The following is a 72,089-nucleotide window of genomic DNA, read 5'->3' on the forward strand; positions in this document are numbered from 1 at the left end:
CCACACCTTTTCACTAGTCCAGGTACTTTTCTATGTTTGTTCGAGGACGAACGGTTATTTTAGAGGTAGAGAATATGATGACCCAATAGGTCATCTAGAGTTTTAAACCTTAATTCTGTGTTTCGAAGCCTCCAATAGCTTATTTATACCTTCCTCAATTTGTGTGCGCAGTCCGGGTATTTTTTTTCCGGAAGGCTTTTATGTTAAAAGTTGATAAAACATGAAATTTTGCTTTACAAATCCATTTAAATTAACTTCGATCAATATTTTGAGCAAATGGACCCGGATCCATGTTTTGACGGTCCTCGTGGGTCCGTATCATGATTTGGGACCTGGACATTTGCCCGGAATAAAATTCGGAGGTCCCTAGCTCGAGTTATCATTTTTTGTCAAAATTTTAAAGTTTAAAGGCTTAATGAATCTAAAGGTTTGACCAATGTTTGAATTTGTTGATACCGGGTCCATATTTTGGTTCCGGAACTCGGTATAGGTTCATTACTATATTTATGACTTTTCTGTCAAATTTGGTGAGAAACGGAGTTGGTTTGACGTGATTCGGATGTCCGGTTGTTAAAATAGGAATTCTAAAGCTTCATTGAAAATTTCATTTGATTTGGTATTCGATTCATAGTTCTAGGTGTTATTTTGGCGATTTGATCGAGCGAGTAAGTTCGTATGATATTATTAGACTTGTGTGCATGTTTAGTTTAGATCCCCGAGGGCTCGGGTGAGTTTCGAATAGGCTACGGGTGGATTTGGACTTAGAATTCATAGCTGATGCATTGGGTTTCTGGTGTCTGCTGAAGACTTCGCAATTGCAAGGTCTGGCTCGCAAATGTGAGCCTCGCATTTGCGAGCAGGGGCATGGAGGGTGGACTTTCGCATTTGCGAGATCTGGGGTTGCATTTGCGATCCCCTCAGTTTCGCATTTGCGAACATATGGTTCGTATTTGCGATGGCAGCAGGAATGTGAAGGCTTCGCATTTTCGATAGTTTATTCGCATTTGCGGGGTTCACAATTGCGAACCCCATGTCGCAATTGCGACATTTGTGCCTGATCAAAATCTAAGTTAGACGGGATTTTCTCTCATTCTTCAAATTTTCAAACTTAGAAACCCTAGAGGCGATTTTCCCAAGAGTTCTTCTTCCCCAATTCTCTGGTAAGTGATTCTAACCTATTTTCTTTCAATTTTCCATTTCATTTCATAAGAATTCAACCTAAAATCTAGGATTTTCATGGTGAAAATTGGGGGTTTGGGAAGAATTAGGGATTTTTGTAAAATTGGAATTTAGACCTCAAATTGAGATCAGATTTCAAAACAAATTACATAACCGGGCTCGGGGGTGAATAGTAATTGGGTTTTGGTTTGAATTTCGGGTTTGGACCAAGCGAGCACGGAAGTTGACTTTTGTTGACTTTTTCAATAATGACATAAATTGAACCTTTTTCATTCGTGGGTAGTTCCTGAGGCTTATTTTGAATCGTTTGGTTGATAATTTGCTAGATTTGGTTGGTTCGGAGGCTTGTTTGAAAGGCAAAGCCGTGGTTGAGCTTTGAGTTGATCTTTGGGAGCGAGGTAAGTGTCATGGTTAACCTTGACTTGAGAGATTAGGGCTTGTTTGCTATGTGCTACTTGTTTAAATATTGGGTTCAACGTATATGTGAGGTGACGAGTACTTATGCGTTGTTGTTGGGTTAAAGCATGCGGGTGGGACTTGTTTCTTATCATTTATTCTTTCTTTGATCATGATATCCATGCTTAGACTAGTTAATTACTAAATTGATCATTCTTTCCGCATTTATGGTCTATCCATGATAACTGAATATTGTTTCTGAAGAAGAGATTGTTGTTATGGAACCATTGTTGACATAAGACTTGATCTTGCTTATTCTATCTCCTTGTTGTTATATGTTCATTGTTACATGGTAAGGGAGAGTGTTAATGCACAAAGGGTGATGTCGTGCCGTATTCGAGAGTTAATGCATGAAGGGTGATACCGTGCCATATATGAGAGTTAATGCACGAAGGGTGATGTCATGCCGTATTTATTGTTTCATGATGGAATTGAGAGTAAAAGCATGAAGGGTGATGCCGTTCCATATTTATCATTATATGGTGAGATTGAGAGTAAAAGCACGAAGGGTGATGTCGTACCATTATTACTGTTTCATGGTGAGGCTGAGAGTAAAAGCACAAAGGGTGATGTCGTGCAGCTTTATTCATTATGTTTTGTTCATTTTGTTGGTTAAAGGTTTATTGACTGATTCTTGTTATCATCTCCTGTTGTAGTTACCGTATCTTGTACCCCTTTCTGTCACGACCCAAACTAACCCTTGTCGTGATGGCGCCTATCGTGGAACTAGGCAAGCCGACTCCTTTTTTCAATACAAACTGATATTTTTATTTCAAAGATAATCTCAAGGCTATTTAACATAAAAACCTTCGTAAAGGAGTTCAAATCAAAATAAAAGTGCGGAAAAGAAAAGCCCGGCATCGGGATGTCACTAGTCATGAGCATCTAGTACAATTTGCCTGACAATACCGAGACTAACATAGTCTGGAAAATAGCTAAATACAACTAAAGGAAGATAGGTTTTTGTTATTATTGGTACAACTCAGGCAAGAAAATATTTATGTTCTTATCATCACTAATTGTAAAATATTTAATTACACTAATCGGAAGAGGTGTTTTTAGATAGTTACTTTAAAGTGAAAAAACATAATTGTATTAGGAATAAGCAATTATTCTTTCGAGAAATAAGTATTAGTGTTTGAATCATATTATATTAATCTTATCAAGTGGCTTCAAGGATTCCCAATGCTTTCTTATTATTTCTACTCAATTAGTTCTTTGCCTTTAAAAATCTTAAAACTTTCACTCACTCATAAATTCGATTCTCCTAAATAGTAATTAAGATAATCTAAATCCGTAGCATAGATGTTCCAATCTCTGTGGGACGATATGTTATAATTTGACAAAGCACGAGCAAGAATTCCTATGCACATTGGCCTCGTCGATGTTCAGTAGAGAAAATAAGAAGTTCCATGACTGAGCAGTTGAGTAAGAAGGTTGCTAACAGACTTTTCACTGTTCCTATTTCATGTATTCTCAAGGGAAAAATGGAAGGCTATTATATAGAGCAAGAGTTTTCTCCTTACTGTGTTCTCCAAGGCTTACTAGTGAACCTTGCAAATGCCAGGTTAATTTTTTTCTTCGGACCAAAGTAATTGGGTGGTATAATGTAGAGGATATTCGTTTTGGTAATCAGTTTATGCGCTTGACAAATGATAACAAGTTCTGCTTGTTTCCAATGATCAACTGTCTTTGTTCATGCAAGCTACTGTGATAGTGACTATGATTGCTCTTATTTGGGCACTACTTCAAATTTGGTTGGTAGTGGTAACTTTTCTTAATACTGTTCACTTTCTCTACTTTGATCATCTTTTAGCCTTATCATGGGAACACGTCAACCATTTTTTCCAACTCCATAATGTATTAATTTCTAGCATACTGGGACTTGTCCAGTTGCTCTTAATTTTCAGAACAGTAGGATGCTTGGTTGAAGATTTTGTCTGTCTTTGATGAACGGAGAATTGTTCGTCAAGCAGAACTTGTGTCATTTAAACAAGTATCCATGGACCTTTAACCTTTGATGATTGTTGTGGCTATTGAACACTCTAAGATAACAGATGAGTTGTTGGGAAAAATAATAATGTCTCATGCTTTAATGAATTTATTAGCAGGTGGAGTTCTCTTTGTGATAATTAGGATGAAATCGGATGGTGGCTTCACTGATGCATCGGGTTGCAAGTGTCACCTCTATTTGGGAGTAAAACTGATGCATTAATATTTGGTCATCCTTGTAGAGATAATTATTATTTCAAAATATACGGTGCCCTGACATCTTCAAATAGTGCTGCCATAGCTACACATAGGATTGGGGCAACAGTGCAACAATGCAAGATGATGATGATTCCTCCTGCGTTAAAACATATTGGTGCATTGGCCTTAGCAATTGGAGTGATGTTTTAGAGCATATGTAGGTGTATATAAATATCATTAAATGGGCAACACAAGTTCAAGGAATCCAGATCTATGAACCTTGAGGACAAGGTTCTGTCAAGAGGGATGGGATATAATGATAGAGATGGATATCGAATATAAATACTGGTCTTTAGATATTTAGTCTCTAAGGCTTAATTAATTACAGTTCTTGGGTCATTAGTTTACTTATTGTCAAATTCAGTCCTTAGTTATTTGTTGTTAAGAAGTGTTTTTGCATTCCTTTATATCCTTTTGTACTCGTTGCTTTTCCAGCTATGTTAATGAAATTGTTATCTTCTTCCATTGTATTTTTCTTCAGCTTTTCTTTTTCTTTTCCTTTCAAGTTTCATGACGATTCCACCATGGGAATCGTTACAGTTTGTGCCTTGTTTTGCCCCACAAATTCTCTCCTCATAGCTGTCTCATTCAACTAATACTCTATATTGTTCATATCTTCATTGGATCCTGTATCTTAGGACCAAAATAGGGACATAATGGTTCTATCCTACGAGTTAGTAATGTCCGCATGTGAATCGTTATCATCACTAGAGTCATGGTATGTTTATTCCTGACAAAAATCCGAACAAGAAAAAAACGAATGTGTTTATTAATAGTCATTTCATCAAATACATGCATTAAAATGAAGAAAAAAACGGATGTCAATAGACCAACTTTAGAAACCAGGACAAATTCTGGTATAATTTTAGATATGAAGCCTTTGATATTTGGATCACACCACATTAGCAAAGGTTCTCTTTGATTAAACCGCTATTACCCATAAGAGAATTATCCCTCAGCTTTTGTTGATTCGAGTTAAGAATTACCCATAGATGGGCATTGCATGCATTACACCGGCATTTTCTAAATCCACTGTGGAAATCAATCAGATCCAACAAACAGAACAAGGCAGCAATCAGAAAAAAGAAAGTCAAAATAATGTAGACCGCCATCCGTTTTGGAAAGAGTAGAAGTCAATCAAAGTCAAAATGAAGAGGACAAACCATCAGATTTTGAACCAAAACTAATCCAAAAAGAAAGGATTAATTTTAAGAATTGTTTAAAAAATAGGAGGATATCAACCACACGATTCATCATTGCTGATCAGTCAAAGCATTGAGTATGAAAGTGTACGTAAAGGCATCCTCCTGGAGCTTCTCAAATCTGCACCAGACAAGGAAGTAAGTTTAAAACTGTGACAAAACTAGATGTATGATTTTCTCTATGTTTCTCCTTTTTTGAAAAAATTTCTTGTATGACAATTGCTAAAAGAGAATGGAACTCTATAGATTTTAGTTTGAAAGTGGAATGAAAATACGAAAACCACATGCAATGATTATGAACTATATCGTGAAACTGGGTTCTCACAATCAAATTCTTGTTACTCCATTTTGTGCCTTAAACACAGAGAGTTCGGCAGGAAACTTGGGCAAATGGAAATATGAATGACTTGGAGAAGCTATTTACGAATTATCTCACTCAACTTTGTGCATTCTCCATTTTCCATCGGACCATTTACAAATTTTCAAATTGTCATAATGCAAAAATAACAGACAGTTAAGAATTAGGAATTTTCTTACTTATAAAACCCGAAAAACTTTGAAGGAATTTCAATGACTTCGTCCGTCCTAAAAGAAAGATATTTAGTGAATCTTTTTTATTGGTATAAAAAGAACATTGTAGATAATGTTGTATTTTGCCTGAATTGTACTTCTGATGAGATGTACTTCTTTGCATGCACTGGATGCATATCAATAAAATTTCATTACTTCATCAAAAAAAGAGAACACCGAAGCATTATCTCAAGAAGGGAATCCAAGTCCTTAGATAGGAAAAGGCCTTTTTTCCTCTTTTATATATTCTTTAACCTTTTAAAGTCAAAATGGAAAAGAAAAAAAGACATCGGTTTCGGCCCTACTGTATGAAGAGCACGTTTACTTTGAAGTTGCTTCGCTTCACCGGCGTGGAGCGAGGACCCCTCACTTATGCTTCATTGCTTTATGTGTCGAATAGATGGCTTTTAATAGCATTAGTATGAGACTATGATCTTAATTCCAGAAAGCAGAAATATACTTCAGATCCAGAAAAAATCTTGATAAGCCATGTATCTTCCATACATATTCAAAGAGGAAGAAGCAAAGAAATATAGGAGAAGATAATGATCTGCTTCTTCTCAAATTCCTGGAGCTTCCAAACATGGAGGATTAAGCAGTTTCCTACGGTTATTAGAAGAAGCTATTTGTTAGCAATTTATTAAGGTTAGTAGAAGATATCTATCTTTATCCTAACTTAGTTATGGAATAGTTATGGTCAGCCTATTATATAAATAATAGATCTTGTAATGTGTAGGTATATGGTAATTATCCTTTATATGTAGACAGATTGTTCTGTAAAATATGAGATGTTTGTGTCTCTCTATTATTAATAATATCAGTGTATTTTCTTTCTCTATTTCCATTATAAAAATCTCTGCTCCTATCATTGGTATCACAGCAGTAAGATCTGCCATGGTGAACACACGGACCAACGCTCCCACAGCAAACTCATCATTCTGACTGTTGATCCGATCACCCAACAATTGACGACTATAGCAACGAAATTGGAGGCCACAGATGCTTTGGCCACTGATGTCGCTGTCTTAAAGGCACAAAACAGTCAGAACCAGCATGGTGCAGGCGATAACAATGGAGATCACAACAATAAAAGGGAAAGCTAAAGCACCAGAGGATGGCGAGGTTGATATCACTTGGTGGCATCGAGAAACTTCCCGTCATTCGCAGACAAAAATGGAATTTTCGAAGTATGAGAGAGGTGATCCTCGAGGTTGGATTCTGAAAGCAGAGAAGTATTTTCAGTACTATCAAATGCCTAAAGATTGCAAGGTTGATGTGGCTTCTATATTCTGGAACGGTGCTTGAGTATAGGCAGGAATTTGCAAAACAAGCCTTCAGCTTCACGAACATCCTCAACAACCACTCGAAAGTTCTTCCATTCTCAATCAACAACCACTTTGAAGCTTCAAGGCACTCTTTGTGGGCGTAAAGTGTTGATGTTGGTGGACACTGGCTCTACGCATTATTTTGTAGCAAAAGGAATTGTCACAGAACTTGAGTTGGCTGTCCAAGATCTTCCCACCTTTGTTGTTCAGATAGGCAATGGTAAAATTGTCAAATGCAACAGAGTTTGTAAGGGCCTGTAAGTAGAGCTTTCTGATTTGGCCATCACGCAAGATTTTTTCCCCTTTTTCTTTGGCGGCACAAACATTATGCTGGGTATACAATGGCTAGCATCCCTGAACACAGTACAAGCGAATTGGAACGAGATGTTTCTAATCTTCCAATAAATGGGAAAAAATACTAACGGCAAGGTGTTCCTCATAAAACAGACACAACAACATATTTTCAATCTTTTTAGGTAATATCCCTACTTCACAATTGATGCAACAGCTCCTCATTGAGTTTAACAGTGTGTTTTCATAACCTAATTCCCTGCCCCCTTTTTGCAATTTCACCCATTCTATCCCTTTACTTCCTAACTCAAAACCTCCCAATCTACGTCCATATCATTATCCTTTCTCCCAAAAATCTGAAATTGAAAAACAAGTCTCTATCTTGTTGCAATCTGGATTCATTCTTCCTAGTTCCAGCCCATTTGCGAGTCCTGTCCTATTAGTTAAGAAAAAAGATAATAGTTGGCGTATGTGTGTTGACTACTGCAGCCTTAACCAAATCACTATCCCAGATAAATACCTTATACCCAACATCGATGAACTACTTGATGAACTCCATGGGTCAACCATATTCTTAAGGTAGATTTACGTTCAGGCTACCATCAAATTCGTGTAAATCCTTCGGACATTCCTAAAACTACTTTTCGCACTCATTCTGGCTACTATGAGTATATCGTCATGCCTTATGGCTTGATAATGATCCATCTTCATTCCAAACTGCTATGAATGATCTTTTCTGCCCCTACTTGCGTAAATTCGTTCTTGTCTTTTTTGATGATATTCTAATCTATAGTCCTACCATCCAGCAACACTATGAACACCTTCGAACAACCTTTAACCTTCTATCTAGCAATTCTTAATTTGCCAATCCAAAAAAATATCTATTTGGCCAACCTCAAATTGGATTTCTGGGTCACACTGTTTCCCTTGCAGGAGTGGCGGTTGATGACAAGGTTGTTGTTGTGTTACATTGGCCATTGCCTAAATGTGTTAAAGAGCTACATGGTTTTTTGGGTTTGACTGGGTATTATCAGCGCTTTGTGCGTAACTATAGCATGTTGGCTCGCCCTTTTACTGAATTGACTAAGAAAGATGCATTTCATTGGGACAATCATACTATTGCTGCTTTCCAACAGTTAAAAAGTCTTAATTTCAGTTCTTGTTTTGCGTCTTCCAGATTTTACCCAGCCTTCTACGGTGGAGTGTGATGCTTCCACCGCAGGAATTGGTGCCATTTTGTTGCAGAAGGAATATCCCATCGCATATTTCAGTAAAAGCTTGTCCTTTTCTAATAGAATCAAATCTGCCTATGACAGAAAACTCTTAGCCTTGTTATTGGCTTTGCAGAAATGGAAACATTGTTTATTGGGGCGTCATTTCTTTGTAAAGAATAGTCTGAAATAGTCTGAAATACTTGTTGGATCAACGAATTACCACGACAGAACAACAACGCTTTTGCTGAAGCTTCTGATTTCACCATTATTTATAAGTCTAGCGTGAAAATATTAGAGCAGATGCTCTTTCTCGTAGGCCTCATTTTGCAAGTTTTTTAGCTTTAGCTATTCCTGTTTCAATGGATTTCGGAAAGTTGCAAGCCAAGTTACACTCAAATCCTTACACGAAAGAGCTCTCTTTACAAAAGCTTAAAGATCCGATTTCTCTTCCGGATTTTCAGGTGTCGTCTAATCTTCTATATACAAGTCTCGCCTGATCATTCTTGATGATGCTTCTCTTAAAGCTAAGATATTGTCTGAGGTTCATGATTCTCATGTTGGAGGACATGGCGGTTACTTAGAAACTCTTAAACGGGTTTCAGAGGGTTTTTATTGTCTCCATTTGAAAGAAGGAAGTCAAGCATTATGTCACAAAATTGAGACTCTAGCTCCAGCTGGCCTTCTACAACCTCTTCCTGTTCCAGAGCGTGTTTGGGAAGATATTTCACTAAATTTCATTGTCGGCCTTCCAAAATCCTGTGGAATTGATACGGTGTCGGTGGTAGTGGATCGCTTCAGCAAATACAACCATTTCATTGGCTTGTCTCATCCATTTACTGCTAAATTTGTGGCTGGCCTTTGTTGCAAAGAAATTGTCCGGCTTCATTGCATCCCGCGTTCTATTTTGTCTTATCGTACCATTGTTTTCCTTAGTTCTTTCTGGCAGGAACTCTTTCGCCTCAGTAATACTCGTCTTCGCATGGGCGCTTTCTATCATCCTCGATCTGGTGGTCAAGCTGAGGTCGTCAATCGTTGTTTAGAGTCATACCTGCGTTGCTTTGTCCATGACCAGCCTCTCCAATGGAGTAAGTTTCTTGCTTGGGCTGAATTTTCCTTCAATACTAGGTATCACACTTCAACTGGTTATTATCCATTCAAAATTGTGTATGGACGAGACCCCTCATTACTGCATCCTTATCATTCGGGCGACACTAATATTGCAGACCTTGAAGAATAGATGCCGACTCGAGATGCTAAGTTGAAAGCACATGCAGATTCTCTAAGCGCAGAGATCTCTCTTTTAACGTTGGTGATGCTGTCCTTTTATGTATTCAACCATATCGTCAAAAGTCCTTAGCCAATCGCTCATTTCAGAAGTTGTCGCCTCGTTTCTTTGGCCCTTACAAGGTCATTCGCAAAGTGGGTCATGTTGCCTATGAACTTGAACTCCTAGCAAGCTCTAAAATACATCTTATCTTCCATGTTTCTCTCTTAAAGCCTGCGCTTGGTTCTGATTTGCCTTCCCAGCCACCGGAACTACCATTAAATTATGAAGGCAAGCTCATTCTTTCACCCGAACAGGTTCTTGATCATCGTTGGGGACCACCAACAACTAATCTTCAACTTGAATTCAATGGGTTAGTCGACCTCTCGAAGAAGCTAGTTGGGAAAATTATGATCTGTTAGCTGCAAAATTTCCCGACTTTTCCCTTTAGGACAAACCCTCTTTCCAGGAGGGTGTACTAATAAGCCACAAGTTAGATAGTTATGCATACATAATTCTAGTACCATATGTAGTAGGAGTAGAATATGTATTTTATAGAGGGCTCATTGTATCATTGTTAATATATCAATAATATTGTTCCCCTATATTATTTCTCACATGGTATGAGAGCATCGGTGAGAAACTCCGGAAAGGTCGGACAATCGCTGTGCATCAACTTCCGGCGACTTTTTATAGATCTGATTGCATCACCTCTTTGTCGGTGAGTGTTGTGCTAAAACCAATACCACCAACATACTCGGAAAGCCCCAGCGACCAAATCCTAAGAAACCAGTCCGGCAAAAACCCTCCCATGCGCTGTCACGCGCGGCTAGAAGCTCTAACGTCGGCGACGCGTCCGTCACACGCGCCGGCGCGTGGACCCTATTCCGGCCAGTTTTTGACGAAAGTCCTTTTGGACAGTGTGTTCGCCCATCAATTTCGAGCCTACTCATCATATTTTCTTTTTATTCCGATCACTTCAATTTGTTTCGGCAACTATAGTGATTTTTCCGACATAAATAGTGATTTTCCGGCAAAAACATTGTATCCTTCCATGTTTCAGCGAGATACAGTTGATTAATTTTATTATTTGTTTCTAGACCTCTCTCCAATCCAACGATGTCTTCGAGATTTGATGTACTTGGTTCTAACAACACATGTTCTGGAAATTCAGCCTTTATGATTACTTCTGAACCCCTACTTGGGTGTTCAAATTATTTATCTTGGGTTTCGGTTGTCGAGTTGTGGTGTAAAGGTCAAGATATTCAAGATCACTTGACAAAAAAGGCTAGTGATGGAGATGAAAAGGCCAACGCACAGTGGGCAAAGATCGATACTAAGTTATGTAGTATGTTGTGGCGATCTATTGATTCTAGGTTGATGCCTTTGTTTCGTCCATTCCAGGGATATCATTTAGTTTGGGAAAAGGCTCGTAGTTTATACACTAATGACATATCTCGTTTCTATGATGTGATATCGCGGATGACAAATATAAAGAAATAGGAATTAGATATGTCTACTTACTTGGGACAAGTACAGGCAGTTATGGAGGAATTTGAGAAGTTAATGCCAGTTTCTGTTAGTGTTGAAAAGCAACAAGAGCAACGACAAAAGATGTTTCTAGTTCTTACACTCGTTGGACTTCCTAATGACCTTGATTCAGTACGTGACCAGATTTTGGCTAGTCTGATTGTCCCTACAGTTGATGAACTATTCTTTCGATTACTTTGCTTTGCTGCAGCGCCCAATCACATAGTGATCTCACCACAAACAGCTGACTCCTCTGTTCTAGCATCCCAGACAATGGAAAATCGGGTCTCACAGCCTATGGAGAATAGACGAGGAGGTCATTTTGGAAGGTCTCGACCCAAGTGTTCTTATTGTAGTAGGCTTGGACAATCTCGTGAGGTGTGTTACTCTATGCATGGTCGACCACTTAAAAATGCTCATATTGCTCAAACAGAGACTGCAGGTAACCAGAGGTTTTCTTTATCTGAAGGGGAATATAATGAGCTCCTTCAGTATCAAGCAAGTAAGCAGACACCTCCACAAGTAGCCTCTATTGCTCAGACTGATACTTGTGTTACTGGTAAGTCCTTTGCTTGTGTTTCCCGGTCTACTACTCTTGGACCGTGGGTCATGGACTCAGACGCTCACTTTTGTCAAATATTGTTTAGTCACAGTCTTTTCCCAATGTTACTTTAGCCAATGGAGTCCAAAAAAAAGCCAAAGGAGTTGGACAAGCTAATCCGTTATCCTTTGTCACTTTAGATTCTATTCTTTATGTCCCTGATTGTCCTTTTAATCTTGCATATGTTAGTCGGTTAACTCGTGCTCCCCATTGTGGTATATATTTTATTGATGACTCTTTTGTTATGCAGGACCGCAGTACGGGACAGACGATTGGCACTGGGCATGAATCACAAGGCCATTACTACCTTGACTCACTCAATCCTTCCACAACATGTCCAGTTACAGATCCTCCAGATCTAATTCATATACGCTTAGGACATCCAAGTTTATCCAAGCTTCAAAAGATGGTGCCTAGTTTATCTAGTTTGTCTACATTAGATTGTGAATCGTGTCAACTTGGGAAACATACCCGAGCCACCTTTTCGCGTAATGTTGAGAGTCGTGCAAAGTCTGATTTTTCTTTAATTCATTCTGATATATGAGGTCCGAGTAGAGTCAGTTCAACCTGAGAATTTCGTTATTTTGTAAGTTTCATTAATGATTACACAAGATGTACTTGGATTTTCCCAATGAAAGATCGTTCTGAGTTATTTTCTATATTCCAGAGTTTTTGTGTTGAAATAAAAAATCAATTTGGCGTTTCTATTCGCATCTTTCGTAGTGATAATGCCTTAGAAAACTTATCCTCCAATTTCAACAGTTTATGACTTCCCAAGGAATTATTAATCAGACATCTTGTCTGTATAACCCTCAGCAGAATGGGGTAGCAGAGAGAAAGAATAGACACCTCATTGAGACTGCTCGCACACTTCTAATTGAGTCTCATGTTCCACTGCGTTTTTGGGGCGATGTAGTTCTCAGGGCTCGTTATCTGATTAATCGGATGCCTTCATCTTCCATCCATACTAAGATTCCGTATTCAGTATTATTTCCTCAGTTAACTTTATACTTTCTTCCCCCTCATGTGTTTGGGAGCACATGTTTCGTTCATAACTTAGCTCCCGGAAAAGATAAGTTAGCTCCTCAAGCTCTCAAGTGTGTCTTCCTTGGTTATTCTCGAGTTCAAAGGGGATATTGTTGCTTTTCACGTGATCTTCGATACCTAATGTCAGCTGATGTCACATATTTTGAGTCTCCACCTTACTTTACCTCTTCTAATCATCTTGGTATATCAGAATTCTTACCTATACCGACTCTTGAGGAGTTTACTATAACTCCTTCTACATCTTCCCCACAGAAGTCTTACCCATACCGACCATTGTGGAATCTAGTGTTGCTACTCCTAGATCCCAGCCACAGGAACAACACTTTTGACTTACCATTGTCGTCTGTGTCCGTCCTGCACCTAATCCTTCTCCTACTGCGGACTCGTCTCCTCCAAGTCCATCGATTGCACTTCGGAAAGGTACACGGACCACACTTAATTCTAATCCCCATTATGCCGGTTTAAGTTATCATCGTCTGTCATCACCCCATTATACTTTGTATCTTCTTTGTCCTCTGTTTCCATTTCTAAGTCTACAGATGAAGCATTGTCTCATCCACGATGGCAACAGGCTATGATTGACGAGGTGTCTACTTTACATACGAGTGGTACTTGAGAGCTTGCTCCTCTTCCTTCAGGTAAATCTACGATTGGTTGTCGTTGAATTTATGTAGTCGAGGTTGGTTCAGATAACCAGGTTGATCGACTTGAGGGTCGTCTTGTTGCCAAAGAATATACTCAGATATTTGGGCTCAATTAAAGTGATATTTTCTCTAGTGTGGCTAAAATAGCATCAGTTCGCCTTTTTCTATCCATGGCTGCTGTTCACCATTGGCCTCTATCAATTGTACATTAAGAATGTTTTTCTTCACAGTGATCTTAGGATGAAGTTTATATGGAGCAACCACCTGATTTTGTTGCTCGGGGGAAGTCTATTGGCCTTGTATGCCGCTTGCGCCGGTCACTTTATGGTCTAAAGCAGTCTTCTCGAGCGTGGTTTTGTAACTTCAGCACTGTTATTCAAGAATTTAGCAGGACTCATAGTGAAGCTGATCACTTTGTATTTTATTGGCATTCTGCCTCAAATCTCTGTATTTATCGGGTGGCTTATGTTGATGATATTGTTATTACCGGCAATGATCAGGATGGTATTACTAGGTTGAAGCAACATCTCTTTCAACACTTTCAGACTAAGGATCTGGGCAGATTAAAGTATTTTCTGGTATTGAGGTCGCTCAATTTAGCTCAGGTATTGTGATCTCACAAAGGGAGTATGCCTTAGACATTTTTTAGGAGACAGGAATGACAGGTTGTAAACATGTTGACGCTCCAATGGATCTGAATTCTGAACTTCTACCAGGACAGGGGGAGCCGCTTAGCGATCCTGCAAATATAGGTGGCTGGTTGGTAAATTAAATTACCTCATTGTGACTAGACCAAACATTTCCTTTCATGTGAGTGTTGTAAGTCGGTTTATGGATTCTCCCTGTGATAGTCGTTGAGATGCAGTCGTCTGCATTCTTCGGTATATAAAGTCAGCTCCAGACAAAGGGTTATTATTTGAGGATCGAGGCCATGAGCAAATCATTGGGTACTCAAATGTTGATTGGGCAACGTCTGGATATTGTGTTTTAGTAGGAGGTAATTTAGTGTCGTAGAAGAGCAGGAAACAGAATGTGGTTGTTCGGTCTAGTGCAGAAGCAGAATATCGAGCAATGGCTATGGCAACATGTGAGATAGTCTGGATCGAACAGTTGCTTAAGGAGTTGAAATTTGGTGAAATTGGCCAAATGGAATTTGTGTGTGATAATTAAGCTACCCTTCATATTGCATCAAATCAGGTGTTCCATGAGAGAACTAAACACATTGAGATTGACTGTCACTTCGTCAAAGAAAAGATACTCTCAGGAGATATTACTACAAAGTTTGTGAAGTCGAATGTTCAGATTGCAGATATTTTCATCAAGTCCCTCACTGGTCCTCGTATTAGTTACATGTGTAACAAGCTCGGTACATATGATTTGTATGCACCAGCTTGGAGTGATAGATAGTTATGTGTAAATAATCCTAGTACCATATGTAGTAAGAGTAGAATATGTATTATATATAGGGCTCATTGTATCATTGTTAATACATCAATAATATTTTTTCCGTGTATTATTTCTCACACCACATATCTTCCATACTTCTTTAAGGAGGAAGAAGCAAAGAAATATAGTATAAGATAATGATCTACTTCTTCTCAAATTCCTGGAGCTTTCAAACATGGAGGATTAAGTAGTTTCCTACAGTTATTAGAAGAAGCTATATGTTTAGCAGTTTGTTATGGTCACTAGAAGTTATCTATATTTATCCTAACTTGGTTATGGGGTAGTTATGGTCAACCTATTATATAAATAATAGATCTAGTAATATGTTGTGTGGTAATTATCCTTTATATGCAGACTGATTGTTCTGTGAGATACGAGATGCTTGTATCTCTCTATGATAAATAATATCAGTGTATTTTCTCTCTCTTTTCCATTATTAAATCTTTGCTCCTATCACGTCTCACACTTTGGTTAGAGCTTTCATATTTACATTTTTAGGATGGAGTAAAATTTTCTCAAAAAAGAGATGTTTGCTTAAGACCCGAAACGATCTCCTGGGTTTTCTGTCATTCCGGTATCATACACACATCGGAGACTCTATACTAACTAAACAAAAGGCCCGAACAAAGAATGTAAGTCCCACTGGTAGGAAAATCCGGTCATAAATCTAGGGCAAAAATAACTAATAGAAAAGATTGCGGTCATAAAGCTAGTTAAAAAATCATACCTTCCAGATTTTGAAAAATGTCCTGCACCCATTTCACATTTGAGCAAGTGTAAATTATCATCCGTCTTCATATCTCTCAACTTGGCTACAAACTTGGCTGGCTCAGAGTACATAACACGTGGATCTGTCACAATTTCAGACCTCATGTTAAATCAAAAGTAGAAATATCTACACAAGTGACTGAAGATTAATCCTTTATTTCATGGTTATTCCACAAAATTTGTGTTATGGTAGATATAAGCCAATATATATCAGTCTGATCTGATCCATTTCTGATTGCATCCATATTTATAGCCAAGCTTCCTTAGTCCCTATAAAAGACAAGTACATACTTACGGACTATAAGAAACTTACTCTGGAACTAGGAATTCTCCATATCTCATTCTTTTCCTTACACTGACATACAAGTCTACACCTAAAGACACCTGACATACACTGAATCTATGTAGATGTACCAACGACAAACCAACCTTAATCCCAATTAGTTGGTTTTACCTATGGATACTTTGCTTTCACGTACTCCATTCTTCCCTGAGTTCCTCATGGATTGTTACTAAGAAATTATAAACAATGTCCCTCATATGATTTTACGACTACCTCATTGAATTTTAATACTACTAATTATCAGTGTCACACACACAACAAATGACTGACGCATTCAGATGTCCGCATAGGACATAACAAAACCATCTAATGCGACCTATTATTGTATATCCTATACGTACTACCTTAGACCTTCTATTAGATGTGTTCATCTCTATTATTGTGTGATCTTGTATGATATCCTAGCAGGCATTCCTATGATACTCGCTGTGCAGATATGTTGAGCCTCAAATTTCTACACAGCTCATATTGTAGATACATTCAGCCTTAGAGGTCCAACATTCCATGTAACATCACTGTCTAACAACTCTTAATGGAGCCAACTCCATCCACAATTCAAAAGCATGATAGAGGAAATGAACATCACTAAAGCCTTCTTCCCCATTCCCATACACTTTTCCCCTTTCTATCATATAGCTTCAAAACTGTGAACTGCTGCGCGGGCTTGCTTTGCACTTACCATTCAAACCAGCTGTAACGAGAATGTCCGGATAGTTCTGTGCTTTGACCTGTGAGAATAAAAAGGACAAAAGAAAAAGCCAAAGACAAGTTGAGTTGACAACATAAGAAACTAAAGTGTACTTTCCTGATTGACTTGCTCAATGCACGAACCTTAAAGTATTCTCTTGGGAGGGTGTATATATTACTTACATTATCAACAGGGGAATATGACTTTATATAGGAATAGAATTCTTCCTTACGTGGATCACCCCATTCCTGTGGCAAATGAAGAGATTAAATGTCAATCACAAACTTCAAGATAATCAATCTTCCAAGTGCTTCAAATGTTAATTAGAGCCAAGGCATCATAATTCGATTCTCCCAACTCCTCAAACACACCTTAAGCACATTTGGATCTCACAACTCCTCAAACACACCTTAAACACATTTGGATCCATGTTATTGTAAAAATTTACTACTACAATTAACAGTTTCGCCACGGGGAAAACATGAAACATAAGTCCCAATGCCTCCACCAAAGTGCACTCTCAGATACAATGTCGTTAACACATCCTCATAGTTATCATCTAAATAAATTTCAGATGGAGAATCCACACCAATGAACGTCATGCCACTTAATATTTTTCAATAAGTTAGACAAACAGATTTTTAAGTAGAGATCTAACCTCCCACTCTGAAGTTGTTAATGGAATAGTTGGATCAAGCATTGTAGTTACAACATCTACAAAAGGAACCCCAGCAACAGCGGCTTTAAACAAATCAGGCCGCATATTAACAACAGCACCGATCAGCAATCCACCTGCACTTCTTCCATTGATACAAAGTTTTTCCTTGGAACAGTACTTCTTGTCTATTAAATACTCCGCACACGCAATGAAATCTGTGAAGGTATTTTTCTTTTTTAACAGTTTCCCATTTTCATACCATTGCCTCCCCATTTCACCACCTCCACGAATGTGAGCAATAGTATAAATGAAACCCCTGTCTAACAAAGACAACCGTGACGCCTTGAAAGTGGGATCAATACATATCTGTTAGGAATATGACATTTGCAGCGTCAGTGAAGAATGGTCAAGCTAAAAGTATTAAACAGCAAATTAAGGGCTATAACCTTGCAGAAAATACAAGAAAGAACAAATCTTCAGGAATTCGAATTCCATATTTGACAAACAGCAGAATTTACATCAATTCAATTAGAAAGCCATGAACTGTTGGTGAACTTTCATTTATACCGAGGACGATATGTCTGCTTTTCTTGTACTCTATTTTAAAGAAGGAAAAAACGAAAGTTTTTGTTCGATAGTATAACAAAGACTTCACATTAAAACCACACGTGAATACCCATAGGCTACATAATCAAGCCATTCTTTAAAAAATTGACATTTTGACTCCTAAATTCATGTGTGCATTGTATTATCAATCTTTTCATATAACAACATTGCATTTTTTACCTGAAATATTTTTCTGCAAAGCGTAGCCTGCTCAAACTTTTGCTCCATTTATACAATGCTCATCCGTACAAAAAGTAATATGATACACAACTTCTCCATCTAAGATCGGCGAAATTCCATAAATGCCAATGTTCAGAAAAAATCAAACACGACTAAGTGCAGTTAACCTAACACGACAAAGAAATATTGACTTTCTTCATTCAAATAAACAAAAAACTGAAGAAAAAAGGAAAAACGTACAGTAGTACTCCACATTTAGTTACACAATAATATATTAAATATTCTTTAATGGATGAAAATGGAAAATTTCTTAATCCCAATCCATGTCGTAACATTATTTAACTGTATTAGCAATTAATCACCTCGTAGGATCCATAACCATAAAGAAGCAATGGATCTGAGCCATCAAGCTTTACAAGATCTTTTCGATAGATTATTGATATAGGTATCTGTATGCCATCTGAAGCAGTAGCCCATTGCCTCTCAGTTACATAATTTGATGCATCAAAGCCTCCCAGTACCTAAATAAGAGAGTGAAATGAACCATTACAACTAATAACGAAATTTCAATAACCATTAGTTGATGATCAAAAAAAGTGAAAAAGTTCCAAAAACGCAAATAACCAAAAGAGTTTACATAAGACTGCTATATCTCTCATATTCCAAGTAAGATATTTCAAAGAGATGACCAAAAAGTTCTATTTTTAAAGATGATCAAAATGTTCTGAACATCAGAAGCATGTAATATGCATGCAAATACTTCTAATCACATCAGTAAGCAACCAAAAATAAGCTAAAAGAATGAAAATTTCAAAAACTTTTATGACATAAAATCGGAGTGAGAACACAGAATATACGTGTGTATCTATTTCTACGTATTAAAAAAAGTAACAATTTCCAAGGCAAGGAGATGATTTCTGAAAAGTACTACTCCCTCTGTCCCAATTTATGTATCATACTTTCCTTTTTAGTCTGTCTCAGAAAGAATGTCATACTTCCTTATTAAGAAACATTTTAATTTTGAAATTCCTACTTTACCCTTAATGAGATAATTTATAGCCACATGTATATTTATGGTTTGCTTTAGACCACACGTTTCAAAAGTCCTCCTTTCTTTCTTAATCTCTATGTTAAGTCAAACACTGCCACATAAATTGAGAAGAAGGGAGTATCACTTTTCTGATGCAATCTTTCAATTTGATGCACAGGGCCTTTGCTTATCTGCATAAACGGTTTCTTTAGTCGCACTTTACTCTTAACTCATTTTGATGAGGGCATTAGAGCAATTTTTTAGATCAAATTCAGAAGCTCGGCCTATAGGCTCATTTTTGGACTATTTTGCTACGTTTTTCTTACATAAATCCTTGTACAATATTTCACCACTCAGTGTCCATGGCAAATACAATCTTTTATTTGATCATACTCGAAACAACTGGAATTTCCAAGAGTAAAAGCATCAAGAGCTACAAATGTTGGGCAGTCATTCAGGTCTTTTCTTTACGCAGATGTCTCAAAACATTTAAAAAGAAAAAAAGAAAAACTATGAAAAATGGAACTGTATGCAGAAAAAGAAGAAGAGAACATAACATAGCAGCAAAGTGCAAGAATGTCCTGCAACTTGAGCATCTAGAGCATGAATTACGAGACCACAAAAGATTAAGGTGATTATGCTTCAGTGGAGAACGTAAAGGATTCTAAAACCTCAGCTAGAACGAAACATAGGTAGATTTTTTGTGAATCCAAGAAAGAGTGAAATTGGAAAAAGTAAGACAACAGGAACAAACATACCACTTCCTTATCATTATGTGCCTGCCATTATCTGTCCAATCTCTAATGAAAAATTGTTTTACTGGAGATATTCTGCCAAGTTAGTATTATACTCAAACAAGGCATTGTTTCATAGTGAATCACCATGTTGTCTAATCTCATTAGCTTTAACGGACTTTTTCTTCGATAAAGTAATATATTTTATCAATGTTTGAGCAAAAACATGCTCGTATACAAGAAGTATACCAAAAAGTAGAAAACCAACAAAAAGAGATGGTTTCCTATAAACGACACCCTATCTCCTAAACATAAAAGAACCTTATGGGTGCACCAAAAGGAAATAAGAGATAAAATACTACTCCTTATATGAACAAAGTTCATCTCTACACCCTCAAAAGCACTCTGATTTCGTTCCCTCCAAACTAACCACAGAAGAGCTAACAGTGCAAAACTCCATGCATGCATCTTCTCCTACTACCATAACTCCAACTGAACATTACCTCTTTCATCATGCCTCGAATCACCCAAAATATACCAAATCAGCCTATAGGCTCCTTTTGGACTATTTTGCTACGTTTTTCTTAAATAGATCCGCGTACAGTATTTCACCACTCAGTGTCCATGGCAAATACAATCTTTTATTTGATCATACTTGAAACAATTGGAATTTCCAAGAGTAAAAGCATCAAGAGCCACAAATGTTGGGCAGTCATTCAGGTCTTTTCTTTAAGCAGATGTCTCAAAACATTTAAAAAGAAAAAAAGAAAAACTATGAAAAATGGAACTGTATGCGGAAAAAGAAGAAGAGAACATAACATAGCAGCAAAATGCAAGAGTGTCCTGCAACTTGAGCATATAAAGCAAGAATTACTAGAGACCACAAAAGATTAAGGTGATTATGCTTCAGTGGAGAACTTAAAGGATTCTAAAACCTCAGCTAGAACGAAACATAAGTTTGTGAATCCAAGAAAGAGTGAAATTGGAAAAAGTAAGACAACAAGAACAAACATACCACTTCCTTATCATTATGTGCTTGCCATTATCTGTCCAATCTCTAATGAAAAATTGCTTTACTGGAGATATTCTGCCAAGTAAGTATTATACTCAAACAAGGCATTGTTTCATAGTGAATCACCATGTTGTCTAATCTCATTAGCTTTAACAGACTTTTTCTTGGATAAAGTAATAAATTTTATCAATATTTGAGCAAAAGTGTTCGTATACAAGAAGTATATCAAAAAGTAGAAAACCAACAAAAAGAGATGGTTTCCTACGAACGACACCCAATCTCCTAAACATAAAAGAACCTTATGGGTGCACCAAAAGGAAATAAGAGATAAAATACTACTCCTTATCTGAACAAAGTTCATCTCTACACCCTCAAAAGCTCTCTGATTTCGTTCCCTCCAAACTAACCACAGAAGAACTAACAGTGCAAAACTCCATGCATGCATCTTCTCTTACTACCATAACTCCAACTGACCATTACCTCTTTCATCGTGCCTCGAATCATCCAAAATATACCAAATCAGCCTATAGGCTCCTTTTTGGACTATTTTGCTACGTTTTTCTTAAATAGATCCGTGTACAGTATTTCACCACTCAGTGTCCATGGAAAATACAATCTTTTATTTGATCATACTCGAAACAATTGGAATTTTCAAGAGTAAAAGCATCACGAGCTACATATGTTGGGCAGTCATTCAGGTCTTTTCTCTAAGCAGATGTCTCAAAACTTTTAAAAGGAAAAAAAGAAAAACTATGAAAAATAAAGCTGTATGCAGAAAAAGAAGAAGAGAGCATAACATAGCAGCAAAGTGCAAGAGCGTCCTGCAACTTAAGCATCTAAAGCACGAATTACGAGAAAACAAAAGATTAAGGTGATTATGCTTCAGTGGAGAACGTAAAGGATTCTAAACCTCAGCTAGAACGAAACATAGATAGATTTTTTGTGAATCCAAGAAAGAGTGAAACTGGAAAAGGTAAGACAACAGGAACAAACATACCACTTGAAAAATTGCTTTACTGGAGATATTCTGCCAAGTTAGTATTATACTCAAACAAGGCATTGTTTCATAGTGAATCACCATGTTGTCTAATCTCATTAGCTTTAACGGACTTTTTTTCGATAAAGTAATAAATTTTATCAATATTTGAGCAAAAACATGCTTGTATACAAGAAGTATACCAAAAAGTAGAAAACCAACAAAAAGAGATGGTTTCCTACGAACGACACCCTATCTCCTAAACATAAAAGAACCTTATGGGTGCACCAAAAGGAAATAAGAGATAAAATACTACTCCTTGTCTGAACAAAGTTCATCTCTACACCCTCAAAAGCTCTCTAATTTCGTTCCCTCAAAACTAACCACAGAAGAGCTAACGGTGCACAACTCCATGCATGCATCTTCTCCTACTACCATAACTCCAACTGACCATTACCTCTTTCATTGTGCCTCGAATCACCCAAAATATACCAAATCATGTAAGAATTTCCCATCATAATCTCGATGCCACCTAGGGGTGGGCATAAAATTCGAAAATAACTCCGAACCGGACCGAACTAATTCGATATTTCGGTATCGGTTTATTCGGTATTTCAGTATAATTCGGTATTAATTTTTCGGTTATTCGGTATTCGGTAAGGTCCTCGATATTGAGGTTCTGATATTTCAATATACCAAAATACTAAATTATTTAAGTATACCTGTGCTTCCTAGTCCTACACTGCCCAGCCCAAAATTTTATCTTTGTCTTTCTTGGCCCAAAATTTCAACTTTGTTATCCCTAACCCAATAAGACTAAGCTCAACGCCCAACGCCCGAACTTTGCCCAGCCCAAAATTTTAACTCTTTCCTTTGTTTCTAATAACGATAGGAATTAGGAATAAGGATCTAGGTTTCTCTCAAAAAACAACCATCGTCTGCGTGTTGTGACTGCCGAGTGCCGACTGTGCGAGTGCGATAGAGATGGTGACTTCACGACCTCGATGCCAATGACTCTCTCCTCTGTGACTACTTGTTTCCTCATTTTTGACCTTCATTCTTCATTCTTCAAGTCTTCAACAGGTTCACAACTTCTTCATTCTTCAATCTTCAGTTTTCATCATTGAATCAATTTAGCATTTGTTTTTCGATGTCGTGCAAAACTTTGGTTGATGCGTCTTTGTATGATGTTGTAATGTTTGTCTTTTGGCTCAAACTTTCGGATGTGTAAGATTGTAATGTTTCATCATTGAAGATGTTCCATTGATAGTTTTTCTGTTTTGAATAAAGAAAAGTCGAAAATAGAACAGAGCCAATAAGTATTGTGTGGAAGAGTCTTAAAAACATCTTCCTATTGTTTTGGCTTTTGTGTGTGTGAGTTCGCATTATTTATATTTCTGGTGCCTTCATCAACTTGCTCTATCCTATATATTTGGATTTTGAAGAAAGAACTTTTACATGATTTGAACTTTGAACATGAAGAGGAAGTAAATGGCTCAGGATCGAAGTTGCAATTCAGTGGTTGCAAATTCACCTTGGACCATTTAGGACATAGTTTTATTTCAATTATCAGTTTACCTTCCCTTCTTTGCTATTCATGGTCCATTTCATTCAAAAAGTGACAATAATAAATAGAATATGAGCTTTGTGAGAATGCACGGGAGAAAAATCTTATTGATCTTCAATTTAATTATAATACAATGTGCCTTATTTATACAATACATATCATACTCCTATTCTATGTGGGACTAGGACTAATTCATATTATTTACATAACTATCTAACACTCCCCCCTCAAGCCGGTGCATACAAATCATATGTACCGAGCTTGTTACATATGTAACTAATACGAGTACCAGTAAGGGACTTGGTGAAAATATCTGCAAGCCGATCGTTCGACTTCACAAACTTTGTAGCAATATCTCCTGAGAGTATCTTTTCTCTGACGAAGTGACAGTCAATCTCAATGTGTTTAGTTCTCTCATGGAATACCGGATTTGATGCAATATGAAGGGTAGCTTGATTATCACAAACAAGTTTCATCTTGCTGATCTCACCAAATTTCAACTCATTAAGCAAATGTTTGATCCAAACTAGCTCCCATGTTGCCACAGCCATTGCTCGATATTCTGCTTCTGCACAAAACCGAGCAACCACATTCTGTTTCTTGCTCTTCCAAGACACCAAATTACCTCCTACTAAAACACAATATCCAGACGTAGAACGTCTATCAAAAGGTGATCCTGCCCAGTCAGCATCTGAGTACCCAACAATTTGCTCATGACCTCGATCTTCAAACAATAATCCTTTGCCTGGAGCTGATTTTATATATCGAAGAATACGAACAACTGCATCTCAATGACTATCACAAGGAGAATCCAGGAACTGACTTACTACACTCATAGAAAAGGAAATGTCAGGTCTAGTCACTGTGAGGTAATTTAATTTACCAACCAGCCGCTTATATCTTGCAGGATCGCTAAGCGGCTCCCCCTGTCCTGGTAGAAGTTTAGAATTCGGATCCATAAGAGTGTCAACAGGCCTACAACCTGTCATTCTTGTCTCCTGAAGAATGTCTAAGGCATACTTCCGTTGTGAGATTACAATACCTGAGCTAGACTGAGCAACCTCAATACCTAGAAAATATTTTAATCTGCCCAGATCCTTAGTCTGAAAGTGCTTAAAGAGATGTTGCTTCAACTTAGCAATACCATCCCGGTCATTGCCGGTAATAACAATATCATCAACACAAACCACCAGATAAATATTGAGATTTGAAGCAGAATGCCGATAAAACACAGAGCGACCAACTTCACTATGAGTCATGCCAAACTCTTGAATAACTGTACTGAACTTACCAAACTAGGCTAGAGGAGACTGCTTTAGACCATAGAGGGACCGGCGCAATCGACATACAAGGCCACTAGACTCCCCCTGAGCAACAAAACCAGGTGGTTGCTCCATATAAACCTCATCCTCAAGGTCACCATGGAGAAAAGCATTCTTAATGTCCAACTGATAAAGAGGCCAATGGCGAATATTAGCCATGGATAGAAAAAGGCGGATTGATGCTATTTTAGCCACGGGAGAGAAAGTATCACTGTAATCGAGCCCAAAAATCTGAGTATACCCTTTGGCAACAAGATGAGCCTTAAATCGATCAACCAGGCCATCTGGACCCACTTTGACTACATACACCCAACGACAACCAACAGTCGATTTACCCGAAGGAAGAGGAACAAGCTCTCAAGTACCACTCATATGTAAAGCAGACATCTCGTCAATCATAGCTTGTCGCCAACCTGGATGAGACAGTGCTTCACCTGTAGACTTAGGGATGGAAACAGAGGACAAAGATGATACAAATGCACAATGGGGTGATGACATACGATAGTAACTTAAACCGACATAATGGGGACTAGGATTAAGTGTGGACCGTATACCTTTCCGTAGTGCAATCGGTTGACTAAGAGGAGAAAGGTCCGCAGTATTAGCAGGGTCAGGTGCAGGACGTGAATCAGTTGGGCCTGATGCTGGGCGCGGATGACGATGATAAGTCAGGAGTGGTGAAACTGTAGAATGTTGAACTGGACTAGGTGGCGAAACTGGAGCTATAGGTGGTGGAGCTGCAACTGGAGCTGTAGGCGGTGAAGCTGGAGTTATAGAGGAAGATGAATGGGAGATAGTGACTAAATCTCCAAAAGATGGAACTGGTAGCACCTCAGAAATATCTAAGTGATTACCTGGACCTGTGAAGTATGATTGGGTTTCAAAGAAGGTAACATCAGCAGACATAAGGTATCGCTGAAGGTTAGGAGAATAGTATCGATATCCCTTTTGCGTTATCGAGTAACCCAAACATATGCCCTTAAAAGCACGAGGAGCTAACTTATCTTTTCCTGGAATAAGGTTATGAACAAAACACGTGCTCCCAAAGACACATGGTGGAAGAGAGAACAAAGGTAAGTGGGGAAACAAGACAGAGAATGGAACTTGATTCTGGATGGCTGAAGATGGCATACGATTAATAAGATAACAAGATGTAAGAACTGCATCCCCCCAAAAACGCAACGGAACATGAGATTGTATGAGTAGGGTACGAGCTGTTTCAATAAGATGTCTATTATTTCTTTCAGCTACCCCATTTTGTTGGGATGTGTACAGACAAGATGTTTGATGAATAATCCCATGATAGTTCATAAACTGTTGAAATGGGGAAGACAAATACTCTAGGGCATTATCACTACGAAATGTGCGGATAGAAACCCCAAACTGATTTTGAATTTCAGCGTGGAAGGTCTGGAAAATAGAAAACAACTCAGATCGATTTTTCATCAAAAATATCCAAGTGCACCTGGAATAATCATCAATGAAATTGACAAAGTAGCGGAATCCCAAGGTATAACTAACCCGACTAGGACCCCAAACATCTGAATTGACTAAAGTAAAAGGTGACTCTGCTCGATTACCAAGACACCGAGGGAAATGGGAGCGGGTATGCTTACCGAGCTAACATGACTCACACTCTAGATTGGACAAGTGAGATAAGCCAGGTACCATTTTTTGAAGTTTTGACAAACTGGGATGTCCCAACCGTTTATGTAATAAATCTGGTGAATCAGTAACAGGACAAGTTGTCGAAAAAAGACAAGATGTGAGTTCATGTGATTTTGCAAGGATAACGTAATAAAATCCATCCGATTCACGCCCGGTACCAATGATCCGCCCTGTATTGCGTTCCTATATAAAAACAAGGTCATCAAGAAATAAAACAGAGCATTTAAGTGATTTGGCTAAGCGGCTAACGGCTATGAGATTAAAAGGACTACCGGGAACATAAAGAACTGAATCTAAAGGTAAGGAAGGAAGTGGACTTGCTTGGGTCGGAACCTTCGCCGGAAAAGTTTCTGTTGCCGACGCATGGAGGCGCGTGGCAGCTTTTCTGCCGGAGAAATTTTCAAGGGTTGGTCGGCAGAGGGTGATCTACCTCGTGGTGGTGTTGGTTTTTGCACAACACCGACAGAAAGTAACTTTCACGTAGACAGGCCTTAGGTCACCGGAAAAATTGCACGATGACTAAGTTCTTTCTTCCCGGTTAACGCTGGAATAACGCACAGCGATCTTTTCTCACTAATGCTCTGATACCATGTGAGAATGCACGGGAGAAAAATCTTATTGATCTTCAATTATAATACAATGTTCCCTATTTATACAATACATATCATACTCTTATTCTATGTGGGACTAGGACTAATTCATATTATTTACATAATTATCTAACAAGCTTGTTCAACACAATTCTTATTTTTCTATTTAAACTCAACTCTAGTCTCAATTTGTGTTTGTATCTGTTTTAATTTTGTATAGATGGCGGATGAAAGTAGAGTAAGTGATGCTGGTTCAACTGAAAGCCTACCTATTACTGAAGATAGCAATCTCACACAATTGATACTCAAGATTCTAAGAAAGAAAAGCCATAGATCTTAGATCCATTGTTTGGAATCATTTTGATAAATTTGAGGAAAATGGGGTCGGTAAAGCGAGGTGTAGATATTGTAAGCAAGCTTATGCTGATATTCATCCAGGAATGGAACAACAAGAATGAGAAATCATTTAATTAGATGCAAAGAATACCCCCTAACATTGATAAAGATAATAGTCAAACAAGGATAAACTTTCAATCTTGCCAAAAGGATGGAGGATCGCTTTGGAAATTTGATCAAGAAGTGGTTAGAAGGGCTTTAATTGAGATGATAGTTCTTGATGAATTACTATTTAGCTTTGTAGAAAAGGAAGACTTTATGAAGTTTATGAGAATAGCTCAACCACTATTTCGTCTTCCTTCTCGTAGAACAATAACAAGGGATTGTTATGAAGTTTACGGTGAATTGAAGCAAAATCTAAGGTCTTTTAGAGAAGCACAACCAAAAATTTGCTTCACAACAGACACATGGACTTCATTGCAAAGAATAAATTATATGTGTTTGACAGCCCACTTCATTGACAGGGATTGAAAGTTGCAGAAAAGAATACTAAATTTTTGCCATATCACTAGTTATAAGGGTGAAGAGATGGCTAAAGCTATTTGTAATTGTTTGCTTGAATGGAAATTAGACAAGGTGTTCACTATTACCGTGGACAATGCTTCTTCAAATGATGTCACAATCATAGAATTGTCTAAAAAGTTAGATATGTGGAAAATTAATATGATGAGTGGTAAGCATCTTCATGTGAGATGCATGACTCATATACTTAATCTAATTATGCAAGAAGGTTTGAAAGAAATTGCTGTTTCTGTCACACATGTTAGAAATAATGTGAGGTATGTGAGATCATCGCCTGCAAGGACCTTAAAGTTTAAACAGTGTTGTACACATGTAAAGGTAGAATGTACCAAAATATTGTGTTTGGATGTTCCTACTAGGTGGAATTCCATCTATTTGATGTTGGATACGGAGCAAAACTTTGAAAAGGCCTTTTACAAGTTTCATCTTTTTTATGATGGATTTTCTGTCTATCTTTGTTCTCATCTTTGTGAAGACGGTAGTAGTGCAGGTCCTCTTGAATCTGATGATTGGGTGAATGCGAGGAACATGATAAAGTTTCTTAAGTTGGTGGAAAACACATGCTCCTAGATTTCCTATTCTTTCAGAGTTGCCTCGTGATGTGTTGGCCATTCCAATTTCTAGTGTGGCGTCGGAATGTGCGTTCAGCACCGGTGGCCGCATTCTTGATTCATTTAGGAGTTCATTGACTCCTAAATGCGTGCAAGCTCTTGTTTGTATTCAAGATTGGCTTAGAGAAGAGAAGAATTTTATTAGTGTTGAAGAAAGTGTGAGTATCTTGAGGAACTTGAACTTGGTAAGCTTTAATAATTTGTTTGTGTTTTAGTTCAAAATAATATATTCCACTTGTTTATGTTGTATGACATATTTGGTCGAATTATCTTTAGATATGGAAAATAATGGAAGCATTACTAGCATTGTTGATGTATAGTTGCAACTTGAGTGGTAAGTTTAATACTCTATTTGTTTGGTGATATACTTTTGTAGTTTTGTTCTTTTATCATCAAAAAATTATATTCTAACTTATCATTTTATCTTATTTTTTGTTAGGTTCAAGTTCAATCATGCTCCGTGCTCCTAAAGTGCGCTCACATGTTTGGAACACTTTGAGGTGGTACAAGATAACGAAGAAGTTCGCAAAGTAGAGTGCAAGCCATGTGGTCGAGTCTTTAATGTTCATCCAAAGAGGGATGGCACATATGGTTTAAGGAAGCATGTCAGGGGTTGTCTTGAGCGTCTTCCAGAAATTCGTATTTAAGTTGATTTGAGACAAGTTGTGTTATTTTGAATTTATTAGACTTATATAAACTTAATGTGTTAGTTTATTAGACAATTTGCTCTTATTGTCAGTAGTAAGCATTAGCACTTGACTGCCTTGTTGGCTTGTGATATTTGTTATGTTGTTGACTGCCTTGTTGGCATGTTAGTTGTTGCCATTAAGTTTATTTGTTGTGCTGCTCTTTATGTGTTGGCAGTGGTATTTGTTAACTGGCAGTGGTATTAAGTTTTTGTCTGGCAGATGTTTGGTCGGAGCCGTTGTACTGCTGTAGTTTACTAGTTTACTAGTTTACTAGTTTAGCTGTTTAGTTGCAGGGAAAGCCTTCTTAGTTTAGTCGTTGGCAGATGTAGTTTACTGGCAGTGGTATTATTAGTTTAGTGAGTTCATAAACTCCGTGCCCAGTCAAATAGGTTCACACAAATTGAAACGCAGGGAGTACAAGTTAACAGATAGTAAGACTGTGTTTGATGTAAAAGGTGTGCTCATAAACAAAAACAAAATTTAGAAGAGGCAAGTCTATAATGAGTAAATACATTAGACGCATAATAAAACCAACTCGATTTACCATCACAAGTCAGTAATCACTCATGTAACTCACCGTCTCAATCTTCTTCAGCACCGAAACCCCTGTGTCCATATCATAGTCATATACAGAAAGCGGGGTTCTCATTGAGCTATAAGAAAACCTGAGTACGCTGGATTCGAATTCTGATTCTAATGGATCCGCAGAGAAAACAGGATCAACAAAATCAACAGCACGACCACCTTGAAGTCTTTCTAGTGGCTCTCCAACAGCAGGAAGGCGATATACAGTTATTCTAGGTAGACCATTTTCACGTTCATGAACAGCAAGATGGTCCGTAAAAAGTTGTATGTCCTGGAGCTTGACACTGCACGACAACCAAATTTAATGAGCAATAATCATGAAATTGCACTATAATACTTTTTACTTGAAAAATAGAGCATGAAGAAGTGGAATATCTTTTCCAACCCCTTTGCACATTTCCTATGGTTTGAAATTTACAAAAGGACTTTGCCCAGGTTTGTTAAGTTAGTGGAAATCTAAGCTCAACAGATATAAAATGACTTTTGGGGAGCTTTGGATAGGCAGGGATGTGCCTAAATTAGGTATCAGGTTGTAACGACGTAAAGTTGGATAGAGCTTTGGTGATGCTACAGAAGACGGCAAAATAAGCATTCATAGCAGGTTTCCGGGGCAGATGCAGGGAAAGAAACTATAGACCTTTGTTTTCTTATTGGCACTTCTTGAGGAGTAATAGCGGCCAATCAAGCACCAAAAATATGCTAGAATTGATAAGATAGTGGAAATTGCATAAAAGAATCAAAGTTCTGCTCACTCCTGGAATTCATAGATCAAACCAAATACAAAAGAGCATATCAGATGGAAGACCTTTTGAGATTTCGAGCAAACTGAAAGCACACGATGATATTGCCTCTTTTGAGATTTTAGTCTGTTTTGAAAAGAATACCTCTTTCTATATTTAGTAACTCTTTTAAGTCCAACATTCCACATGCATATTTAAGACCACAAGATTAAAGGATATTTTGGTACATTATACACATCTTTACTTTAAGACCACAAGATTTAAAAGTTTTTCTTACTTTTCTTAAACTCCATCTGAGTCAAACTAAGACACATAAATTGAAATAGAGGAAGTAGAAGATATTTACAGTATTTCCATGGTTCAGTAGAGCTCACTAAGCTTATCTAATTATCATGGTAAGAACTAAGAAAGAACAAGTAAAAAGAAAAAACATACAAATTGACAATTAGAACTCAACAATTCCTGGAAGTTGTTTTGAAATGTCAACAAACTGGTCATCTTTCTAAAAATTACCTTGGACGGTGAGGAAGGAGAACAGTGGTAGCAGATATATTTTCCACAGGGCATGCAAGTAATTCTGAATTAAAACATTCATCACTTCTCCTCTGGATGAAGAAATGGTCTCCACGATGACTAGCTGATGTGTCAATGCCAGTCATACGTGGTGTTAATACCAACAAATTATTTTCAGGTTTTGAAGTGTCTAGATAAAAGACAAATCTTGTATTTTTACTCTCGGATGCAACAAATAAATATTTCTTGCTCTCGGATGCCTGAAGATCCAAAGAAAATGTCTCGTCCTTTTCATGATAAAGGCAAGAGTCATCTGACTGGTTAGTTCCCAATTTATGCAACCAGGCCTGTCAAAACTAATATAAATCAGGAGAAAGAATACCTGGATAAGCAAAATTAAGATGAATTCCAATCAGACGAATCCATAAAGCTGGTTATAAAGCCAACAGAAAAGATTTATCAAGTAGAACATTGATGGAGGTTGAGGTAGTTATTTCTGGCAAACAGAAAAAACATAAGTTTTACATCTCACCAAGATAAGCAAGCCAAACAAAAACAATATACTGTCAATGATTTTAGCAACACTGTTAGATCTTTTCAATCAACTTTCTCTAAATAAGAATCCCTTTTTTGATGGATAACTAGCTTCTATTTTGACAACAATAGATATCATTGTTAGCTCAAGAGATTTAACCAAACTAAACAACAATCATGGAGCATAAAAACAATATCATTATCAAAAATTATACCAGCCGAAAGTTGGGAACTGGATGTTACTGAAGGAATAAATCACTTAGTATTTCCTAAGGGTCCAAGATGAAATCAAAACCTTGTCTGGTCGAAGGATCCCATCCATTGTGATGTAAACTAAGGCTTCATCACCTGCCCATTCAAGATATGATGTAATGGCACCAACCAGAGGTTTCCCAACCAAAATTCCTGACTCTGCATTGATAACATAAACAGTGTATATCTCATCTCCTTTGGTGTCCTCTGCATATGCAACTAACTTGTTATTTGGACTGACCTGAAGAGAGGAAAATTACTATGAAATAAGATAAGAAGCTATAAAGCAACAATAGACAAGGAATAGCTATAAACATCTGCACAAAAGACATGTTCTTACTTTGAAACTACCAATGCTGTAGTATGTGTGCTCTAGCACTTTGACATTCTCATCCAAGATGATATGCTCTGGAGGAGCATCAGGTCCAGTTGGCATTGTATCATAAACAGATGTTGGAGCTGTACTTGTAGGCACATAGCATCTACAGTGTTGGACATATTCCTTACCCTCCAAGTTCCTCCTGTAGTAGTAGTATGGTCCTCTCCGTGATGGTGCAGATATGTCATCTTCTTTAATTCTTCCTCTTATCTCAGTATAAATACGATCCTCTAATTGTTTGGTCCCTAGAACGTGATCAAACCATTTATAATCCCTTTCCCAAGCAATTGAGAATGACTTGATGAAAGAATAAAGAAACATTGAGAACAAATGAACCAAACAAATGTTTTGACATGAAGGCAAGTATGCAACAAAAAGAATTATGTTCTTTTTAAATATAAATTATTGCATATCAGCTAGATAAAAATGGCTAGATGCAAAGTTATCTTTCAGAGAACTTCAAAAGTGTGTACAATGAAAATAAAATAACAAAGTAAAGACCAGTAGAATTTCCTCAAGCTTCAAACTTTAGCTCTTTTCAAAATATGTAAGGATTACAATGACATTCAAACAATCAAATAAAAAAGGATTCCAATGACACTGATAAGAAGCTGGGCAGTTCACAATTCTAGAGACCAGAGTAAGAGAAACACTTTTTTTTCGATCGGTAGCAGAGTAAGGGAAGCATAACCTCAGCCATGTGACATTGTTAGCTGAAGCAGAAGTTATTTGTATCCCCTCCTCCTTTTCAATACCATATCAGCAAATCACTCTCAGTTAGAACTTTTCAGTCTTCCCTTATCTTTTAAAAATACTGCTGCTTCTGGCAAGATCCTTATCTACTTATCAAGACTATATCAACATTACAAGCTAGGAATGCAATACCCCTACCCCGAGTAGGCTTTAAATTTAAGTTGCTCGGACACGGGTGCGGGTGTCCGACACGGGTGCGGATCTAGAGGTCGGATCCTTCGCGATATAAATTTTAAGATTCGGGGATATGAATCCTAGTACGGACATGGGTGCGAGGATCCGGCTAAAAATAATTAAAAATATGTTACGTATAGCTTGTAAAATGTGGATTTTTTTTTATTCTCAAGTTTTAGATAAGCAAAGGATTGAGTTCATAGATAAGGTATGCTATTTTCTTAAAATTTATCATAGTTTTGGTTCTGATTTCGTGAATCAAATTGTATCTCGTCTCGAATTTTTTCGTCCGTTGTCAACAAAGTACCCAAAATTATTTGACCAAATCCGGTACGGATCCCATACCCACACCTATACTAGTGTCGTGTCGACACGGGTGCGACACCTAAGCTGCCGTGTCGGAGCAACTTAGCTTTAAATACTATTGGGATACCATGTTGAACTCCAAACAAGAATTAACTTGAAAAAAAAAAAAAAAATACTTTTCATTTCCTCACAAAGGATATTTTCTCAGGAAAATGACGACATGCCTACACCCTCTTTTTTCTAATATTGAAAAAAGAATTTACACACTATGCTTTTAAAGTTTTTACTTCCACAAAATAATATCAATAGAAGATGGGTATAAGAATTAATTCTACAAAGAGATCATTTATTAACAAATAATGAGTTGGATAGATTATTTAACAAATACAAATGGAATGCAAGAAATGGAGTATTTTAATAGCAAAGTAAGTTCAAATTGGGGAACTCACCTCTAGAATGGAGACCTGCTAGTAATTTTGTCAACTGTCCAACTATAACCGAAGAAGAGAAGAAGTTGTCGCAAAGAAATTTTGACGAACAAGAGGTACTTGGATGCCTAAAGATGTGTGCCATGGACAAAGCCCATGGTCCTCATGGTTACACAATGGGATTCTTTATCAAATGTTGGGATGCGGTGAAGTAGGACTATGGAAGCTTTCTATAATTTCCACTCACATGGAATTTTTGAGAAAAGTTTTAGTGCAACTTATATAGCTTTGATTCGCAAGAAGACAGGAGCGAAGGAGATGAAAGACTTTAGGCCTATAAGCCTAATAAGTAGTGTATACAAATTATTCTCAAAAGTTTTAATAGAAAGACTCAAAAGGGTGATAGATAAATTGGTGGATTCTCAACAGATGGTTTTTTATCAAAGGAAGACAAATAATGGATGCTGATTTAATTGCTAATTAAGTTGTGGACTCTAGAATTAAACAGATGAAGCCAAGAAATCTTTGTAAGTTGGAGAAGGCGTATGACCATGTCAACTGGAATTTCTTGCTGAAGATTCTAGCAAGAATGGGCTTTGGGAAAATATGGATCAAATGGATGGAACATTGTATTTATACTGTCAAATTTTCCATTCTCATAAATAGATCTCCTGAAGTTGTAGATGTTTAAGACAGAGAGATCCCTTGTCTCCTTTTTTTTTCACCTTATGGAAGGTCTGAATAACATGGTCAAGATAACAAAAGTCAATGGGTTGATTAATGGGTTTGAGGTTGCCAAGAATGAAAACATCATCCTGGAAGTAACAAACATTTGCATTATGCTGATGACACCTTAGTTTTTTGTGATGCTGAAGAAACACAGTTGAGGTCTCTGAGAATCATTCTGGTTCTATTTGAAGGCATGTCTAGACTGCATATCAATTGGAGAAAAAGCTTCTTATACTCTCTCAATGAAGTACTTGACATGGAGCAATTGGCATTGATCTTGGGAGAAGTAGGATCCTTGCCTACTATTTATCTAGGAATGCCCTTGGGTGAAAAAATTTAGATCCAAGGAGATATGGAACAATGTAATTAAAAAATGTGAAAAGAAACTGTCCAGGTGGAAATCTCAATATTTGTACCTTGGGGGTAGACTCACCCTTATAAATTCAATTTTAGATGCACTCCCAACTTATATGATGTCTCTCTTCCCCATTTCTTCTACGGTTATTCAGAGACTTGACAAGACTTGACAAACACAGAAGGAATTTCTTATGGCAAAAAATGTTCTCTCTAACTTTTCTCTCCGACTTGGAAAATGGGCCTTTTCTCTCTACTCACCACTGAAACTCTCTCCGGTGAGCTTTATTCCGACAATTTTTTTCTTCATTATGGGGGACAAAACTTTCTTTATTTCAGGGAAAAATCTTTTGAACTTATCAACAACGGGGATGCTTAGTTTATGCTCATAGAAAGAAGCAACTGATTCACTATCATAATTAATAGAGATGATAGCAAAGGGGGAAGGGGGAAGGGGGTTTCTACAGAAGATGGGGAAGAACACAACAACAATTTCTTTACAGAGTCTACCAAAATTACAACATTTATGGCATATTCCTAAGAGTTGAGGTATGGCAGGGAGAAAAAAAGAACGCAGTGATTATCCCAGAAGCTAAATACAACAGTGGCTGGTCCGACATAGCTCAGAACAACCTCCGTTTTCTCGGCAACTTCGAGAATCAAAGAACATTACATCCACCAGTTCCATTACTCAGGTCTTATTTTGAAGCAGCAAAGATAGAAAGTTGGCCGGAGATCTTGATCCCTACATCGAAGGCTAAGGACAACGCACACCCGCTCGGCAGAAGTTTAATCGGTACCTTCAATGATCTATTCAACATCAGCCCTAACACAGACACCACACACAAGTGGTTTCTAAATAGATGGAATATCACTCCTGAACTAGGAGTAACACCTATGGACCACAATCGCTTCCTCTTCGAGTTTCCATCCAGAAGGAGGCTGCACGAACCATTGCGGGGAATTGATTCTGGAATGGAAGACATCTCTCAACCATAGGCACAAACTTGACTGGTAGCAAGCCGGAATCTATTTGGGTAAAGATCTTTGGTATTCCTCTTCATGCATGGACACCAGAGAATTTCATTTCAAAAATATTGGTGATAGATGTGGGGGATTCATAGGGGGTGATGAGAACACAAAAAACAGAAATCATTTTTCCTAGGCTCGAATCTGCGTCAAAAATTCCGGCAGAAAACTTCCGACGACTTTGGAGCTTGACCTGCAGAGTTGGAGATTTGAAACCTCGATTTTGGCGGAGGACCGACGCCGACCAACCCCAAAACCCATCAATCTTTACACAACACCTTTTGCAGCAGAGAAGCAGGTAGATGTCGTCTTGGTACCATCGAATCCTGCACCAAAAAGCAGCACAGTGCCAGAATCCAAAAATGTGCAAGTGAGGGGCCCAGCTTTAATTATTAAAGAGCCGGTCAAACCAGCTCCAACAGGAACCCAAACTTTTAAAAAGACTTGGGCCAAATGAAAAGGGAAAGGAATTAAAAAAAGTGGGCCAGGCCAACAGTTACTACTCTAGCGGCCAAAAAAGGGGAAGAATCATGTTGGGCCTAAACATAACACTCTCCGGGATGCTGCGGGCTATAAACATGACCCATGTACTTATAAAGCCTTTTTGTTAGAACTACGAAATTCCTTCGATCCTCTCTCAGTTGAAATACAGGCTTCCACTTCCATTGCTCATGAAGAAAACGACAATGTTTCCCACTTTCAATTCGACGCCGACGATGAAGCAGACCCATCTCGGTTCCATCTATTCCAAAAATGCTCCAATTTCCGAACACCCCAATGGCCAGTGATTCGGAATCCGACCTCTCCAATAACTCTCTCAATGAATTTCTTCCCCTACCTTGGCACGATAGAGAAAACTTAAGCATGCAATTGGTGGATGAACCTTCTGTGGTTGATACTTCAAAATGGACAAAAATTACAATGCTAAAAGCATACAAAGCACTGGGAATTAATGCAGTAGACTTTGAGCGTGATATATTGGGGATTGTCTTAAGGATGGACGAAAGAAGGAAAATGCAGATCCATCTACAACCTGAGTCACCTTCTAGTTCTAAAAAAGGAAAGTCCAAAGGGGAAATGGAACTCAACAAATTGAAATGGGGTCTACCGGAGGGCAGCGGTAGGAGGGCAGCGGTAGCAGAAAAACCAGGGGCAGGTCTCAAAAAGCTCATTCCAAATGAAGGTATAAATCCTTAGTTGGAATGTGTAGGGTCTACATGATAAGAAAAAAAGTACTTTGGAACTATATTACTCGGACTCTTCAAAAATGTTGTTGGATGCGTGTCGGATCCTCCAAATTTAGTGCATTTTTGAAGGATCCGACACGGGTGCGGCAGCTAGGGGTGTTCAAAACGAAAACCGAACCGAAACCGAAGCTTAATGGCTTATTGGTATTGGGTTAACGGTTTAACGGATGGGGAACGGATTAAAATTTTTTTATTAACGGCTTATCGGTTTGGGGGCGGATTATTCAATTTTCTTAACGGATAATCCGTTAACCCGTTAAAAAAAAAATATATATATATATATATATATATATATATATATATATATAATTTATTTTTATCCATATTACTGCTTTGGACAATTGTACGAAGTGCAAAGTAAATTGTACTGATTGCTTGGAAGTATCTAATTGGCCATTGAGTCTCCTCCCTACTGGAGACCAATAATCAGTATTAAACTATTAACATTTACACTTTAGAAACCTTAGCATCTAAACCTAGCAGCCAACCCTTTCGCATCTCCCTCTCCCTCTCCCTCTCCCTCTCCCTCTCCCTCTCGCCGTCTCGCCTCTCCCTCTCGGCTTTCGCCGACTCGCCTGCCTTTTCAATACTTAAACTGGTACTAATTGGTACAAGTTTGAATTAGAAACATAAGGTCTTGAACTAATTTTCAAAATAAAGGTGGCTAACCGGGCTGCCTTTTCAAATTTCAATGAATAGCTTCATCAGTGACGTTACCTTCCTATGTCAAGAAATTCTCAAACAACAACCACACACACACGCATAGCCAGCAGAGCAAGGAAGAAGGAAAGAGGAAGTCAAAAAATGTATGGCCATGTTTTGCAAGTTAAAGATGCATAATCTATTCTAATCATTCTTTTCTTCACTTCAATTGAAAATCAGGTTGATATTCAGTTAAAGGATGTTATAACACAAGCCTGGATAATATTTGAGTTGATAAATATTTGGTTGATATTAAGTTAAAGAATGAAGTTTTTCTATATAAGTTGATAAATAGGGATAGTTTTTCCATTACTTATTAGCAAGATCTTTAACTGAATTTTCTCAAACTAACTATTGTTTATGTCTTACTTATTTGGATTGAAGGGATGTGTTGAACTAGTGACATTAAGTTCAATCTTAACCAAGTTGTGATTTTTGTTTTTTAACTGTTTGTCATCTTCTTAAACAGTAAGAAATCTGTTCAAATGATATTGTTGGTGTTGCACTTCTCAGTCCCTTACCATCCACTTGAATGTAGTATGAGAAAATAAAAGAAGTATCGTCTGTTTATTTTCCAATAAGGTATTTCGCTCAAAGTAATCTTTCATCATGGGTACAGTGATGGATCTCTATAGATTACTTCTCTTTTGATATCCAGTATTTGACTCTAGTAATATGGCCTCATGATGTAATTTAGTTGATATATATGTATGAGAAATGTTGACTATATTGTTGTCTCGAGGATGTACTCCCCAACACTATGTTGAAGTATGTTAAGTTTCAATCAACTGAAACTAAACCGATAACCGCTCGATAACCGCCCGATAATAGCTAAACCGATACCAATCCGCCCGATATCTTATCGGGTGGCTAGCGGATTAATACATTTAAAAACCGATAACCGATAAGCCAAATCGTTAAGAGTAAATAACTGCTCGATCCGCCCGTTAAGCAGCCCTAGCGGCAGCACTTTTGGAGAGTCCGAGCAACATAGCTTTGGAATCCCTTTTAAGGAAATGGAGGGTGAATTTTTTTTGCCTACAGATAACTAAAATTGAAGACTGGTGCATCCCATGGATTAGACAAATTTGGGAAATAGATGGGTCTCATGGGCTGAACTCAAAGCATGGGGAAGCAAAGGAGGAATAATTATCATGTGGGATAGAAGAACCTGGCAATGTGTTGACACCCAAGCTGGAACTTACTCAATTTCATGCAGATTTGAAAGCCTCGCAGAAGACTTCAAATGGGTATTTACAGGTGTATATGGCTCTCATACCAACTCAGAAAGAAATGTACTTTGGCTTGAATTGGCATCAATCAAGGGTCTTTGGTCCGATAATTGGGTAATTGGAGGTGACTTCAATGTTTGTAGATATGAAACTGAAAGGCTCAATTGCACAAGGAGATCCAGGGCAATGAAGAACTTTTCAGATCTAATCTCAAACCTGAAATTGATTGATCTCCCATTACAGGGGCGCAGTACACATGGTCAAGAGGAGAGAACCAAGCTTCCAGAATTGACAGATTTTTAATCTCTAATGAACGGAGTGATGTGTTCAAAGATGTAAAGCAGAGTGCAATGGCTAGGGTAATCTCAGATCATACACCTATTATATTTGAATGTGGAGACTAGGAAGCCACATCCTCATATTTCAAGTTTGAAAATATGTGGCTTCAATCTGAAGGCTTTTTGGAGATGGTCAATGACTGGTGGCTCTCATACACAGTCAGGGGTACACCAGATTACATTTTGGTTCAGAAACTAAGGCTCTTAAAGAAAGACATCATAATATGGAATAGGGAGGTTTATGGAAAGGTAGATACCAAGAGGACCAGGGCTCTTGAGGATTTGATTCTCCTCGACCAAGCTGCAGATCAGAGGCCTCTGACTACAGAGAAAAAGCTGAAAACTTTCAACCTGAAATTAGAATTGCAACAGATTGCATTGGCAGAGGAAATATCCTGGAGACAAAAATCCAGGAGTCTATGGTTAAGAGAATGAGACAAAAACACTAAATACTTCCAGAGAATTGCGACCACTCACAGAAGGAACAACTCTATTGACAGACTCAAAGTGGGGGAAGAACTAATTGAAGACAAAGTGCTGATCAAACAAGAAATCTTGGAGTTTCATCAGCAACTTTATGAGGAAAGGGAACCCCGGAGACCTACAGCGAATTTTGAAGGGCTATCTACACTTACTTCACAAGAAAGTGAAGAACTAGAGCTTACGTTTGATGAAGAAGAGGTCCTTGCCTCTTTGAAATCTTGCGCCCCAGACAAATCTCCTGGCCTTGATGGGTATACCATGGCTTTTTTCCAGAAGACATGGGATTTCATCAAGACAGATGTTATGGCTGCTCTGAATCATTTTCATATGCATGGACATATGGTGAGATGTTGCAATGCTTCTTTTATTGCACTTATTCCAAAAAAGAAAGGAGCAATGGAGGATTACAGGCCAATCAGTCTAATTGGTAGTGTGTACAAACTAACAGCCAAGGTACTGGCTGAGAGATTAAAGAAGGTCATTGGCAAGTTGATCTCTGGCCAAAAAAGTGCATTCATCAAGAAAGGCAGATCACTGATGCATCCCTAATAGTTAATGAGGTCCTGGACTGAAAAATTAAAAGTGGTGAATCTGGCATTTTGTGCAAACTAGATATTGAGAAAGCATTTGATCAGTTAAACTGGTCTTTTCTTACCAGCCTGCTAAAGAAGATGGACTTTTGGAGACAGATGGATAATGTGGATTCAATTTTGTATTTCAACAGTCAAATTCTCAATCCTAGTCAACAGAAGTCTTGTCGGGTTCTTTTCCCCTCAGAAAGGTCTAAGGCAGGGAGATCCAATTTCCCCTTTCTTATTGAAGACTGGTAGAAGAGCAAAAGAACTAGAATGGATACAAAGTTTCCAGGTTGGCAGAAATCCCACAAGCTCAGTCAATGTATCACACCTGCTATATGCAGATGATACATTAATATTCTGTGGTGCTGAGAGATCACAGGTTACTCAACTTGACCTCACTCTTCTACTTTTCGAAGCACTATCTGGGCTACACATAAACATGTTGAAGAGTATTATGTATAACTTATAGCAAACTTTTCTACTGGAATTACTTTTATTTATGCCGCCAACGAAAGGGTCTGCTTGGATGGAGACATTTAGAATTAAGAGGGGTTTAAAATTTATATGGTCCATCTGGATGGAGGTATTGGTAGGGAATTTCAAATTTGTGAATTTCAAAATTTCAAATATTTTCAAGGGTCACAAACGATGGGTTGGGTTATATTCTTTCCCTTAAAACCGAGAAATTGCCGAGGGTGTCAACTCGGCAGATAATGGACCGACCCCTCTCCTCGTTTAAATACCAGATTGCTTTCTGTTGCAGGGTTTGGACCCATGAATTGCACCTAGCCCGATCATCACAAGCTACGCTTGCATCACGAGACCAAAGGCCTTGCGGCAGGATGGATTGAATTATATTGTGATTTCGGTTTGCATTTTAAATCCAAATTTAATTAGGTAACATCCAAAGTACTAAAAAGGATTTAATCCTACCAATTTGAAATACGTAGGACCAAATGCATCCATCCAAATGAATCCTATTTGGATCTCAAGGCATCTTTGGTATATTCCATGGAACTAATGTTTGATACACATTGCAATTCCATGAGCTAAAATATTCAAAGAAGTAAGGAAATGTATGATGAATTTATTTTAAGAAAGGAATACGGACGCACCAGACATTACAGAATCAGTGTAAGCATTTTCTTGGTGGAGATAAGAGAGGACCTCTGGGTCAGAGCGAGAGTCGTCGCGGAGCCAGTAGTAGTTGTCCACTCTAACGTCCCCGAACATCTCCATTTCGTGCCTCACTTTCTTCGCCGACGGCATGGTCTTTGCCATGGCTCGCTGAGAGAATGGGGAACAAGATCTGGAATGGAATGGAATTGACAGCTTAGTCCTAGTAGTGATAGCCGGAGTAGAAACCAACACTAAAAACAATGCTCGCCCGACGCACTGAATCATTCAAAGTGACGTTTTGGTTTGGTGACTTTTTTTAGCATAGAATTGCGTTTTAATACCAAGAGTGATGGATGATATAGCATTTGTAAATGGGAAAAGGGCCAACAATGCCCCTCAACCTCAACTGTTGAAAATAATAAAGTAATTTTGTCCTTATTTTGAATTAGAGCCAAATATGGTCTTATCATCAGTAGGATTAGTTTAAATTTGCCTCTCAACTATACAAAATAAAATATATTTGCCCTCCATTTGACCTTGGTCCCAATATGCCCTTATCATAAGTGGCCTAGCTCATATTTGCCCCTCAAAACTAACAAAATTTATTTTTTCCGATCAACCCTTTTATTTTAGGGTCCAAATTTTATTTGACTTCTATTTTTTTTTAAACAAGAGGAATAAAATAAAATAAAATAAAATAAAAAGAACTAGTAAAAATAAATTTGAAAATATACGTTAAAAGCAGTAAACATTTTATTTTGCTCATAGGATAACTAATAAGTCTTCTCTTCAATTTTGTGTTTTTGAATATCAATACTCTCTTATTTATGCAATTGCATAAATATAGCTCAAAATAAATAAAATTATTATTATATAAATTATATTCCTTCTGGCATGGTAGCAATCACAAATTCTTCACCAAATCAAAACTTGTTATTAAGTGTACATAATAAATTCCTATAATTTTCTCATTTACTTTTAATTATTTCCCATTGATTTAAGAATTTCAATTCGTATTTGGGTAGTTGAAGATTATTTATTTTTCTATGAAACATAATTAATTTTTTAGAATTATGTTCTATTTAATTGTTGTTAAATTTAAATGCATTAAAAAATTTAACAAGGGAAAGACATGAATATGATAAGCAAGTAGATGTTTTCAGCTCTATTAACCATTTTGGGTCTTTATAATTTTTTTGGTTAAAAGCTTTTACAAGGAAATTTAAGGTTAAGATTATCGTCTGGCAAGGTGGATTTTCATCTTAATAATAAAATATATTTTAAATTAATTTTCATCTTAGCTAGCATGTACGGCTTCTTCTTCCCACCCTTGACCTCACGTTTATATGAAGAACTGGAGGTCAAAGGTTGGGATAAGAAGCTATACAGGCTAGCTAAGGCGAGAGAAAGGAAGGCCCGGCACCAGGATCAAGTGAAGTACATTAAAGATAAAGACGACAAAGTATTAGTAGAAGGGGCACATATTAGACATAGATGGCAAATATATTTCCATAGACTCTTGAATAAAGAGAGGGTACAAATATTGTGCTAGGTGATTTGGAGCACTCAGAGAGTCATTGTGATTGTGGATATTGTAGACATGTAAGGGTGGAGGAGGTTGAGGGGCTATGCGCAAGATGAGTAGGGGTAGAGCGACCATGCCACACGAGATCCCGATGAAATTTTGGAAGAGTGCAGGAAGGGCATGTCACGACCCCAAATTTTCCTCCGTATGACGTCGTGATAGCATCTGGTCTCTAAGACTAGGTAAGCCTAACAATTTACGGAATAACAGAATAAAAAGCCGAAATCAACATCAATATTTGAAATAAATAAAGATTGCGATTCAAATAATTCCAACTTCCCAAAATCCGATAGCAATCAGTCACAAGCTTCTAAGAGAAATATTATGTGTCTCTATACATCAAGTCTAAAGAGAATAAGGAAAACAACATAATAAGGATAGAGGGGGAATCCGAGGTCTACGGACGCTGGCAGATATAGCTTGAAGTCTCCACGTACAGTCCAGCTCACTAGTATCTGGCCTGGTAGGAAGAATCTGGATTTACACAAAAAGATGTGCAGAGTGTAGTATGAGTACGCCACAACGGTACCCATTAAGTGTCAAGCCTAACCTTGATAGAGTAGTGACGAGGTCAGGTCAGGGCCCTACTAGTTTAAAAGATAAGCAAGACAGAAGATATAATAATATTTTGAAATGACTTAGAATTTAAACAATAAGAAGCTTCAGAAAAATAATAGCTCAGCAATTAGAGAAAAACAACAGGGGCACTCCCGAGGTACCGCCTCGTAGTCCCAAATGTAAATATGCAAGGCAGGGGGGGATCTCCCGAGTAAACGCCTCATAGTCCACAAAGTAAATATGCAGTACAGAGGGATCTCCTGAGAAACCGCCTCGTAGTCCCAAAGTAAATATGCAATACAGTGGGATCTCCCGAGGAACTGCCTCATAGTCCCAAAGTAAATATGCAGCAGATAACTGAAGGAACGACAAATTTAAAGCAAGAAATCTTATAGTTAAAGATTTAATTCAAATCAAGGGAAACAGGTATTTCAACTAAGCATGTTGCACAAATTGCAAGTAAGAGTTAAGGCACGTAGACATGCGATACTAGGCTATAGATGATCACTACATAAGCAAAGGCAACTCAGTTAAGGAATTTAAAAGAAGACAACTCAGCAAGAACCGAAATTTTCACAATTAGCCCGTGTACGCACTCGTCACCTCGCATACACGGTGCTCACATATCACCAATTGTTACAACAGTACCAAATCCTAAGGGGATTTCCCCCACACAAAGTTAGACAAGTCACTTACCTCAAATCTCGCTCAATCAATCGATAAGGATGCCTTTCCCTCGATTTTTCGACTCCGAATGACCCAAATCTAGCTAAAAGCAATTACATACTATAAAAATAACTACAAAAAATTAATTTAAATAATCAAACTACGACTTTAGCAAAGAATTAAAAAATCGCCCTAAAGAGTCGACGCGGACCCACGTCTCGGAATCGGGTAAAAGTCACAAAATACGAACACCCATTCGACCACGAGTTCACCCATACCAATTTTACCAAAATCCAACACCAAGTCACCACTCAAATCCTCAAATCAAACTCTCCAAATCCCTAGCCTCAACTCCCAAATTTCACCTTAAATATACACTAACTAGGTGGAAAGATCAATGGGGAAAAAAGATTATTGATTAAAAATAAGTAAAAGGGACTTACCTCAAGAAATCACTCGAAAATGCTCTCAAAAATCGCCCTAGACCGAGGTTGTAAAGTCCAAAATGAGATAAATCACGAAACTCTTCGGTTTTAAGCACCGCCCAGGCTTTTCGCACCTGCGGCCAATTCCACCGCACCTGCAGAATCACTTTTGCGATAAATTCCTCCGCTTCTGCAGAAATCACTTAAGTCCATCAAGGCCCGCACCTGCGCTCTAGGTTTCGCACCTACGGATGCGCTTCTGCGGCCCGAGATCCGCTTCTGCGGAAACAACTCATGGCACAGATTCAGCTTATGCAGTCCCAATCCCGCTTCTACGGGTGAGCATCTGCGCAAACGCGTCCGCTTCTGCGGACAGGCCTTCTCACACTCGTCCGCTACTTCGATCAATCTTCCCCAAAAGCGACTCCGCTTCTGCGGTCTTCACACCGCAACTGCGACCACTGGCCATCTTCCTCGCCTCTGTATCTGCGACTCCAAACTCGCTAATGCGAGACCGCACCTGCATCTAAACCCACCATAGATGCGATACTAACCCAGCACCAGAAATCTTCTAAGTCCAAAAATGATCCATTAACCATCCGAAACTCACCCGAGACCACCGGGGCCTCAACCAATTATACCAACAAGTCCTAAAACCTCACACGAACTTAGTCGAGCCTTTAAATCATAACAAACAACGCTAAAAACATGACTTGCGCATCGATTCAAGCCTAATGAACTTTAAAACTTCAAACTTCTATATCCGACGCCGAAACCTATCAAATCAAGTTCGATTGACCTCAAATTTTGCACACAAGTCATAATTGACATTACAGACCTACTCCATCTTCTGGAATCGGAATCCGACCCTGATATCAAAAAGTCCACTCTTGGTCAAACTTTCCAAAATTCATCAAATTTCCAACTTTCACCAATTGACGCTAAAATGACCTACGAACCTTCGATTCAACATCCGAACACGCTCCTAAGACCAAAATCACTCTACAGAGCTATTGGAACTGTCGAAACTCCATCCCGGAGTCGTCTTCACACATTCAAACTACGGCCAATTCATATGACTCAAGCTTCTATTTTAGGGACTATGTGTCCCATTTCACTATGAAAATGAAAACAAATTCTCCCGGAAAGTCACATAATCACAAAGTGAGATATAAGAAGCAATAAATATGGGGTTCAGGGCTAATACTCTCAAAATGACCGGTCGGGTCGTTACATCCTCCTCTTAAAACAAATGAGTATAGAGACATACCTGGAGTGGTGAAAAGATGAGGATAACAGCTGCGCATAACATGCTCGGTTTCCCAAGTCGCCTCCTCGACTGGATGACCCCTCCACTGAACCTTCACAAACGCGGTGTTCTTTGATCTCAACTTTCGAACCTGCCTGTCCAAAATGGCCACTAGCTCCTCAACATAGGATAGATCCTTGTCCAACTTGACTGAGCTGAAGTCTAACACATGAGATGGATCACCGTGATACTTCTAGAGCATGGAAACATGGAATACTAGATGAACTGGAGAGAGACTAGGTGGTAGTGCAAGTCTGTAAGCCACATCTCCAACCCTCTCAAGAATCTCAAAAGGCCCGATATACCTAGGGCTCAACTTGCCTTTCTTTCCGAACCTCATAACACCCTTCATGGGTGAAACCCGTAGCAAGACCCGCTCCCCAACCATGAATGCAACGTCGCGAACCTTCCGATCTGTATAACTCTTCTGCCTGGACTGGGCTGTACAAAGTCGATCCTGAATCAATTTAACTTTCTCCACGGCATCCTGAACCAAGTCTATACCCAATAGCCTAGACTCGCCTGGCTCAAACCAACCCACTGGAGACAGGCATCGTCTACTATACAAAGCCTCATATGGCGCCATCTAAATGCTTGACTGATAACTGTTGTTGTAGGCAAACTCCGCAAGTGGCAAGAACTGATCCCAAGCACCCCCAAAATCCATCACACACGCATGAAGAATATCCTCCAATATCTGAATAGTGCGCTCGGATTGTCCGTTCGTCTGAGGGTGAAATGCTGTACTCAACTCCACATGAGTACCCAACTTACGATGTACAGCTCTCCAGAATCGTGATGTAAACTACGTACCCCAGTTAGAGATGATAGATATCGGTACGCCATGAAGCCTGACAATCTCGCGAATGTAAACCTGAGCCAGCTGCTCCGAAGAGTAGGTAGTAACCACAAGAATAAAATGAGCTGACTTGGTCAATCTATCCACAATTACCCAAACTACATCGAACTTCCTTTGAGTCTGTGGGAGCCCAACAACGAAATCCATAGTGTTTCGCTCCCATTTCCACTTTGGAATCTCTAACTTCTAAAGCAATCCACCTGGTCGTTGATGCTCATACTTCACATGCTGACAATTTAGGCAACGAGCTACATATTCCATTATGTTCTTCTTCATTCGCGTCCACCAATAGTGCTGCCTCAAATTCTGATACATCTTCGCGGCACCTGGATAAATGGAGTACCGCGAACTGTGAGCCTCCTGGAGGATCAACTCACGCAAACCATCTATATTAGGCATACATAGCCTGCCCTGCATATGTAATACACCATCATCTCCAATAGTGACTTCCTTGGCATCATCGTGCTTAACCATGTCCTTAAGGACGTACAGATGGGGGTCATCATACTGACGCTCTCTGATACGATCATAAAGAGAAGACTGAGAAACCACACAAGCCAAAACATGGCTCAGCTCGGAAACATCTAATCTGATAATCTAGTTGGCCAAGGCTTGAACATACATGGCTAAAGGTCTCTCTGCTATTGGTAGATATGCTAAACTGCCCAAACTCTACGCCTTGCGACTCAGGGCATCGGCCACCACATTGGCCTTCCCGGGATGATAGAGAATGGTTATATCATAATCCTTAAGCAACTCCAACCATCTCAGATCTCGCAAGTTAAGATCCTTCTATTTAAACAAATGTTGTAGACTTTAGTGATCGGTGAAAACCTCACAAGGAACACCATACAAATAGTGCCGCCAGATCTTCAAGGCATAAATAATAGTTGCTAACTCAAGGTCGTGGACAGGAACGTTCTTCTCATGCACCTTCAACTGTCTAGACGCGTAGGCAATCACCCTGCCGTCCTGCATCAACATCGTGCCGAGACTAATGCGCGACGTATCACAATACACCGTATAGGACCCCGATCCAGTAGGCAATACTAACACTGAGGCCGTAGTCAAAGTAGTCTTGAGCTTTTGAAAGCTCTCCTCACAATCATCGGTCCACCTGAATGGAGCACCCTTCTGGGTCAATCTGGTCATAGGTGCTGCAATAGACGAAAAACCCTCTACAAATTGACGGTAATACCTTGCCAAGCCAAGGAAACTCTGGATCTCCATAGCTGAGGATGGTCTGGGTCAACTCAGCACTGCTTCAATCTTCTTCGGGTCTACCTTGATCCCCTCACTCGATACTACATGACCCAAAAATGCCATTGAATCTAGCCAGAATTCACACTTCAAAAATTTTGCATATAACTTCTTCTCTCTCAAAGTCTGAAGCACAGTCCTCAAGTGTTGCTCATGATCCTCCCAACTCTGGGAGTACACCAGAATGTCATCAATAAACATAATGACGAAAGAGTCAAGATAAGGCTGAAATACATTGTTCATCAAGTGCATGAATAATGCTGGGGCATTGGTCAGCCCAAAAGACATCACAATGAACTCGTAATGACCATACCGAGTCCTAAAAGCAGTCTTCAGGGTATCCGGCTCTCGAATCTTCAACTGATGATAGCCTGAACACAAGTCGATCTTAGAGAACACTCTGGCACCCTGAAGCTGATCAAATAAGTCATCAATACGTGGCAATGGATACTTGTTCTTCACTGTAACCTTGTTTATTTGGCGATAATCAATACACATTCGCATAGAACCATCCTTCTTCTTCACAAACAAGACAAGAGCACCCCAATGCAACACACTGGGCCGAATGAAGCCTTTATCGAGCAATTCTTGCAACTGCTCCTTTAATTCTTTCAACTCTATTGGGGCCATATGATAAGGTAGAATAGAAATGGGCTGAGTGCCCGGTAACAAATCAATGCTGAAGTCAATATCCCTATCGGGCGGCATGCCCGGAAGATCCGTAGGGAATACATGTGAATAGTCCCTCACTACTGGAATAGACTCAAGAGTAGGAGTATCAACACTAACATCCCTCACATAGGCCAGATACACATCACACCCCTTCTCAACCATTCACCGAGCTTTAAGAAATGAAACAACTCTGCTAGGAACATGATCCAAGGTACCTATCCACTCTAGTCGCGATAGACCTGGCATAGCCAATGTCACCATCTTGGAATAACAATCAAGGATAGCGTGATAGGGCGACAACAAGTCCATGCCCAAAATAACATCGAAATCCACCATACTGAGCAATAATAAATCGGCTCTGGTCTCAAAACCACTAAGAACAATCAAACACGACTGATACACACGGTCAATAACAATGGAACCACTCACGGGTGTAGATACATAAATAGGTAAACTCAGAGAATCACAGGATACACCTAAATACGGGGAAAAATAAGATGACATATAGGAATAAATAGAGCCTGGATCAAATAAGACTGATGCATCTATATATGTGATAACAGAATCTGATGCAACTGCCTCTGTCTTAGCAGGAAGGGCATAATATCTGGCCTGGCCTCCCCTTCTAGGGCGACCTCTACATGTAAGACCTCTACCTCTAGCTGATTGTGCAGGTGGGGTGGTAGCTAGTGCTGTAACCATAGCCTGAGGACCTGGTGGAGCACGCGGTGCCTGTAAATCTGTGGAGGTGCACCCCTCCTGAATCTGGGGCAATCCCTCACCAAATGACGAGTGTTGCCACACTCAAAACAAGCTCTCGGAGGACGTGGCTGCTGCGACTAGCTCGGGCCTGATCGACTGGACTGACTACTGGAAGCACCCCGTACTAGAGGCACACTAGACACTGGCAGTGCATAATAAGGGTCTTAGGGCCTAGTAGTGGCCGGAGCACCGCTGGCGGCTGGAAGTGCTGAATGAACAGGGTGACCCACATAACCCTTGCCTTGACGAGCTGCCGCCGGGGCACGAGTACCACTGTAAGTGCCATCATACCCTCCAATCTCCTAGCAATCCCTACTACCTTCTGGTACGCAATATCCATCTCCAACTCTTGGGCCATGCTCAATCTGATACTAGGGTTGATCCCCTCAATAAATCGACGAACCCTCTGTCGAACAGTAGCAACCAAGGCTGGTGCATGCCTGGCCAAATCACTAAATCAGACCACATACTCTGACACGATCATAGAACCCTGGCACAACTGCTCAAACTCTGCGCGCCAAGCATCTCTAAGACTCTGGGGAACATACTCCCTTAATAACATATCTAAGAACTGAGTCCAAGTGAGTGAAGTTGCCTTGGCCGGAGTATCCAACTCGTATATGTGCCACCACTGATAGGCCGCTCTTCTAAGTTAGAACGTAGTGAAAGAAACCCTACTAGTCTCTGCAACACCCATAGTACGGAGGATACAGTGGCACTCCTCAAGAAAACCCTGGGCATCCTCTGACGCCAAGCCACTGAAAGTAGAAGGGTGGTACTTCTTGTACCTCTCGATCCTGAGCTGCTCCGCCTCAGAAGCTACTGCCCTAACCTCGGGCTGAACTGGAGCTACCGGTTGTATTGGTATGATCTCTGGAACCTGGTCGACCTGAACCCGCTGCTCTAGGGTACCAGAGACGGGAGTCTGTGCTCCTCCCCCGGCGTGAGATGTGGCAGGAGCAAGTGGTATCAATCCTACATGGGCCAAGGTACTGAACATGCTTAGGAATTGGGCTAGAGTCTCCTGGAGGGCTGGTGCAGTAACAGGCGTCTCAGGTGCCTGCCCTCCAACTGGAGCTACTGGTGGCTCCTCTGTAGCTGCTCGTACGGGTGCTCTGGCTGCACCACGTGGATGTCCTCGGCTTCTACCCTGACCCCGGCCTCTCGCGGCTATAGCAGGGGGCACAGGTGTCTGTTCATCCGATCCAGATGTACGTGTCCTCACCATCTGTGAGAGATTAGAAAGACAGAAGTTTAGAGTCCGAAGTCAAAATCTCGCACGATAAGGAATAAAAGAAGTGGAACTTTTCCTAACAAATCCATAGATAAGTACAGACGTCTCCGTACCGATCCGCGAGACTCTACTAAACCTGCTTGTGACTCATAACACCTATGAACCTAGAGCTCTGATACCAACTTGTCACGACCCCAAAATTTCCTCCATAGGACGTCGTGACGGCCGAAATCAACATCAATATTTGAAATAAATAAAGACTGCGATTCAAATAATTCCAACTTCCCAAAACCGGTAAAAATCAGTCACAAGCTTCTTAGAGAAATACTTTGTGTCTCTATACATCAAGTCTAAAGAGAATAAGGGAAACAACATAATAAGGATAGAGGGGGAATCCGAGGTCTGCGAACGCTGGAAGATATACCTTGAAGTCTCCACGTATAGTCCAACTCACTAGTATCTGGCCTGGTATGAAGAATCTGGATCTGCACAAAGAGATGTGCAGAGTGTAGTATGAGTACGCCACAACGGTACCCGTTAAGTGCCAAGCCTAACCTCGGTAGAGTAATGACAAGGTCAGGTCATGGCCATACTAGTTTAAAAGATAAGCAAGGCAGAAAATATAATAATATTTTGAAATGACTGAGAATTTAAACAACAAGAACTTTCAGAAAAATAACAGCTCAGCAATTAGAGGAAAACAACAGGGGCAATCCCGAGATACCGCCTCGTAGTCCCAAATGTAAATAGGCAAGACAGAGGGGATCTCCCGAGTAAACACCTCATAGTCCACAAAGTAAATATGCAGTACAAGGGGATCTCCTGAGGAACCGCCTCGTAGTCCCAAAGTAAATATGCAATATAGGGGGATCTACCGAGGAAGTGCCTCGTAGTCCCAAAGTAAATATGCATTATAAGGGGATCTCCTGAGTAACCGCCTTATACTCCCAAAGTAAATATGCAGCAGATAACCGAAGGAACGACGAATTTAAAGCAAGAAATCTTACAGTTAAAAATTTAATTCAAATCAAGGGAAACAAGTATTTTAACTAAGCATGTTGCACAAATTGCAAGTAAGAGTTAAGGCACGTAGACATGGGATACTAGGCTAAACATGATCACTACATAAGCTAAGGCAACTCAGTTAAGGAATTTAAAAGAAGACAACTCAGCAAACCAAAATTTCTACAATTAGCCCGTGTACGCACTCGTCACCTCTCGTACATGACACTCATATATCACCAATTGTTACAACAGTACCTTATCCTAAGGGGATTTCCCCCACACAAAGTTTGACAAGTCACTTACCTCAAATCTTGCTCAATCAATCGATAAGGATGCCTTTCCCTCAATTTTCTGACTCCGAATAGCCGAAATCTAGCCAAAAGCAATTACATACTATAGTGTACCATCAGCTCCTATTAGTGCGCATTCGATCCAGAGCTACCACAATGGTTATCCTGTCCGTCCGGGTCAGTCTCATCTTCAACAACCACAGTAGTCGAGAGGGTGTTTTGAGTGTTGGGGTACAAGTCATATAAGGAGGTGTTGCTTAGATTGTCAAGCAGAACACCCCATCAGAGTTCTCGTGCCATGGTTCCGGCATTAGTTGCTTCACCGCCCGCTCATCCAAATAGAGGCGGGGGTCAGGCTGCCAGAGGTAGAGGTCAGGCCATTAGAGGTGGAGATCAGGCCGTTAGAGGTTGAGACCAGCCTGCTAGAGGCTGTCCGAGAGGCGGAGTTCAGCGTGGTGGGGCCCAGTCCCATTTTTATGCATTCTCATCTATACTTGAGGCCAGGTCATCTGACGCCATTATCACAGGTATTGTTCCAGTTTGCCATAGAGATGTTGCAGTTCTATTTGATCCGGACTCTACTTATTCCTACATGTCATCCTATTTTGCTTTATATCTGGTTGTGCCTCGTGATTCTTTGAGTGCTCCTGTGTATGTGTCCACACCTGTGAGAGATTCTATTATTGTAGACCGTATTTATCGCTCGTGTGTGATTACTATTGGGAGTCTTGAGACTAGTGTAGATCTCCTACTTCTTGATATAGTAGACTTTGATGTTATTTTGGGCATGGATTGGCTTTCACCTTATCCTACTATATTGGACTATCACGCCAAGGCGATAATCTTAGCCATGCCAGGATTGCCTCGATTAGAGTGGAGAGAGACTCCTGGCCATTCTACCAGCAGGGTTATTTCTTATATGAAGGCTCGGCGTATGGTCGAGAAGGGTTGTCTAGCTTATTTGTCCTATATCCGTGATTCTAGTACGGAGGTTCCTTCTATGGATTCAGTATCAGTTGTGCGTGAGTTTCCAGAGGCATTTTCTGAAGATCTTCCGGGGATGCCACACGTCAGAGATATTGACTTTTGTAATGACTTGGCCCTAGGCACTCAACCTATTTCTATTCCACCATAATGTATGGCCCCGCCTGAGTTGAAGAAACTGAAGGAGCAATTGCAAGGTTTGCTTGATAAGGGATTCATTGACCTAGTGTCTCGCCTTGGGGTGCTCCCATATTGTTCGTGAAGAAGAAGGATGGTTCGATGAGGATGTGTATAACTATCGGTAGTTGAACAAAGTCACTATCAAGAACAAGTATTTGTTGCCAAGGATTGATGACTTATTTGATCAGCTTCAGGGTGACAAAGTTTTTTCGAAGATTGATTTGAGATATGGCTACCATCGGTTGAAGATTAGGGCATCAGATGTCCCTAAGACAACCTTTCGGACTCGGTATGTGCATTATACGTTCCTAGTGATGTCATTTGGGTTGACAAATGCCCCAATAGCATTTATGGGTTTGATGAACCGGGTATTTAAGCCTTATTTGGATTCTTTTGTGATCGTATTCATTGATGATATGTTGATCTACTCCCGCTATCGAGAGGAGCATGAGCAGCATCTATAGGTTGTACTTCAGACTCTGAGAGATAGTCAGTTATATGCCAAGTTTTCATAGTGTGAGTTTTGGTTGGATTTGGTTGCCCTTTTGGGACATGTTGTATCGACTGAGGGCATTAAAGCAGATCCTAAGAAGATTAAGGCAGTTCAAAACTGGCCTAGACCTACTAGAGCTACATAGATTTAGAGTTTCCTGGGTTTGGTAGGTATTATCGGCAGGTATTATCGCCGGTTCATGGAGGGGTTTTCATCCATTGCAGCCCCGTTGACTAGATTGACCCCAGTATTGGTGTTGCCCACAAGTTCAGGATCCTACATGGTGTATTGTGATGCATCACGTATTGGGCTCGGTGTAGTATTGATGCAGGATGGCAGGGTGATTGCATACACGTTGCGATAGTTGAAGGTTCATGAGAAGAATTACCATGTTCATGACTTAGAGTTGGCAGCCATTGTCCATGCACTGAAGATTTGGAGGCATTACCTCTACGATGTGTCGTGTGAGGTATTCACGGATCATAAGAGTCTACAGTATTTGTTTAAGCAAAATGATCTCAATATGAGGCAGCGGAGGTGGTTGGAGCTGTTAAAAGACTATGATATCACCATTTTGTATCATCCCAGGAAGGCCAATGTGGTGGCTGATGCCTTGAGTCGAAAGGTTGTGAGTATGGGTAGCCTTGCACGTAAACCAGTTGGTGAGAGACTGCTAGCATCAGATGTTCAGGCTTTGGCCAATCAGTTCATGAGGTTAGATGTTTCAGAGCCTAGTCGGTCCTAGCATGTACGGTCTCTCGGTCTTCATTATATAAGCGCATCAGAGAGTGTCAGCATGATGACCCCTATTTACTTGTCCTTAAGGGCATGGTGCGGCGCGGTGGTGCCAAACAAGTTACTCTTGGAGATGATGGGGTGTTGTAGATGCAGGGTCGGATTTGTGTGTCCAATGTGGATGGACTTCGTGAGTTGATTCTTGAGGAGGTCCACAGTTCGCGGTATTCCATCCATCCGGGTGCCGCCAAGATGTATCAGGATTCAAAGCAGCATTATTGGTGGAGCAGAATGAAGAAAGATATAGTTGCATATGTGACTTAGTGTTTGAATTGTCAGCACGTAAAGTATGAGCATCAGAGGCTTGGTGGTTCGCTTCAGAGACTTGAGATTCCCGGTGGAAGTGGGAGCGTATTACCATAGATTTTGTTGTTGGGCTCCCGTGGACTTCGAAGAAATTCGACGCAGTTTGGGTCATTATGGACAGGTTAGACTAAGTCGGCACATTTTATTCTAGTGGAAGTTACCTATTCTTCAAAGTGGTTGGTTGAGATCTATATCTGCGAGATTGTTCGTCTTCATGGTGTGCCAGTGTCCATTACATTTGATCGGGCTATGCAGTTCACATCGCACTCCTGGAGGACCGTACATCATGATTTAGGCACACGGGTTGAGTTGAGTACAACATTTTACCCCCAGACGGACGGACAGTCCGACTGCACTATTCCGATATTGAAAGATATGTTTCGCGCTTGTGTTATGGATTTTGGGGGTTCTTGGGATCAGTTCTTGCCGCTTGCGGAGTTTGTGTACAGCAACAACTACCAATTAAGTATTCAGATGGCTCCCTATAAGCCATTATATGGGAGGCGGTGTCGTTCCCTAGTTGGTTGGTTTGAGCCGGGAGAGGCTCGGTTGTTGGGTATTGATTTGGTTCAGGATGCCTTGGAAAAGGTCAAGATGATTCAGGATCGACTTCGCACAAGTCAGTCTAGGCAGAAGCGTTATGCCGATTATAGAGTTCGTGATGTTGCATTCATGATTGGAGAGAGGGATTTGCTCCGGGTTTCACCAATGAAGGGTGTGCTGAGGTTCGAAAAGAAGGGCAAATTGAGCCCTAGGTATATCAGACCCTTTGATATTCTTGAGATAGTTGGTAAGGTGTCCTACAAGCTTGCATTGCCACCTTGATTATCAGTAGTTCACCCGATGTTCCATGCTCCAGAAGTATCACGGTGGGCCGTCCCATGTATTAGATTTCAGCTTAGTCCAATTGGACAAGGATTTGACTTACGAGGAGGAGCCGGTGGCCATTCTAGCACGGTATGTCCGGAAGTTTAGGTCTAAGATTTATCCTTCTATTAGAGTGCAGTAGAGAGGTCAACAAATCGAGGCAGCTACGTGGGAGTCCTAGTTCAATATGCGGAGTAGATACCCCCACCTTTTCACCAGTTCAAGTACCTTTCTATATTCGTTCGAGGACGAACGTTTGTTTTAGAGGTGGAGAATGTGATGACCCGATAGGTCATTTTGCATTTTGTCCTTTATTTTCGAGTTTCGAGACCTCGACTAGCTCCGTTTATCATTCCTCGCTTTGTGTGCGCAGTCCTATCTTATTCCAGAAATTCTTTATGTGAAAAATTAAAGTAAGTGTGGATTTCTGCCTTAAAAATGATTTGAGTTGACTATGGTCAACATTTTGTGTAAATGGACTCGAATCAGTATTTTGACGATCTAGGTGGGTCTGTATCGTGATTTGGGACTTGGACGTATGCCCGGAGTTGAATTTGAAAGTCCCTAACTTGTTTTGACATGATTTGTTGAAAACTAGTAATTTGAAGGTTTAAGGAATTCCGATGTTTGACCGTAGGCTGACTTTTTAACTATCGGGTTTGGATTTTTGTGATTGGATGGGGTCCCGGGGACCTCGGGTGTTTTTAGGGATGGTTTCAGATCATTTCTCTATGTTTTGCAGCTGCTGATTTCTGGTGTGTTTGGTTTGCATCGCGATCGCAGAAGTAGGGTTGCGATTGCGAAGGGTTAACTGGACTGGTGGAGATTTTGTTCATCACGATCGCGATCGCGGAGCTGGAGCAGGTAGTACTTCGCGTTCGCGTGGGAAGAGTTATGAACGCGATGGGTTGTGGAGGCAGGCCTGTTTAAGAGAGTTGTGCAATGCGATCGCGGATGGGGTCACGTGATCGCGTAAGAGGAAATTCGCTGAGGCTAAAATTTGGCCTTCGCGTTCGTGTTGATGGGCTCGCGTTTGCGAAGGCTTGGGGCAGGCTACGCTTCACGATCGCGAGAAGGACCTCACGTTCGCGTAGAGTAATTTCTTGGGCGAGGCTGGTTGGCCTTCGCGATCGCGAAGAAGGGTCGATGGGAATAACACCTCTAAAAATCGAGTTTTGGTTCATTTCATCTCATTTTTCTCATTGGAGCCAACCTTGGGGGCGATTTTTGAGTGCCATTTTCATAATCTATCATGAGGTAAGTGATTCCCACTTGTTATAAGTTATCTACATGGTTTATATATATATATATATATATATATATATATATATATATATATATATATATATATATATATTTAAACATGACAATTTGTGAAAATTGTGGAATTTTTGAAGAAAATCCTAGAAATGGTAATCTTGGATTTTGATCCCAAAATTGGATATGCAGTTAGGAATAAATTATAGTATATTTTAGTTCGTGGTGCTAAGGGTAATATTTATCATCGAAATTTTTTGGAATCCGGGCGCGTGGGCCCAAGGGTTGACCATGTTGACTTTTGGATTAGAGTTGGGAATTGGTTATAAATTGTTGAATTACGAGCATTTGAGTATATTTTGATTAGTTTGCATGCTGTTTGATTAGTTTCAGATCGCTTGGCATCGGTTTGAGGAGTTAGAGAGGTGTTGGAGTTAGTTATTGGATTTCAGAGCGATGTAAGTCTCCTGTCTAACCTTGTGAGGGGGCAATTACCCCGTAGGTGTTATATTTGTTATGTGCTACATGTTATTGGAGCTACACACGTATGAGGGAGGTGACGAGTGTCTGTGCGTATGCTAGAATTCCTGATTATGTCCGGGTAGACTTAGACTCACGCCATGCTTTAATTGTACTATTTGAATTATTCTTGCATGTTTAAAAGCTTTAATTCACATTATGACCTGAGACTAGACTTACGTAGAGTAATTGACTTGCTATTTTAGATACTTGATGAGCTACTTGATTAGCCATAGAAATTGTACCTCCCTTACGGATTTCTCTCGCGTTGTGCGTATTCATATGAAAGTTTTCTTAAATTTCATAACTCATACGTATATTCGTGAGTGGGGTCAAGGACCCGTAAAAACTTCATATTCTAATGGGATCGGGCAGAACGCCTCATCAGTCCTCTTATGGGATCGGGCCGTTCACCTCGGCAGTATGATGTATATATTCTTATGGGATCAGTTCGTTCGCCTCGACAGTGTCTTGTATCACACTCTTATGGGATCGAGCCTTTCGCCTCGGTAGAATATGGTAACACACCCTAATGGGATCGGGTCGTTCACCTTGGCAGGATATTGTAACACACTCTTATAGGATCGAGCCGTTCGCCTTGGCGATTTTATGAAACACTCTTATGGGATCGGGCCGCTCGCTTCAGCAGAATCATGCGTAATATTTGATAAAAAATCAGTGTACCCCATGAGTTTTCCTTACTTGAGACGTGATATGTTATCTAGTGTTGACCATTATGTATTCCATTCAAGGTAGTATTCGATATATGAGGACTTTGCGTTTACTGTTTAGTTGAGGATCGTGTTATGTACTAATATCTGTTTTTACTGTTCTTACTTGCCATGTTTCGTACAAGTCTACTTCTATTATTATACTTGATTTATTGAACCACTAGTAAGTGTCGATGTCGACCTCTCGTCACTACTTCTCTAGGGTTAGTCTAGATACTTACTTGGTACACGTTGATTTACGTACTCATGCTACACTTGTGCACTAATTATGCAAGTACTGAGACATGTATTGTTGGTAGTCATCTTGGCACATAGGCACAACTGCGGAGTGAACTTTATGGTGAGTTGCATTCTATGATTTCGATCCACAGCACATAGAGTCTCCATAATATTCGTTTATTTTAGCCTATCTAGATTGTATTCCAGACAAAGGTTATATTAGTATTGTACTCCCTAGTAGATGCTCATGTACTTGTGACACCGGGTTTTGGGGGGGGGGGTTAGTGGATACTCACAGCTGTATAAAATATTATTAGTATCACTTCGCCTTATGATTTATTCGTACTCGGTAATTTGGTTAAGAAGAACATATGTCTCTATGAGATCTAGTTTAAAAAGTTAAAGTGGATTATTATGTTTGGAGGTTCACGCATTGGCTTGCCTAACAAATTGTTGGGCGCCATCACGACCTGTTAGGGGATTTGGGTCGTGACAGCTTGGTACCAGGGCTCTAGGTCACTTAGGTCTCACGATTCATGATCAAGTCTAGTAGAGTCTTGCGGATTGCTACAGAGACGTCTGTATTTATCTTCGAGAGGCTACAGAGCTGTTAGGAGAACTTCCCTTTCTTGAAACCTTGTCGTGCGATTTGATTTCGTTGAAGCTTATGTATTTGGTTCATTCCTACTCATTCTTACGCGATGTCGAGCATTCGGTCTCAGTTGGGCACCTGCGAGTTGTGGAGATGCTACAGATACGGTGCGGGTCGTCTTTCCATGCGTATACGGGCGAACTATTATCGTTACTTTGTGGAGGGGTGTTATGTCGTTTCAGCCTAGTGTTAGTGTTTCCTATGATTTCGAGGCTATGCATAATATATTGTGATGTTCATGCGTTGTTATCGCGAAGTGCTGGTGTAAACGGTAGGGTTCTTACGTATGTGTTGCGGCAGTGAATGACTCGAGAGGAGGTTTATTCGGTTAATGGTTTAGAGATTCAACATTTAATTCTAGCGGAGGAGAGGCAAATGGACTATGGATGTTCAGGCTTTGGTTGACGGAGTAGCGAAATTGGATATTTTTGAATTTGGTGAAATTCTTGTTAATGTTGTGGTGTCACCGTCTTTGATTGAACGCATTAAGGCTCGTCGGTATGTTGGTCTTCATTTGTTTGCCTCTGGGAACGGTGTTGTGAAATGGTACCTAAGAAGTAGTTAATAGAGATGGTGGTGTGTTGCGACTTTAGTATCAAATCGGTGTTTCCAGTGTTGATGGTTCGAGGGAGAAGGTCCCTGAGGTGGTTTCTATGCTTAGGAAGTTCGAAGGTGACGAGAAGGGCTTGATCGGAATGTTGGAAAATATGAATATTTGATTATTGTTTGGGATGCAATATGGCTTCGAGTTTTAAACATATTGTTGGACCTTCGGGCGATGTTAATGAATGAAGGGATTCTTACGGATGGCAGATGCGTGTGGACCCAGGGAGATTAATTGATTTCATGATGGATGTTGTTGACGACTAATTTTGACCCTCTCTTTAAAAATTAATTTATTTATACTTAATAGTTTACAATGTATATTTTGAATATATTTTCAATCAATAACACCTATTTTTACAAAATTAATTTGTTATTAGTAATTCTGAAATTGATAATTTAATTTTTTAATTATAATTATAAATATATCATACTTACTATTTTACGATTATTAAAATAACCCTTATATATATATTACATAGACCTTACAATTAGTTTAATTAGTTATTCTTTGATTATTAGTTAATTGGTCTGTCATTTCAACAATTCAATACTAATATCACAATTTGGGAAAATAGATTATTTTATAACTAATTATTTTACAATAATTAGTAGTGTATATGATAATTATAATATTACTATATTTTTTATTGAAAATAATTAAGTTTATTTAATTTAATTTTAAAAGGGATTAAATGGGCTAAATGCTATAATTGCAATTCTCTATTAAATACAAAGTGGCTATCTTTTAAATTTATTGTGGCCCAAATGACAAGCCCAATCCAGAAAATACCCAATCCAAACAACCCCCCTCCACTTTGGCAATCCATGCCACTCCCATTAGACCAATCAGAGATTGCCACATCACCCGTCCCAATCCACTCACAAAACAAACATAGCCCATCCTGGCCGTTGATACATATTATCAACGGACCAGGATTAATCCCATTTTTCCATTTATTTTTAAGGCCCATCTCGTTTTATCTCCGCCGTTGGATCATAAGAATCCCACGACCATCAAATTTTGTAAATAAATCATTTTTAAAACACCCAACTCTCAAAGTAATCGAAGTCGTTGATCAAATGATCTAACGGCTCCCATTCCTTTTCTCATTCTTATCCCTAGAGACAACCAACCCCTCCCTCAAACCCTAGAATCATTTCTCTATTGACTCTGCCGCCTCTCTTTTCCTTTCCTCTCTAAACGCTCTCGACCTTCCATGAATGAATCAACCACAAACCTTGCACAAATTTGTGCAAGGCCACAAATCTTGACCCAAAATCATTCCTTATGCTTCCATATCTGGGATTCTTGCTGTTGCTTTCCCGTTTCGTCATAGAGAATCAAATTCTCGAGTTCTCTGACCCAAACACAAACATGAAACTTCAATCTTTAAATCTTTTGATACTGCGATGAAATTAGAGCATGCATGAGCTCCTCATGATGATTATTCTAAGCAGAGGTCAAATGCAATAACCTCTGGACCTCCGGTATTTGTCCGATGGGTTCTTCACTAGTAACAACTGTCGTGCACTTAGATAAGAGTCTCACTTATTTCTTTTCCTCTGATTCACTCTGATTTCACCCTCTCTGCTATCGTCATCTGTCCTTCGTCATCTTGTACTATTGATTTGAATCTGAAACCTTAGGGCTTCACAACCACTATAAATTGGGGCTTTTAATGCCTTCACCTAACATACAACAAGATATACCTACTAGCTACACCTAACTTCTGAGAAGTTAATGCGCAATATAGTGTTTAGGAAAATTTCGATTCAGTTGATTTCTTGGTCAATTTTTTCTTTTCTTTTTCTCTCTAATTCTGAGTGTGTTACTGATTAAGAGATTTAGCTCTTGGCTTCCTAAAGTCTAATTTGAACACTCGTTTGGTTTGCTGCCCCAAAGGAGGTCGGTAAAACCTCAACCTTGTTCTTCTTTTACTAGTTTAAATCCCTGAATATAAAGTGCTTTACTATTTATGTTGATTGATCTTATTGATAATGCGTTCGTGTCTTTTAGCTATTTTATGTGCTTGTTAATGATTGCCAAGTAGATTCTGCAACCATGAACTTCTTTAAGATATTTGAATGCTGTCATTGATACGCATATGATGACTCATGTCTATTGTTAACTCCGAAAGGACCAAAGACTTCTTAATGTCTAGTTCCAAACCTCTCTCTCTTATGTTCTGTTAACATTGTCATGACGCTTACACTAATCTGTCTTGAATATCATTTTACCATTCTACATTGGTTCATTCAATAGCTTAGAATACAATATAGCATGATTCTATTAGGTGTTGAGAATCATGTTGTTATTATGGTACTGATGCATTAGCTTATGACATTCAAATCTATTCTTACCTCTTTAATAGATCTCTGTGATTCTGTCAGTTACTTGATTGAACTCATGACTATTTATATAGGCATATCTTGAGTTAGTTGTATCTTCATGCTACGTTGTGTATGATTTCGAGATTGCTTTATATTGAATCTAAGTTATGAAGAGCTGTTGAAATATACTTGAGTTATGGTAACACATTTGTTCAGTTAGAACACTGCTGCTAAGTTTCCTTTGTACCTGAAGCCTAATCCCAGACATGCTTAGCATGTTTCCCTTAATGTGATGATATCTTTATCCTTTTCTTGGACCTCACATGATGGTATTGTTAGTAACACTCCCATGATATGATCTCTGCTAAATGCCTTTTGTGTGTGTTTGTGATCCTGTGTTCAGTTGTGTTATTCAGTGTCTCTATTTGTCCTTCATGACTACATACATGCCCACACTGTTTTGAAACCTCATAAGTTCTCTGAAGTATACTAGACTTAACTTGTGAACTTCAAAGAAACCCCTTTTGTTACGACTGCTTGGATACGACATCCTGCTTTATTCTAATGGGATTAGTTTGAAGTTAAAAACTCTTAAAAGAAGTGAATATGTCATTAATTCTTAAAGTTAAGTAGAATTGATGGTTTGAGATCCTTTTAAGTACTCGTAGAATATCTAATTGGATTTATGAACTTGTGACCTTGTTAATATCCTTAGAAGTTATAATTAAAGTTTGCTAATTTGTGATCCTGTTAATCTCCCTAGAAGTGCTGTTCTAGGATAAAATCTGTGACCCTGTTAATGCTTCAGAAGTCCTAGTTGTAGTTTGGTATCTGTGGTAGTACGAGTGGAAGTTCTGATTATGGTTACTGCTTTGAACTTCTATCAATAATTCTTGAATGTCCTATTTAAAGTTGTCAGCCTGTGCCTCTTGATTAAGGCTTCTGATCTGTATTTATCGTTGAAGCTGTTTGGCTTGTGTATGTTAGCATTCTTTGGAGAGCATCAACAAAAGTAATTATCCTGTAATGTTGTTAACACTCTTCAGGGGTTTTAATTATAGCTATTAATCTACCTTCTCCTGATCCTCTTTAGAAGTTAATTGAAGCTATTGGTTCATATCTTTGTTAATACTTTGAAAGTCCCAACCAAGACTGTTAACCTAAGTGTACTAGAGGGCAATACTTAAAACCAATCTGTTAACTAGTCTAAATGAGGGCTATTAAGACAAATGTGTTTGTCTTCTGTTGCAGACTTGAGCCATGTATTTTTTCTATCTTAAAATACTTAGCCTTAGGTGTTTGTTCTTAACAGTAGTTTGATAATATCTCTGCCTCTATGTATGTTTGAAGCATATTCCTTCTGAACATGCTTAACATGTTTATCATCCATTTAGTTTGGAAATGTGTTTATGACAATACAGATAAACTGTCTTGTAGTCTTATAATGTTCTATTTTGGCCTCATGAGAAAAGCATATACTTTTGTGGTATGGTATTACCGTAGTGATTGGATTTACATTGAAAGTGCCTCATTGGAACTTAAACTTGTGGGGAAGAGTGAGTGTGAGTGGTTAGGGGTATTTGGGAGTAGAGTTTAACTCTTGGTTGGGTTGGTCCATTGACACAAGCATTGCTTTGGGCCTTGAGACCCTTGAGAACTTTGAAGTGTCAGGGGATTCAAAGGGAGATTTGACCTTGAGTGGAATTCTACCTTTAGCCTCTTATCTATCATCATTCATTACTCCTTTTAGGTTTAGTTTTTAATGACAACAAAAAGTTTTCAGTGTAAATCACTTTACCATATGTGACTCCACATTAGTATAACCTTTCATAATATTTAATTATTGTTGGTTGTTATATTTTGTTCAAGTAATTTACTTACATATTTCATGCATGGTTGTATGTATAGAGTATTATATAAAATGACCTTCTCTCTTTCTTTTTGAACATGTGCAGTAATTGGGCCTGCTGAGTTTCTCAAAGGAACTCAGGCCCAAACCTTGTACCAATGCTTCTGAAAGTTAGAGTTCACTGTTGTCCGTTCCTGCTGATTGCTGGGCCTACCTCTTTCAGACCCAAACCAGAGTCACTCCTCACCCTTTTACTGCTTCATTATATCTTATTATTTATGTCCTCTTACATGTATATGATGCTGCTCTCATCATATTTGATTTAATTGTTTTACTTTACCTTTTCAATTACATATACAACTTAGGCAAGCCTTAAAAGATATAGGGTTAAAAGAAATACTAGATAGTAACCAGTTCTCAATTCGTTAATCATGTACTATTCACATTATTAATCTTTTATGTTTTACTAAGCTTTCATTAAGATTTTGAAGGCGAAATAGCTTAGCAAAAGACAGTGCTCCCGCTCAGCAAAGATTTTTAAAACGATTCCCTTAAGTCTAAGATTTAATGATTTCAGAAGCCAAGGTATATCTTAGGCTCACTTTATTACAACATCTTTATCTTATTAGAATTACATGAACATCAATTCTTTTGAAAACAAAGTGTTCTATAACTTAGCCCCTTTCCACATGTTTATAAATATTAACTGCTCATGTACATATTTTTAACTCTTTCAATTATACACACCAACATTATTTTCCAAGACTCTTTATAAATTCATACCCCTTTAAAATCTCGCATCCCTTTTGTTAATATCATATTCTCAGTTAGATATACAGTAAGCCGTACTCTTTAACACTAATTAAGCAGAATTCAAACAGCTAACCCTTTAAACCTAGTCTAAGTCATATGGAGTTACCTCAGGTAGATTTTAAGGGGTGCCTAACACCTTCCCCTTAGAAGAACAAGAACCCTTACCCAAAATCTCACCGGTTAGCAGACTAATAAAGAACATGACTTTGGTAATTAAATAGGTACCCTATATACCTTTAAATATTAGGCGTCGACTCTCTTTTATCAACAACAGAGAAACCACAAGTTGAATCTTGTTTTGACTCATGCAAAATAGGGTGCAACAACATGGCGACTCTGCTGGGGATTTCACACTTAGGTTCTGTTCTTAGCAGACTTAGACTATACTTAGAACTTAGATTTGTTTGTACACTGCTTTAACTATGTTTAATTTGCAATTATATGCTTACCTGCCTTACTTGCTCATTATCATGCCTGTTTACTTATCTTAGACTGTTGTTGTTACATCACAATATGTGACCTCTCTTTATATACTGTCTTCATACTTCTTCCTATCGAGTCTTGGCCATACACTATCACACACAATGGTATGCGAGGGTTGTCTTTTACACCCCTCCGAACCTTCTTTCCAAAATTTTTTAGTTTCAGAGAATGGCTTTGTCAGGTCAACTGACATAACTTCTTGAAGTTTTCAGTCCAATCAAAATTAGAAAACACTCAACTTTAGCAAACATAGGTCATATTGCATAAGCCTTAGGTGAGTCAGTCCTTCGCATCGACACACAATTAGGAAAGCCACCCTAATGTCAATGGGTCATGCACCCAACAACATAACTTATGTGGAAAGACGAACCAACCATGACAAGACACTTAAGATCCAAAGCAAACACTTATCAAACCCTTCTTTCTTTACCCACTTCAGAAATGGAAATCAACCAAAACATCCCCGAGATCAATATGGTAATGGGAGAACCACACAAGCTGAAGCAATGGTGGAAGAATATCTGCCTAGAACATGGAGACGAAATCAGGACACATCTAGGAGCACTGACCGCTTTGCTAAACATCCAATCTAACAAGGTGCTTACTCGCCTGCTGATAGAGTTCTGGGACCTAGCCAAGGTGGTGTTCAAATTTGTTGATTGTGAGTTAGTGTCCACGTTGGAAGAAGTTACCAGTATCACGGAGTTGCCATTTACAGGGAGGAAATCGATACTACCAGTCACCATGCCCGACTACAGGTTTCTTGATGCTTTGGGTCTAGCAAAAAGTCAAGGTTTGAGAAACATCGAGGATGGATGGGTAAGCCTAGACCAATTATTTGACAGGTTTGGATATTGTGAAAGCTATGAATGGTACTTGGGACAATTTCAATGTGATCAGGCAATATGGGAGTGTTTTCGGCCCATAACCTTCTCCTTGGAGTGTTTGGGACTACTGGTTTTCCCGCAAAGAAGAGGGCGGATCAATGTCAACTTGTTACTCGTGGTTCTGGCGACATTCCGAGGCAACCTCCAAGCCACTTTGGTACCCATGGTATTAGCCGAGATTCTCAGGGCATTGTCCGCATGTTCTCGAGGATATGATTTCTTCAAGGGTTGTAACTTACTGCTTCAAATTTGGGCCGCAGAGCATTTCTTTCAATGAGAGGCAACAATTGACTAGTTTGTGGGCGTCAACAACATGATTCGAAGCCATAACGAGAGGATGAGACATTGGATCTCCCCATACGGACATGAAGAGTGGAGAGAGATGCTGACTGACCTAAGTGGAGAATGGGTCAATTGGAAGCTATCATGGCTAGGAGGAAGAGCAATCCTAAGGACTTATCAGAAATACTTCATTGAGCTGATAGGACTTGAGGGCATCCAGCCATACCCACCCCTACGTGTTCTTAGATAGTTCAGATTGATTTAGAATATGCCTATCTAGATGAGGACAACACTATATGAGGACGAGTACAACGAGCAGATCCCAATACCAAGGACAAGAAGGCTCCAAGAAGAGTGGAATGATCTGGTCACAATGCCAATGGGTCAAAACTCGTGGTGCACTCTGGAATATTATGTCTGGATCAACTAAGAATATGAGCTTGCTCGACCAAGCAGGGAAGGAATAGCCTGGCTAGAGGACGCGGTGGCGGCTTTGCAAATCTATCATGAGATTTTGCCACATTATCTTGTGACTACCGCCATGCACCGCCAAATGGTCTTGGGGTCAATTGATCACATGATACCACCCGCCGAAGATGATGATCGAGTAGTGGAGTGTATCCCGATAGAGTCCGAGATATAGTTGGAGGATGATCCAGAGGAAGAATTTGAGTTCGATGACAATGGAGAGGAATTTGGAGAAGATCCAGAGGAATAACCGGAAGAAGAAGGAATTACTTGTATAAATGACGAAACTCATTTATGTTCTTTTCTTTTTCTTTCCTTTCTTTTCTTACTTTATTATCATTCCCCAAAGAAAAGTTGGTTTGTGTCGACCCAAAACTGGCAGAACCACAGTACAACCTAAGATCGAAAGAGAAGATGTATGTGATAGATAACCCGAACAAAAATGCTCTGGTAATAGCCGATAGCCCGAGGCGATCGAGAGAGAAGAATGATACAAGGAAAAACACGTGGCCAGGATAACCCAGGAGTTGGTATCTTTGAGGGAGGAAGTACAACATATCCGGGAATTGGCACATCTGGTCGTGGTGACTCTCCTACAACTACCCCATTTTCCTTCTCTAGATTTGATCCGCGACCACTTTTCGTCTACCACACACCAAGACAACTACACCCCAACTTCGGTCCCTACCTCTCAGATTATACCTCTGGTAACCCTTGCAAACCCACCAAATCCTCCTATACACACTCCTTACGTACCAAATTACGTTCAAACACCACAAAACCCACCAGTTATCGCCAATATAGTTCACACCCCTCCTCGTGACAGAGTCACCTTTACCACAAACCAAAACTAGCACATACTCGTGGCACATACCACTGCACATGAGCGATATGTTCCTCCCGTATATGCCATTTCAGAACCCACCTTCATAGCGCCTGTCACAGTCAGGGTGCCTTATAAAATTAACCAGTATGCCGAAAGGGAAAGGGAAGCTAGGCATAAGGAGGAGGAGTAATTATTTGTGCAATTTCAAGCCTTGAGAAAACAAAAGAAGAACATTCAAGTCACTCGAGGGAGTGAAAGTCTAGACTATGAGGATCTATGTATCCATCATGATGTAAATATTCCAGCAGAGTACAAGCCTCCAAAGTTTGATATCTTTGATGGGACAGGTGATCCCCATGCACACTTAAGAGCCTACTACAACAAGTTAGTTGGAGTAGGAAGAAATGAGAAGTTGAGAATGAAGCTGTTCATAAGAAGCCTGACCAGGGAAGCACTTACTTGGTATACTCGACAAGATCCGTGAAACTGGAGGACATGGCAGGATATGGCGGAAGATTTCATGAATCGCTTCCGATTCAACACAGAGATCACTCCCGATAGGTTTACATTGGTAAACCTGCAAAAGAAGCCGTCTGAATAATTCCAAGAATATGCACGTTGATGGATATCAGAGGCCGCTAGGGCACTACCTCCGTTGGACGACAGTGAATTTACTAAGTATTTCATCAGGGCTCAGGAAGGGATTTACTTTAAAAAAATGATGGGCATGATGGGACAGAAATTCCCTAAACTGATCAAAATGGGATATTTCTTAGAAGAAGGTATAAAATCCGATAAGGTACAATCCATGGTTGCATTGCAAGTAGCCAGTAAAACAATTCAATCAGGGTCAATAGGTAGCGAAAAGAAGAAAAATGAATAGGTATCAGCAGTCGTACCTCATTTTTAATCTAATCCACATCATGGAAACACCTATTATTCTCCAAATAACCATTCCCCACAACCACCTGCTTATGCTCCAGTTACCAGAATCAAGGGGCTAACGTGATCACCCTGAATGAAGAATATGACTTAAAAGGAACCATTGTCATGATAGGAAACGCTGAGGTTGCATGGGTCCTATATCAAAGGACTCCGATGATCACTGTACAATTGAAACCTACGGTGATGGTTCAGACTTACCAGCAATGGCCCACCGCTGCTACTAAGGACAAAGAGGATCAGGAATACAAAACAGTCCTGTGGACATATCAACAGAAATGGAAAGCCAAGATGACAGATTCCACATCGGCTCACAGTATGACTATGTCGGGCAGGTGCTTATCTCTTGAGGATGCAAACCGAGGGAATCTAGGGAGGGAGTAGATTCAGAGAAGAAATATAACAGATCCCGAGGCCGCAGAATTCTGGAAGAAGATGTCAACCAAAGAATACTTCGTGGAGGAACAACTGAAGAAAACTACGACACAAATATCAATCATAGATTTATTAATGAGTTTTGACAGTCATAAAGACGCCCTGATGAAAGTGTTAAGTGGGGTGAGCGTGTTGATCAACACCACCAGTGAGGCACTGGTAGCAATCATTGGGAAAATGGTCGAAGCAAATATGATTACTTTCCGAAGAGATGAGCTTCCTATCGAAGGCGTGAGTCACAACAAATCTCTACACATCACTGTTAAATATGGAGATAAGGTAGTGTCCCAAGTACTGGTCGATGGAGGATCAGGAGTCAATATCTGCCCGCTCCCTATCTACGAGAGTTGGGTATCCACCTGAGAGAAGTCAAGGAAAGTCATGTGAGAGTAAGGTCTTTTGACGGGTCGCAGAAGGATGTCATTGGAGAAATTTACTTGGCTCTGCAGATTGGACCAGTTGATTTTCCCATACTATTCCAAGTGATGTATATTTCATCTTCATACAACTTACTACTAGGAAGACCTTGAATACACATGGCAGGGGCAGTCCCATCCACCCCACACCAGTGTATGAAGTTCAAATGGAGTTGTCAAGAGATCGCAATCCACGACGAATGGAGAAAATCAACTTATCTGGAAAATGCAGTCCCGTTCATGGAAGGATTAGACAGCATCGCTTTCCACGTAGTTGAGATAATGCAGACCACCGAAATAGAAAAGTCTGAGAAAAAATTGGGTATGCAGTCACTGTATAGATCAAAGATGGCCATGAGGGAAATGATAAAATACGGATACAGACCAGGAATCGGGCTGGGGGTCTGATCAGACGGGATAACAGAGCCGATTGAGCCAAATGGGCAAAAAGGAAGAGCCGACATAGGGTATCAGCCTCCGATTGGAAAAACTTGTACCAGTAGCTTCAGGAAAAAGGATTTTGTGCCAGAGTATGTTTAGGGTATGGGCTAGAGCTCAACACCAGAGGATGACATCATCGATGGGATGGGAAGGCTGTTCGTGACCATGATCGAAGAATGCTGTGAAGGAATTGATATCAAGACACCGATCATTCGGAATATCGAACCAGGAGAGGACCTGCAGAATTGGATCGCCAACCCGTATTTGGTTTGCCAGGAGTCTTGGTAGCGTGGAATTGTAAAGTGTTTTTAAAAAAAAGAGCACACGGTCAATTGAGGCCTGAACCGTGTTTGTACCTTTTTGTCATTTGCCTCTTTGAATGCTCAGATGTTCCTCTTTTGATGAAATAAAAAGAATTGCTTTCTTAAAATTATTGCAAATTTATTTACCGCTTTATTTATTCTTAGTTTTTATTTTCAGTAATCAAAACGATAAAAAACCGCATTCCGCGATTATGACATGCAACGAAATCCTTAAGCAAAATGATCCAGATTATGAGGAATACGACGAGAGTATGATTCCAAATAACCTCCCACAAGAGATCGAACAACTGGAAAGCCAGAAAAAGCCTAACCTTGAAGAGACATAGTGGTCAACCTCGAGAGCAAAGAAGATGTAAAAGCATCCCGAATCAACATCAATCTAGAAGCTGAGCAGAAGTAAGAATTGGCCGAGTTCTTCCGACAATACATCGATGTGTTCGCATGGTCGTATGATGACATGCCAAGGTTAAGTACTGATATCGTTTTGCATCAATTGCCTACCGATCCCGCTAGACCGCTAGTCAAACAAAAACCCAGAAAATTCAAGCCTGGCCTAAGTTTGAGGATAAAAGAAGAAGTAACCAAGAAAATAGAGACGAATGTAGTGAGGGTCACCAATTATCCCACATGGTTGGAAAATATCGTCCCAGTACCCAAGAAAGATGGGGAGATCAGGATATGTGTGGATTATCGAGATCTCAACAAAGCCAGCCCGAAGGATGATTTTCCTTCACCAAATATTCATATCCTCATCGACAACTACGCGAAGCATGAACTGCAGTCATTCGTGAATTGTTTTGCTGGGTATCACTAGACCCTGATGCACGAAGAAGATGGAGAAAAGATAGCCTTCACTACACCTTGGGGAGTTTATTGCTACAGAGTCATGCCGTCCGGTCTCAAAAATGTTGGTGCTACTTACATGAGGGCCATGACGACCCTCTTTCATGACATGATTTACAAAGAGATCGAGGTATATGTGGATGACATCATCATCAAGTCTCGAAAGAGTTCAGAACATTTGGACAACTTGAGGAAGTTTTTCAAATGTTTGCGGAGGTATAGTTTGAAGTTGAATCCTGCAAAATGCGCATTCAGAGTCCTTGCTGGAAAATTGCTAGGTTTCATCGTAAGCAGGAATGGGATAGAATTGGATCCTTCAAATATCAAAGCCATTCAAGAGTTGCCACTTCCCCAGAGCAAGAAGGATGTGATGAGTTTCCTGGGTAGACTAAATTACATAAGCCGTTTTATAGCCCAGTCCACAGTAATTTGTGAACCAATCTTCAAGCTACTGAAAAAGGATGCTTCCACAAAGTGGATAGAACAGTGTCAGAAAGCCTTCTACAGAATTAAGGAGTATTTGTCTAATCCATCAGTGTTGGTTCCTCCGGATCTCGGGAAGCCACTGTTGTTGTACCTGTCGATCTTGGATAACGTGTTTGGTTATGAGTTGGGACAAGACGACGAAAATGGAAGAAAAAAGCAGGCCATATACTACTTAA

At 39.4% G+C, this 72,089-nt stretch overlaps 1 protein-coding gene across 3 annotated transcripts; it reads right to left on the reverse strand.

Annotated features, from left to right (window-relative positions):
- Positions 1 to 4,629: 4,629 nt before the first annotated feature.
- On the reverse strand, positions 4,630 to 42,206 carry LOC104116607 (uncharacterized). Of its 3 annotated transcripts, none has more exons than XM_009627495.4 (11): positions 41,851 to 42,204; positions 32,344 to 32,627; positions 32,047 to 32,244; positions 31,218 to 31,564; positions 29,957 to 30,248; positions 18,625 to 18,783; positions 17,477 to 17,842; positions 17,001 to 17,066; positions 16,810 to 16,858; positions 15,747 to 15,870; positions 4,630 to 5,208 (listed from the first exon to the last, which is right to left on the reverse strand). In XM_009627495.4, the coding sequence occupies exons 1-11, from the start codon at positions 42,137 to 42,139 to the stop codon at positions 5,139 to 5,141; spliced, it is 2,244 nt and encodes a 747-aa protein (XP_009625790.1). In that variant the 5' UTR covers positions 42,140 to 42,204; the 3' UTR covers positions 4,630 to 5,138. The 3 variants fall into 3 exon arrangements, with proteins under 3 accessions (XP_009625790.1, XP_009625789.1, XP_070055936.1); XM_009627494.4 differs by lacking the exon at positions 4,630 to 5,208 and adding an exon at positions 5,697 to 7,336 and having other exon boundaries at positions 41,851 to 42,206; XM_070199835.1 differs by lacking the exons at positions 4,630 to 5,208; positions 41,851 to 42,204 and adding exons at positions 5,697 to 7,336; positions 34,065 to 35,526.
- Positions 42,207 to 72,089: the final 29,883 nt, after the last annotated feature.

Source organism: Nicotiana tomentosiformis, chromosome 4 (assembly GCF_000390325.3).
Source record: "Nicotiana tomentosiformis chromosome 4, ASM39032v3, whole genome shotgun sequence".
Lineage (NCBI taxonomy): Eukaryota > Viridiplantae > Streptophyta > Magnoliopsida > Solanales > Solanaceae > Nicotiana > Nicotiana tomentosiformis.

What these genes read in the sequence shown, in the direction of transcription:
- LOC104116607 (XM_009627494.4), bottom strand. Translation starts at nt 42,139, where the DNA reads ATGATTCAGTGCGTCGGGCGAGCATTGTTTTTAGTGTTGGTTTCTACT. An exon ending in CACTGATTCTGTAATGTCTG is followed by an intron (nt 32,628 to 41,850) that starts GTGCGTCCGTAT and finishes ATCACGTTCTAG; the next exon opens with GGACCAAACAATTAGAGGAT. An exon ending in CGTTACAGCTGGTTTGAATG is followed by an intron (nt 15,871 to 16,809) that starts GTAAGTGCAAAG and finishes AAATTGTGACAG; the next exon opens with ATCCACGTGTTATGTACTCT.